The following is a 72089-nucleotide window of genomic DNA, read 5'->3' as shown; positions in this document are numbered from 1 at the left end:
AATTATAAACTGATCTCAAGGTAATACCTCATACCACATCGCCTACATAGTATCTTCCCAAACTCGTCCTCCCTTTGCTGGAGGCATTGTGGCGAGACGGGTACACTTTCTCACATTTGGTGGTCCTGCCCTCTACTTAAGAATTACTGGGAACAAATTGCCAAATGTATTAGCAAAACTTTAGGAATGCACATCACACTCTCTCCCACCTTAATAGTCTTAAATGATACACCCCCCATTCCCTGCCAGTATCGCAAAAAAATGCTCCACTGTATGTTAAATTGTGCTAAATGGCTTATTCACAGATTTTGGAAAACACCCAGATCCCCACCCATGCAATGTGGCTAAACGAAGTGGAGCATATCTTGACACTGGATAAAATACACAACACCTTTATAGGCAAACAAGACTTTATTTTGGATATAATGTACATATGGGAACAGAAAGATATGATATAAAGCTAATCGTTGGTTCATATGAGATTTGTGCAACTTCATGCAAAATAACAATATAGATTTAGTAAGAAAACTGTCAAAACTGGGGGAAAAATGTCATGTTATTGTTATCTTTTATTGTATTTGTATTGTTAAACTTTGTAGTCTGTCATTAAATCCCCTCTGGAGTAACCCCTAATGCTTTTCTACTGATACTACAACCACACAAGGGCTTCTTGTAGAGGGACACTAATGCAGATTCGCAGACGACAAAGTAGTTATTTTTCCTTAGTTACTGTATGTTAATGTATACTGTAAATTTTCAAATATTGTACCAAATATGTTGCAAAAACAAATAAAGTAATATAAAAAAAAGGGAAAAAAGGTTGTTGTTTTTCTAAGCTGTAACCTGTGTGGATAAATATTTGTAGTAGGTAACCTGTCTGAAATAAGCAGAAATTAAGAACATGTCACTGTTTTTTCCACTGTTTTATTGCAGGCATGTCAATTTGATAAATGATTAAAAACAGCATCTTAGAATTTACTGTACTGTTTTCAGCAATTAAATCTAGCCACCTGAGAAATGAAATGGAGTACACAAAGCACACATTTGCAGAAAGTACACCCCTTGGTGCATCAAATAAGGGGCTACAAGTATTTCTAGAATGAATTTGGGGTGTGCAACAATTAATGGAATAAGTTGCATTGCTTAGAAACAATAATAAAACAATAATAATACTAAGCAAAGAGCCATATTCCACATATTATTACTTATATTGTCTATTTTTTGTGCCAGCAATACATGTAGCCCCTCATTTGATGCACCAAGGGGTGTACTTTCCAAAAATGTGTACTTTAGTTAATGTTAGTTTCCCAGGTTTCTACAGCTGTCTGATTGCAGACATAACCCATAAAAGTTGAAGACAAGTTTTAGACAAATTCCATCAGTGAAGAAATCAGAGTCTGAGTTCATAGAGAACTCAGCTGCTTCCTCAGATACAGGCATCTAAGCAGCATGACCCTATCTCCCTATAACTGACAATTGTCAGTTTTAAATAAAGTTACGTGATGATTGCACGTGACGTCACCGTGAGGGGAGGGAAGCCCCGGCGATGCCTGTGCGTATCCAGATCAGATCACCGGGGTAGGAGTGGATGGGGGTCCTCAGACCTCCATCAAGGTGGGGGTCAGAGTGGGGCTCAGAGCCGTCATTAGCACTGAAAGGGTTAAAAGTTGGCCTCTGTTGGAAAGGGAGTCTCATCTCTGATTTAAAAAAGACTATGTTACAGCATTAGCAAATGTTAATCATCAAGGGGGAATTCTTTCCTGGGCAGAAGTCAATTTTTTTCTTCTGTTCATATTCCTGCAGTGAACAACTGTGCGAGGTCTATGGATCCTCAATCAGTGTTTGTGGATGATCTGGTAGTTCTGTAGTCATTTCGACTAGTTTATGCTTTTTTCCCTCTCTGGTGGTTCTTCCCAGAGTGGTTGCCTAAGTCAGATTAGAGGGAGTGTCAGTGATTTTAACTGCTCCAGCTTAATCTCGCACAGTTTGGTATTCAGATCTAGTTCAGAGGTCTAGTTGTCCTCTTTGGTCTCTTCCTTTGAATCCACACTTTCGTTCTTAATGTTGTTTCATATAGGTCTCAAATCTCTAAACTTGATGGCATGGAGATTGAATGAATAATTTTTAAGCAAAGAGGATTCTCTGATTCTGTTATTTACACTCTGATACAGGTTTGTAAACCTGTGTCCAGGAAGTTGTATTATAAGATTTGGAGAACCTTTATTTCCTTGTGTAAGAATCGTGTTTTTTGTTGTTGTCATTCTTATAGAATTCTAAGGATTTTGCAGTTTTTTTCAGAATGGTTTGGATAAGGCTTTATCTGCCAGTACTTTTGAAGGATCAGATTTCAGCTCTTTCATTTATTTTCCTCTGGAAGATTGCTACTCCTTTTGAGCCTATTCAAAGTTTTGTTTATTTTGCCTATTTCTTCTGCTTAAAGGGACACTGAATCCAAATTTTTTCTTTTGTACAGGGAGTGCAGAATTATTAGGTAAGTTGTATTTTTGAGGATTAATTTTATTATTGAACAACAACCATGTTCTCAATGAACCCAAAAAACGAATTAATATCAAAGCTGAATAGTTTTGGAAGTAGTTTTTAGTTTTTTTTTAGTTTTAGCTATTTTAGGGGGATATCTGTGTGTGCAGGTGACTATTACTGTGCATAATTATTAGGCAACTTGACAAAAAACAAATATATACCCATTTTAATTATTTATTTTTACCAGTGAAACCAATATAACATCTCAACATTCACAAATATACATTTCTGACATTCATAAACAAAACAAAAACAAATCAGTGACCAATATAGCCACCTTTCTTTGCAAGGACACTCAAAAGCCTGCCATCCATGGATTCTGTCAGTGTTTTGATCTGTTCACAATCAACATTGCATGCAGCAGCAGCCACAGCCTCCCAGACACTGTTCAGAGAGGTGTACTGTTTTCCCTCCTTGTAAATCTCACATTTGATGACGGACCACAGGTTCTCAATGGGGTTCAGATCAGGTGAACAAGGAGGCCATGTCATTAGATTTTCTTCTTTTATACCCTTTCTTGCCAGCCACGCTTTAGAGTACTTGGACGCGTGTGATGGAGCATTGTCCTGCATGAAAATCATGTTTTTCTTGAAGGATGCAGACTTCTTCCTGTACCACTGCTTGAAAAAGGTGTCTTCCAGAAACTGGCAGTAGGACTGGGAGTTGAGCTTGACTCCATCCTCAACCCGAAAAGGCCCCACAAGCTCATCTTTGATGATACCAGCCCAAACCAGTGCTCCACCTCCACCTTGCTGGCGTCTGAGTCGGACTGGAGCTCTCTGCCCTTTACCAATCCAGCCACGGGCCCATCCATCTGGCCCATCAAGACTCACTCTCATTTCATCAGTCCATAAAACCTTAGAAAAATCAGTCTTGAGATATTTCTTGGCCCAGTCTTGACGTTTCAGCTTGTGTGTCTTGTTCAGTGGTGGTCGTCTTTCAGCCTTTCTTACCTTGGCCATGTCTCTGAGTATTGCACACCTTGTGCTTTTGGGCACTCCAGTGATGTTGCAGCTCTGAAATATGGCCAAACTGGTGGCAAGTGGCATCTTGGCAGCTGCACGCTTGACTTTTCTCAGTTCATGGGCAGTTATTTTGCGCCTTGGTTTTTCCACACGCTTCTTGCGACCCTGTTGACTATTTTGAATGAAACGCTTGATTGTTCGATGATCACGCTTCAGAAGCTTTGCAATTTTAAGAGTGCTACATCCCTCTGCAAGATATCTCACTATTTTTGACTTTTCTGAGCCTGTCAAGTCCTTCTTTTGACCCATTTTGCCAAAGGAAAGGAAGTTGCCTAATAATTATTCACACCTGATATAGGGTGTTGATGTCATTAGACCACACCCCTTCTCATTACAGAGATGCACATCACCTAATATGCTTAATTGGTAGTAGGCTTTCGAGCCTATACAGCTTGGAGTAAGACAACATGCATAAAGAGGATGATGTGGTCAAAATACTCATTTGCCTAATAATTCTGCACTCACTGTAATTCAGAAAGAGCATGCAATTTTAAGCAACTTTCTAATTTACTCCTATTATCAATTTTTCTTCGTTTTCTTGCTATCATTATTTGAAAAAGAAGGCATCTAAGCGTTTTTTTGGTTTCAGTACTCTGGACAGCACTTTTTTATTGGTGGATGAATTTATCCACCAATCAGCAAGGACAACCCAGGTTGTTCACCAAAAATGGGCCGGCATCTAAACTTACATTCTTGCATTTCAAATAAAGATACCAAGAGAATGAAGAAAATTTGATAATAGGAGTAAATTAGAAAGTTGCTTAAAATTTCATGCTCAATCTGAATCACGAAAGAAAATTTTTGGGTACAGTGTCCCTTTAAAGAATTTCTGAGTTAGCTGCTCTTTCGTGACATCTGCCTTATCTTATTATTTTTTTAGGATAAGGCAGTTTTTAGGACTAAATTAGTTTTTTTGCCTAGGGTTGTATCTTCTGACTGTATCAGACAGGAACTTGTACCTTCTTTGTGTCCTAATCCCTAAATCATTCAGAGATTTTTTGCATAGTTTGGATGTTGTTGGAGCGTTGAAGTATTATGTTAACGCTACTATAGTTTCCAGACAAACTTCTAGTTTGTTTGTGCACTTTTCTGGTTCCAGGAAAGGGCAGGAAGCTTCTGCCATTTCTTTGTCTTCTTCGTTGAAACTTCTGATCTGTAAGGCTTTTTTGGAGGCAGAGTAGCCTCCACTTTAAGGAATTACAGCTCATTTTTCTAGTTCAGCTGCCATTTTTTGGCCTTTTAGAAATGAGGCTTCGGTTGTCTAACTTTGCTATTTTGTCTTCTTTGCATACGTTTACAAAATTCTACAATTGTGATGTTTTGTTGCTTTGTCTGAGGCAGCCTTTTGTAGGAAAGTCCTTCAGGCAGTTGTCTCCCCTTTTTTGGGGTTGTGGATTTAGTTTTTCAGTGAAAAAAGATGCTTCTTAAATCTCACCCTTTATGTTTCTTTACTCACAGACTCTACTGCTTGGGCTCCCAGGAGTAATGGGTCGTGGACTTTCACCACCTGTATGAAAGGAGACATAATTTATGCTTACCTGATAAATTATTTTTTTTCATAGTGGTAAGAGTCCACAAGACCCCACCCTTTGTTTGTTTTTCTGGTGCTTTTTTTTTTTTTCTTGAGCATATCTTTTTGCCCTGCTCCTATTTTTTTGCTCTTATTTCTTTTCTTACATCTTTTGCTTGGATATGCGTTAGAGTGAGGTAGAAGGGGTTTTATAGAGTTTTTGGGGTTCCCAGCAGAAATGGATCATAGACTCTCACCACCATGAAAGAAATTAATTTATCGAGTAAGCATACATTATATTTTTCCTTTCTCATGCTAATGACACTTTCAGGGGCTAACAGAGTACAACTGAAAATAGTAACATAGTAGATGAGGTTGATAGAAGACAGAAGTCCATCCAGTTCAACCTATACAGAGACTACCTGATTTACACTAAAGAAGCTGACAATTGAACTTACATTAAACAATCAGAAAGCCAACCCATTTAACACAAACAAACATATCCCTGAATTTTATTGGTAGCGAAAAATGTATCTAATATATTTTTAAATTGATCTAAGGTATTGGCGATCACTACCTCCTTAGGCAAGGTAATTCATAATTTGATTGCTGCTCTTATGAAAAAAACGTTTACATTGCTGGGGATAAAATCTCCTTTTTTTCTAGCCATAAAGGAAAGGATTGTTAATCTCAAACCACATAGCAAAATAGAGGTTTGTTTGAACGTTATTAATATGTTCCTACAGACATACGGAAAGCAAGGGTATGGGTGACCAGCGCTCCAAAAGGTCTAGTGTTCAATATTGAATTGGATATCTGTGACTTAGTGTGGATTGAAAAATATATGTATGTCAGTAGATATCTAATGTTTTTAGGTGTGGTATTGTGCAGCTGAACCAGACGGAATGTGTACCCCTAGCACAATGGGTGGAAATAATAGATAAAGAGAACGGATATGTCTGGGTAGTACAGCGCAACAAAATAAAAAATTATTTACACAATAATAAATGATATGGTAAACACTATAGTTGGTAATTAAGTACACCTTCAGAATTAAGAAAGTTCTAGTATATTAATGGTTGTCTTATTTTGCAAATGCAATAGTCTTATTAGAGTTCTGTAGCTTGTCTATTCGGATATATAGATAGGTGAAAGGATGTCTCCTTACCAGATGTTACCCCAATCGTATGAGGTAAGGTTTGTTCATATAGGGAGTATCTTTGTCTTGTCTGTAGTGTCCACTAGTCCAAGTGTCACGGGTATATCGGTTCAAACAGGAGGGTCTGATTTCCTTCTCAGGATTCCGTCGCTTTGGTATATACAATCTTTGCCCAGTAGAACCTTTTTCCGATGGTTGGAGTCTTAGTGACTCATGGGAGTATGGTACTTCGATTAGGATCTCTCAGACTCTCATATTCATAGTCGGATATAAAAAGAAAAGCAAAAGAACATAGCGTAATATTGTAAAACCAGGTTGATTTATTATGCAATAAGGTAGGAAATACACTCACATGTTAAAACCTCAATCATTGATGAGGTAAGGATAAAGCATATCAGGAATGTGTATATACGTTGTTCACGCGTAAGGTGATACCCCAAAGTGTGACAGTGCAGTCTTCTCACGTACTCAGTTGTGACCGGCTATTTTGGGAATTTATATACCACTATTTTCATTCACTGCTGACACATATACCGCAATTTCTTGTGTTCATTAGAAAAGGACGGTTTGTCAGTATTCACATTAAACCAACTCAGGGCAATTACTGCTCAAGTTACTACCTTTGAATTTTCCCAGCTCAATCACTACCCCCATGTGATCTCACTATTCAGATTGGAATAGCGCTTTTATCTAATTATTGACTTATTCCACTCTCCTCGCTCATTTCGCTTCATTTTGCTTTGTTTGTGAGTCCCTGGGGCAAAATTAGGTGACTACTCGTAAACCTTACCTGAATAAGTATTTGGGATAGCCCATTTTTTACGCCAATACATAGGGCCACCCACACATATCAAGCACAAAAAGGGCTCAAACAAACAATTAACAGGACTTTCCAAGTAACTAAAATATACCAATTATTGGAACTTTGTATCAGCAAGATAAGTAAATTATCCTCAAGATTGTATGTGTATATAATACCACTATACATATTTTATCATCTATCTACTACTCCTACCGGGGGACCCTTTGAACAACGTATATACACATTCCTGATATGCTTTATCCTTACCTCATCAATGATTGAGGTTTTAACATGTGAGTGTATTTCCTACCTTATTGCATAATAAATCAACCTGGTTTTACAATATTACGCTATGTTCTTTTGCTTTTCTTTTTATATCCGACTATGAATATGAGAGTCTGAGAGATCCTAATCGAAGTACCATACTCCCATGAGTCACTAAGACTCCAACCATCGGAAAAAGGTTCTACTGGGCAAAGATCGTATATACCAAAGCGACGGAATCCTGAGAAGGAAATCAGACCCTCCTGTTTGAACCGATATACCCGTGACACTTGGACTAGTGGACACTACAGACAAGACAAAGATACTCCCTATATGAACAAACCTTACCTCATACGATTGGGGTAACATCTGGTAAGGAGACATCCTTTCACCTATCTATATATATCCGAATAGACAAGCTACAGAACTCTAATAAGACTATTGCATTTGCAAAATAAGACAACCATTAATATACTAGAACTTTCTTAATTCTGAAGGTGTACTTAATTACCAAATTACCAATTATAGTGTAACCACTAAACCTAAGTCTAACCCTAACCCTAACACCCTCTAACTTAAATATAATTAAAATAAATCTAAATAAAATTACTACAATTAACTAAATAATTCCTATTTAAAACTAAATACTTACCTATAAAATAAACCCTAAGCTAGCTACAATATAACTAATAGTTACATTGTAGCTAGCTTAGGGTTTATTTTTATTTTACAGGCAACTTTGTATTTATTTTAACTAGGTAGAATAGTTATTAAATAGTTATTAACTATTTAATAACTACATAGTTAAAATAAAGACAAATTTACCTGTAAAATAAAACCTTACCTAAATTACAATTATACCTAACACTACACTATAATTAAATTAATTACCTAAATACAATTAATTACAATTAAATAAAATTATCTAAAGTACAAAAAAACAAACACTAAATTACAGAAAATAATAAACAAATTACAGTTAATCTAATCCCCCTAACAAAATAAAAAAAGCCCTACCCTACACTAAATTACAAATAGCCCTTAAAAGGGCCTTTTGCGGGGCATTGCCCCAAAGTAATCAGCTCTTTAACCTGAAAAAAAAATTACAATCCCCCCAACATTAAAACCCACCACCCACACAACCAACCCTACTCTAAAACCCACCCAATCCCCCCTTTAAAAAACCTAACACTAACCCCTTGAAGATCACCTTACCGGGAGACGTCTTCACCCAACCAGGCAGAAGTGGTCCTCCAGATGGGCAGAAGTCTTCATCCAGACGGCATCTTCTATCTTCATCCATCCGGCGCGGGTCCATCTTCAAGACATCCGACGCGGAGCATACTCTTCTGTCCACGGCCGACAACTAAATGAAGGTTCCTTTAAATGATGTCATCCAAGATGGCGTCCCTTCAATTCCGATTGGCTGATAGAATTCTATCAGCCAATTTGGAATTAAGGTAGAAAAAATCCTATTGGCTGATGCAATCAGCCAATAGTATTGAACTGGCATTCTATTGGCCGATTGGAACAGCCAATAGAATGTCAGTTCAATCCTATTGGCCAATTGCATCAGCCAATAGGATTTTTTCTACCTTAATTCTGATTGGCTGCTAGAATTCTATCAGCCAATCGGAATTGAAGGGACGCCATCTTGGATGACGTCATTTAAAGGAACCTTCATTCAGTCGTCGGCTGTGGACAGAAGAGGATGCTCCGCGTCGGATGTCTTGAAGATGGACCCGCTCCGCACCGGATGGATGAAGATAGAAGATGCCGTCTTGATGAAGACTTCTGCCCGTCTGGAGGACCACTTCTGCCCGGTTGGGTGAAAAAGTCTCCCGGTAAGGTGATCTTCAAGGGGATAGTGTAAGGTTTTTTAAGGGGGGATTGGGTGGGTTTTAGAGTAGGGTTGGTTGTGTGGGTGGTGGGTTTTAATGTTGGGGGGGTATTTGTACTTTTTTTTTACAGGTAAAAGAGCTAATTACTTTGGGGTAATGCCCCGCAAAAGGCCCTTTAAAGGCTATTCTTAATTTAGTGTAGGGTATGGCTTTTTTTCTTTTGGGGGCTTTTTTATTTTGTTAGGGGGATTAGAGTAGGTGTAATTAGTTTAAAAATCTTGTACTTTCTTTATTATTTTCTGAAATTTAGTGTTTGTTTTTTTCCGTACTTTAGATAATTTTATTTAATTGTAATTAATTGTATTTAATTTAGTTAACTTATTTAATTATAGTGTAGTGTTAGGTGTAATTGTAACTTAGGTTAGGTTTAATTTTACAGGTAAATTTGTCTTTATTCTAACTAGGTCGTTATTAAATAGTTAATAACTATTCTACATAGTTAAAATAAATACAAAGTTGCCTGTAAAATAAAAATAAACCCTAAGCTAGATACAATGTAACTATTAGTTATATTGTAGCTAGTTTAGCGTTTATTTTATAGGTAAGTATTTAGTTTTAAATAGGAATAATTTAGTTAATGATAGGAATTTTATTTAGATTTATTGTAATTATATTTAAGTTAAGGGGTGTTAGGGTTAGGGTTAGACTTAGGTTTAGGGGTTAATACATTTAATATAGAGGCGGCGACGTTGGGGCGGCAGATTAGGGGTTAATAAATGTAGGTAGGTGGCGGCGATGTTAGAGACAGGAGATTACGGGTTAATAATATTTAACTAGTGTTTGTGATGCGGGAGTGCGGCGGTTTAGGGGTTAATATGTTTATTATAGTGGTGGCGATGTCCGGTTCGGCAGATTAGGGATTAAAATATTTATTTTTGTGTTTGCTAAGTGGGGAGGGGGCCTCGGTTTAGGGGTCAATAGGTAGTTTATGGGTGTTAGTGTACTTTTTAGCACTTTAGTTAAGAGTTTTATGCTACGGCGTTGTAGTGTAAAACTCTTAACTACTGACTTTTAAATGCGGTGCCAGGCTTGACAGGAGAGGGTCTACCGCTCACTTTTTGTCAGACTCATAATACCGGCGCTATGCAAGTCCCATTGAAAATATAGGATACGCAATTGACGTAAGTGGATTTGCGGTATTTCCGAGTTTGGCCAAAAAAGTGAGCGGTACACCTGTACCTTCAAGACTCGTAATACCAGCGGACGTTAAAAAGCAGCATTAGGACCTCTTAACTCGTAATCTAGGCCCTAGTTTCTTGTAGCAGGACCTCTTAACCCTGCTTTTTAACCCTAACGCATAACTCGTAATCTAAGCCCTAGTTTCTTGTATCCAGGTATATCTTGTATTAGTGACTGTAAGCTACTGTACCTATGACATTTGTTATCCTATGTCTTATAAGAATTCAGACATTGTAATAACAGTTACAACCAATCTGAACAAAGTATAATGATATTTTAACCTCAATAAAAATAGTAAAAATAAAATAAAACACCAGGGGGACAGAGTATCCCCTATGTTGCCCCCCCAATATATAAATAAACTTGAGACCCCTTATTTGGAAGCAACAATCCTGCTCTTTCAAATGAGTGGTCTTGTGTCTGCACAATGGCAGCTGATTGTCACAACAATGACAAATAAAAACATGTCATGTTTTTGGTGCTCTGATGCTTTTTAAGAGGTATTTATTAACCCCTCACCATAATAATATATCACAATACCCAGTGTTTGAAAGAATGAGGTTCAAATAAAGTGTTTATATCTATGAAGTGATCGCTGTAGTAAGACTGATAACCTGGCAGTAACCGCTAGCCTTATTTTTTTTTTGTACTGTTGTTGCTAGGGCTCATAGATCGATATTTGTCTGAACTAATAAAAAAATTCAAGAATCAAAATAAAGTGGGAGAATGTAAAAATGGGCAATATGTTGTGAAATTCTATATATTTTTAGTTTTTTTTTTTAGTATTGAGTGATTTTGCTAGAGATAGGAACATGCATACATTTTCAAAATGGGTTAATGTATGTATTTATGGTTAGATATTTTATGCCTACTCATTTTCTGCATAAATTGCAAGATGGTGAATAGTGGCAAAAATATTTGTTTTCTTTTCTGAATTTTAATTGTTAGTTTTAATTGAACCTTATTAGTATAACATCTTAAATGATGCTAAATGTGGTACAATAAAATGTGTGTTTGAAATATTTAGGAAAGAATTATATTGATGCTTCTATTTAAAAATGTACATCCTAGAAAATGACACAAAAATGTATTTATTTTTGCATTTTATATGGTAGCTTTTTCTCTTATGATATTTCTACAAACTAAAATGTACATGTAATTGTAATGGGGCCAAACAACTAAAAACACTTCTAGCACAGGGGTAAGCAGCAAAAGGTATAACACCTCCCCAGTAACTTAGTACTAGTTTGAGATTTATTCATTTTTTTTATATCAGATTCACAATATATACCAGCTAATTATGTACCACACAACAGTAGAGGTAATGACAGAGAAAATAAAAAGAAGTTGTTACACTTGCTGCAGAGTTTAAACTATAACTATGTCGCCATCTGGTGGATAAATTTAGATTATCTTGTTTGGAATTGGTATTTGTGACAGGTGCTATAGAATATATATACATTGTCTTTTCTATTTAAAGGGACAGTCAAGTTAAAAAAAAAACTTTCATGATTCAAATAGGGCATGTAATTTTAAACAGCTTTCCAATTTACTTTTATCACCAATTTTGCTTTGTTCTCTTGGTAATCTTAGTTGAGAACTAAACCTAGGAGGTTCATATGCTAATTTCTTAGACCTTGAAGGCCGCCTCTAATCTAAATGCATTTTGACAGTTTTTCACCACTAGAGGGCGTTAGTTCATGTGTTTCATATAGATAACATTGCGCTCATGCACGTGAATTTACCGAGGAGTTCTGATTGGCTAAAATGCAAGTCTGTCAAAAGAACTGAAATAATAGGGCAGTCAGCAGAGGCTTAGATACAAAGTCATTACAGAGGTAAAACGTGTATTATTATAACTGTGTTGGTTATGCAAAACTGGGGAATGGTTAATTAAGGGATTATCTATCTTTTAAAACAACAAATATTCTGGTGATGACTGTCCCTTTAATGAAGTAATTGTCATACATGTGGTAAGCCTGTTGAAAAGTTTTGAATAGTTGATGATAGTTTATTAAAAGGCCAATATTAAATTTATGTGAATTTTTTTCCAGTGAAGCCCACATTTTTTATATGTAATCTGGAAGTGTTCACTAGAGTTTCAAGGCATTAGGCCTTTGGAGCAATGGTTAAAGGGACAGTCAACACCAGAATTTTTGTTGTTTAAAAAGATAGATAATCCCTTTATTACCCATTCCCCAGTTTTGCAAAACCAACACTGTTATATTAATACACTTTTTACTTCTGTGATTAACTTGTATCTAAGCATCTTCTGACCACCCCTAATCACATGACTTTTAGTTATTATCTATTGACTTGCATTTTAGCCAATTTGTGCAGTGTCTGCCACTAGCCACGGGCGTGATCACAATGCTATCTATATGGCCTACATGAGCTTGCTCTCCCCTGCTGTGAAAAGCAAATAAAAAAGGGTTTCGAAATTATCATATGCGCCTTCCTAGGTTTGCTTTCAACTAGAATACCAAGAGAACAAAGAAAAATTGTTGATAAAAGTAAATTGGAAATTTGTTTAAAATTACATGCCCTATTTGAAAAATGAAAGTTTTTTTTGGACTTGACCCTTAAATACAGTAGAATTGTTTAATCAACAAATGTATACTAAAAAAACAATGGAAAAAAAAACTTACTTTGAATTCCAAATGAGCAGTATATTTTCTTTCTGATAAATTTCAATGTTTCATTTTATTTGCCTGTACAGTGTCTCATGTGACAACCATCAGCCATTTAAAGACTCAAATATGCATATATTGCAAACTAGTGCCTCAAAGTATGCAAATAAAAAGACTGCACAAGTTGATAGTTTTTTTTTTTGGTTTTTTTTTTACTATTTTCTGTTCTATCTGATATTTAAAATGTATTGTCCCTTTAAGGTAAAGGATGTCTCTGCCTATGGAGTATCTATCAATCTCCTATGTCAATAAAAAATAAGTTTTCAAATAATTTAGGAAGCCTGGAAAATGAGTTTGGCTAAAACACCTAACCTAAATTCTTATGCCAGATTACCAGAATCAGTAAGATTACTATCTTACTCAGGATTGGATTCTTCCTGGAGAAAAGAGACTAATCAATAAATTTTAACGCTGGCAGCAGATGAGTGATTCGTAGAGGTTGTTTCTTTGATATAGGTGGTGAGAGTCCACAATCCATTACTCCTGGGAATTATTCTTCCTTACCACTAGGAGGAGGCAAACAGAGCTCTATTAAACCCCCCCCCAACCTCACATGTACCTCTGTCTTTGCTTTGCCGTGGTAGAAGAGTAAAAATGTCCAGTTGATTCTTCAGAGAGAGGGGTTCTCAGTCTATATTGAGGCCCCGTTTCCCCTCAAAACACAGTGCTTGTCAGATGAACGTATATGGTGTATGGTCTGTGTTTTTTTCACCTCATGGGAAATCTGTCTCAGACCCTCCATAATTGGATGCAGGTATTTGTTTTTTGCCTCCTTCTATGGATCTACAATATACTATTATTCAATAGCCTCTGCTGATATGTTTCAGTACTGGTTTGGGTTGTTGTTTATTGGTGGACGAGTGTCTATTGGTAAGTATAGTTTTTTTAACACTTAGGCCCTGGGACAGAATCTATACATTATTCCCCTTGCTGTTGTGCATGCGTTGGGTTTTAATTTTGTGCTATGTTTACATTTTGTGTGTGGGCCTTCAGGTTTACTCACCTAGGGATATCGCAAGTTGGTTTAATGCTCATCAGGACAGCACACGTCCATTTAGAGCTGTTACATTTTTTTGGCACTCCGGCTGGATTATGCTCTTCAGGTTAGCGCACGTACAGTATGTCCTCATACTTGCACATGTCGGGTTTTGCAATGCTAAATTCCCTTATAACTGTCATATTTTTCACACACATTATTTCATACTGCAGAGCGTTATCTTATGCTTCGGTTGTGAAGTTTGTCTCCTGCTTTGTTTTGCAGTTCTGCTGTTATTTTTTCTTTTTTAAAGATACTTAAGGAGGGGGTAAGTAAAAATATTAATGCATTCAGACCAACGTAATGCTGCTTCTATGGGTATTACTGCTCCTTGGTTTGTTCATTACAGGAGACTGCTACCGATATATCACCGGGAGTGAAAAAACTCATAAAAGTTGCGGTTTCTGAAGCTATGACTCCTCTCCCACCTACAAGTAAGCGTTAAAGGTCAGTTCAGATTTTACCTTCTACTAGTACTATGTCTACTGAACTCAGGGATACTGTTATGTCTTCAGTAGGTGAAGTTTCCTCTGGTGATGAGTCTTCCTCTGATGTTGAACCTGATTCTTCCTCTTTTTTGTTTAAAATTGAACATGTTCATTCTCTTTTGAAAGGGGTTTTACTTGCTTTAGGGGTTAAAGATTCTAAGGTTTCTGAGGATAAGCCTTGTAATCGTTTAAATTCAGTTTTCCTTCCATAAGGCAGGGAGAGTCCACCACTTCATTCCTTACTGTTGGGAAATACAACACCTGGCCACCAGGAGGAGGCAAAGACACCCCAGCCAAAGGCTTAAATATCGCTCCCACTTCCCCTATCCCCTAGTCATTCTTTGCCTTTTGTCACTATAGGAGGTGGCAGAGAAGTGTCAGAAGATTTGGAGAAAGGACTGGAGTTTTAAGTAATCATGTCAACCTCTCAGTGAGAGTATTGATGAAAGTTAGAGTCTGGAGATGCAGGAGACGTTTTTCTGCGAACCCATCCAGACTGTCGCTAACAGCTCCTGAGCAATCAGTGTTGACGAGTTTCACTACTTGCTGGTACACACTCAAGTCCATGCCAGAAGCGCTGCTTCAAGACTGTTACACTTGAGAGGCTGTGCCTGTTCCACAGCATCGATCCTGGAGGGTAAGACCGTTTTTTATATATACATTTTAAAACGCTATACAGGGTCACAGTGTGGCTCCTTTATAACTCGATAGGATCAAGAGTTAATATCTTCTTCAGGGAGGCTATTTGAACAGTTTGGGGATTTACATCTGCTTAATGTGAGAGTTTTTTTAGGCTCATAGGCTGTGGGTTTTTGGCTTGGAACAAACAGGTTTCACTTTAGTTTTTGAAGTGTTGTGCAGCTCATAATAGCTTGGGGTCCTTTTTCAAAGCAGGGGAAGTCCTGTCTTACGTACCACATGACCAGGTGCGGTCTCTTTAATTTCCTAAGATCATGCTGCAGACATCCCTCACGAGGAGTGTCGTTTTTTAATAAATGCGTTTCTTTTTGATTGTGCTTCTGTGGGTATATACAAAGCTATGGAGGACTTTGATACTACATTAGAAGGTTCTGCTCCTTCTTTACTGATTAATATTTTCTGTTTATATTGTGAGGAGGATGTGGTTTGCGCGCCTGCTCAATTTTGTTCCATTTGCCTAAACACTGATCTAAAGTCTAAGAAGGGAGACAAGCCTGCTAATACTCATAGCGCTATTAGCCCTTCTGAGCCGTCTACTTCTCAGGAATCTGGGTCCAGAGAAATTACTACAATTTCTACATTACCCGCTCCACTTGCAGTTCCCTGTGGCTCAACTAATCCTCCATCTGAAGAAGTCTTTTCTCCAGCTGACTTTACCGTGCAGTTACAATTGGCGGTGTCTGTGGCCCAGAGTGCCTTACCTCGCTCTAACAAACACAAGAGAAAGGTTAAACATAGTTCTCCTGACCTAGAGTCATCTAAATATTTGTCGGATTTCGATACTATATCCCAGCTATCCGAGGATGCGTTAACCTCTGTAACTTTAGATTTAAAATTGAGCATCTGCATTTTTTATTAAAGGAGGTTCTGTCTACTCTAGAGGTTCAAGAGGCTACACTTCCTGAGGAGCCTAAGATCCCTAATTTAGACAGAGTTTACGAAGATAGCAAGGTCCCTCTGACTTTTCCTGTGCCAGTTAGTTAAGAAGCCGAACATAATTAGTAACGAAAGGGAAAGAGTAGGAACTTCTTTTCCCCCTTGTCTACTTTTAAAAAATTATTCCTGGTCCCTGACTCTCAATTAGATTTGTGGGGCTCCATCCCAAAGGTGGATGGCGCTATTTCCATGTTGGTTAAACATACTACTATCCCTCTAGAGGATAGTTCTTCTTTTAGAGAGCCTATGGATAAAAAAAATTAAACTTTTCTGAGAAAGATGTTTCAACATACAGGGTTTTTATTTCAACCGGCGGCAGCTGGAGACGCGGTTACTGGAGCAGCTACCTACTGGTGCGACACTTATTGAGGTGGAGACTCCCCTCCAGGATATTCAGGAGAGAATTAAGGCTCTGAGTATTGCTAACTCCTTCATCTGTGACTTGAATATGCAGATTATTTGCATAAATGCAAAGGCTGCTGGCTTTGCGGTTTTAGCCCGCCGGGTTCTCTGGTTGAAGTCTTGGTCTGTGGATATGACTTCTAAATCCAGATTCCTTTCTCTTCCCTTCAAGGGGAAGATTTTATTCGGTCCAGGGCTGGACTCCATTATCTCTACGGTTACCGGAGGAAAAGGTGCCTTCCTACCGCAAGATAAGAATAGGTCTAAGGGACGGCAACTGTCTAATTTGCATTCCTTTCGTGCTGACAAGTCGCAATGACAGCAGTCCTCTTCCAAGTCTGAGCAGCCCAAGAGTACTTGGAAGCCTTCTCACTCCTGAAATAAGTCCAAACAGACTAAGAGGCTGCTTCTAGGGTGGTAACTAGCCATAGAACAAGCTATTATGCTACGTACGTCTGGGGTTTTGCTGTTTCTCTCGTTCAGAGAGGGATTGCCTGGTATTTCGGGGCTGGACTGCACTGTTTAGCATATCAGTCTGATCCTGACTTATATGCTACAGGAAAGTTCTTCTCTGTGGAAGGCACATATTGAGCAAAAAGAGGCTGCTTCTAGGGTGGTAACTAGCCATAGAACAAGCTATTATGCTATTGTTCGTTCCCAGGTTTAGCGCTTCTCTCTTTTTATTTATGCAAATTATGACACTTAGGGAAGTCTCCCTAAGTGTGATGCGGTAATCCAGACGTGGACCCGTTGCTCAGTGTGCCTAGAGGGATATGGCTGCACCTCACTGACGAGGCCCACAATAGGCCGAAACGTACGTCTGGGGTTTTGCTGTTTCTCTCGTTCAGAGGGGGATTGCCTGGTATTTTGGGGCTGGACTGCACTGTTAAGTCAGGATCAGACTAATATGCTACAGGAAAGTTCTTCTCTGTGGAAGGCACATATTGAGCAAAAAGAGGCTGCTTCGAGGGTGGTAACTAGCCATAGAACAAGCTATTATGCTATTGTTCGTTCCCAGGTTGAGCGCTTCTCTCTTTTTATTTATGCAAATTATGACACTTAGGGAAGTCTCCCTAAGTGTGATGCAGTAATCCAGACGTGGACCCGTTGCTCAGTGTGCCTAGAGGGATATGGCTGCACCTCACTGACAAGGCCCACAATAGGCCAAAACATACGTCTGGGGTTTTGCTGTTTCTCTTGTTCAGAGAGGGATTGCCTGGTATTTCGGGGCTGGACTGCACTGTTTAGCATATCAGTCTGATCCTGACTTATATGCTACAGGAAAGTTCTTCTCTGTGGAAGGCACATATTGAGCAAAAAGAGGCTGCTTCTAGGGTGGTAACTAGCCATAGAACAAGCTATTATGCTATTGTTCGTTCCCAGGTTTAGCGCTTCTCGCTTTTTATTTATGCAAATTATGACACTTAGGGAAGTCTCCCTAAGTGTGATGCGGTAATCCAGACGTGGACCCGTTGCTCAGTTTGCCTAGAGGGATATGGCTGCACCTCACTGACGAGGCCCACAATAGGCTGAAATGTACGTCTGGGGCTTTGCTGTTTCTCTCGTTCAGAGAGGGATTGCCTGGTATTTTGGGGCTGGACTGCACTGTTAAGTCAGGATCAGACTGATATGCTACAGGAAAGTTCTTCTCTGTGGAAGGCACATATTGAGCAAAAAGATGCTGCTTCTAGGGTGGTAACTAGCCATAGAACAAGCTATTATGCTATTGTTCGTTCCCAGGTTGAAGGCTTCTCTCTTTTTTTTATGCAGACTAAGAAGCCCGCCGAGATCAAATTGGCATGAAGGGGCGGCCCCCGATCCGGGATCGGATCGAGTAGGGGGCAGACTGTCTCTTTTTTCAGACGCTTGGTTCCAGGATGTTCAGGATCCTTGGGTCCTGGAGGTTGTATCTCAAGGATACAGGATAGGATTCAAGTCTCATCCGCCCAGGGGCAGATTCCTACTCTCCAGTCTTTCGACAAGACCAGAAAAGAGGGCTGCTGCCTTAGGTTGCGTAAGCAATCTCTCCTGTCCCGGTACCTACAGCAGAAAGAGTTTTGGGGTTTTATTCAAACCTTTTTCCTGGTTCCAAAGAGGGAGGGAACTTTTCATCCAATTCTGGACCTTAAGTGCCTAAACAAGTTTCTGAGCGTTCCCTCTTTCAAGATGGAGACAATACGGTCAATCCTTCCTCTGGTTCAGGAAGGACAGTTTATGACCACAATAGACCTGAAGGATTGCATACCTTCACGTTCAGATTCCCAGGGACTGAGGCTTGCTTCCAGCACTCCCAGTTCATAGCTCTTCCGTTTGGCCCAGCTACTGCTCCACGGATATTTACAAAGGTTCTGGGGGCTCTTTTAGCCATTGCCAGAACACAAGGTATTGCAGTAGCACCTTACCTGGACAATATCTTAGTACAGACACCATCTTTTCGTCTAGTGGAAGAATATTCTGGGTCCCTTCTTCGATCAAATGGATGGAAGATAATCTTGGAAAAGAGTTCTCTTACTCCAAGTACAAGGCTGAATGTCCTGGGAACTATAATAGACTCCATATCCATGAGAATATTCCTCACAGATCAGAGACATTGCAAGCTAGCTTCTGCATGTTTTGCCCTCCAGGCCTCCTCGAGACCCTCAGTGACTCAGTGTATGGAGGTAATCGGACTCATGGTGTCCTGCATGGACATCATTCCTTTTGCCAGATTCCATCTCAGATCCGTACAACTATGCATGCTGAGACAATGGAACAGCGACCATTCAGATCTGTCTCAACGGATTGTACTGGACAGCCTGTCGAGAGACTCGCTCTCCTGGTGGATCTGTCCAGATCATCTGTTCCAAGGCACGTGCTTTTTGAGACCGTCCTGGGAGATTGTGACTATGAAAGCAAGCCTTTCCGGCTGGGGAGCCGTTTGAGGTGCCAAGAAGGCACAAGGTCTGTGGACTCAGGAGGAGTTCTCACTTCCGATCAATATTTTGGAACTGCAGGCAACCCTTAAATGGCTTGGCCCCTTCTGGGTTAATCCCAGTTTATCAGATTCCAATCAAAAAATATAACCTCGGTTGTCTATATCAACCATCATTGGGGAACGTGAAGTTCCATGGCGATGAGAGAAGTATCTCAGATACTATAGTGGGCGAAGACTCACAAATGTACGCTGTCAGTGATCCACATTCCGGGTGTGGACAACTGGGAAGCGGACTTCCTCAGCAGGCAATCCTTTCACCCAGGGGAGTGGTCTCTTCACCCTGAGGTGTTTGCAGAGATATGCAGCGAGTGGGGGACCCCGGAGATAGATCTCATGGCATCCCGTCTCAATAGCAAGCTACCTAGGTACGGTAGGCGGAACTGATAGATGCCCTATTAGTACCATGGAAGTTCAGACTCATATCTTTTTCCTCCATTACTGCTTCTCCCTCATGTAGTGGCTCACATCAGGCAGGAGCGAGCATCAGTGATTCTGATTGCTCCATCGTGGCCCCGAAGAATGGGGTTTACGGATCTGGAGGGGATGTCCTCCTCTCCTCAGTGGAGCTTACCTTGTCGCAGAGATCTGCTGATACAGGGTCCCTTCGTTCATCAAAATCTAGATTCACTGAGACTAAATGCATGGAGATTGAACGCTTAGTCTTAGCCAAGAGAGGGTTTTCTGAGAGTGTTATCGACACTCCGGTTCAAGCTCGTAAGCCAGTTACTCATCGTATCTACCATAAAGTGTAGAGGACTTACTTGTACTGGTGTGAAGAGCGGGGCTTTTCTGGCATAAGGTTAAGGATGCCAGAATTTTATCTTTTCTCCAGGATGGACTGGAGAAGGGCCTATCTGCTAGTTCCCTGAAGGGACAGATATTGGCCCTGTCGGTGTTACTGCACAAAAGATTGGCTGAGCTTCCAGATGTGCAGTCCTTTGTTAAGGCTCTGACTTGGATCAGACACGTGTTTAGATCTGGGGCTCCGCCTTGGAGCCTCAATCTTGTTCTTAGTGTTTTGCAGCAGGCTCCGTTAGAGCCTATGCATACTGTTGACGTTAAATTGTTATTTTGAAAGGTTATTTTTTTGTTGGCTATTGCCTCTGCGCGCAGAGTTTCTGAGATTTCTGCTTTGCAATGTGATCCCCCTTATCTGTTTTTTCATGCTGATAAGGCGGTTTTATGCACTAAACTAGGGTTCCTCCCTAAGGTGGTGTTGAATCGTAACATTAATCAAGAAATTGTTGTTCCGTCCTTGTGTCTTTTAAGAAAGAAGCCTCAATGGATCAGATTTGTAAGGCAGCTACCTGGTCTTCCTTACACACTTTTTCAAAATTTTACAAGTCTGATGTGTTTGCTTCGGCTGAAGCAGCTTTTGGGAGAAAAGTTTTGCAGTCTGTGGTGCCCTCAGAATAGGGTCTGTCTCTTTTTTCTGTTCCCTCCCGTTATTCATTCAGTGTCCTCTGGAACTTGGGTATAGTTTTCCCAACAGTAAGTAATGAAGTCGTGGACTCTCCCTGCCTTATGGAAGGAAAACATAATTTATGCTTACCAGATAAATTCCTTTCCTTCCTGGCAGGGAGAGTCCACGACCCCGCCCGTAATTTATTTTTTTGATGGGCGGCTCCCTTTTTATATTATTTCTTCTGGCACCTTTTATACCCTGATGTTTCTCCTACTTTTCCTTGTTCCCTCGGCAGAATGACTGGGGATAGGGGAAGTGGGAGGGATATTTAAGCCTTTGGCTGGGGTGTCTTTACCTCCTCCTGGTGGCCAGGTGTTGTATTTCCCAACACTAAGGAAGGAAGTTGTGGACTCTCCCTGCCAGGAAGGAAAGGAATTTATCTGCTTTATCTTATGTTTTTAAGACTGTTGCTAAGCTCCCTGAGGTTTTTCCTATCCCTGATGCTGTCTCTGACATGAATTCTAGGGAATGGTCTAAGACAGGTAATTAATTTAATCCATCTGTAAGGTTTAAAAAGTTCTATCCTTTACCTGCTGCTAATGTTGAATTGTTGTAAACTGTTCCTAAAGTTGATGGGACTATTTCCACTCTGGCTAAGGGCCATTTACAAGCAGGGTATTTGCTTAGGCTATTTCTATTGCTGATGTGGCTGCTGCTTACTGGTTATCTAGTCTTTCAGAACAGTGTTCTGATGGCTCTGCAAATCTTTTAAGTTGTCTCAAAACTGACAATTCTTTTATTTGTGATGCTGTGTTTAATATTATGAAGATCAATATCAAAAGCATGTATTTGGCAGTTCTTGCTAGGAGAGCCTTATGGCTTAAGCCCTGGTCTGCTGATATGGTGTCACAATTTAGACTATTGTCTCTTTCTTTGCAGGGAAAGAAACTGACTGGTTCTGATTTAGATTTTTTTTTTTTAAATAATTTTTTATTGAGGTGAAGCAGTATACAATCAATATAACATTCCTTCAGTTAACCTTTTAAGCCAGGCTTGTGGCACCTCATTTTTTTAGTTTGTTAACTTATAAATATGGTCAAATATCCCCTTTTATTATGGTTAGGTAACTTATAGAGTTGTATCCCCAATTGATATGCTAGGGTCACTCACGGACCCCTTACTATTAGTTTGACTGAAGGGGATGTTAAGGGGATAGGGAAACAGGTAAAATAGGACTTCCAAGGGTGCATTTCCCAGTGCTTTAAAAAAGCGAGGTGTGGGGGGGGGGGAGAGAGTTGGCGAGTGTGTATTATAGAAGCTCACAGGATTACAAATATCATATATGTAAATATGCATTCACTAATAGACCTTAGTTTATCATTGGCCTAGCAAGACCTTTTAGGCCTCCATAAAAGATGTTAGTTACTCCTAAGATGACACTAGGTTTATGTCCAACACCTGAATAATATTAGACAATAAGAGCCTGAAGTGTAAGTTTAACTGCATTTTGTTATGGATCAATACTGCCAAATTATGTACCACTTAATACCAACTTGAAGCAATATTTGCTATAGACACAGTATAAGTAATAACATAGTTTACTATAGGAATAGATCTGTAACTCAGGTAAGACTCTATATGGGGTCAGAGAGTAATATATAATTTAAGATCACATAAATACCTAAGTCATATCTATAGGCAAAGGGTATAGAATAGAGACCCTTTTAGCTAACCTGTTATCGTCACAGATTAAGCTGGCCACATAACTTCTAGTATGGAATGAAGGGTAACAAAGATCATTCATAAAAATAAAATATTCCTTGACTTAACTAGTCTTAACTAGATAATAATCTGTTTCCCTTAAAATACAGGTGTACCTATTATGGTCAGGAGATGGACAGAGCCTGCATAGGACTAATATAGGGAGATCTGTATGGATTTATAGGTTAGCAAAAATCATTTTTTGGGGGGACTTCCGGGCGGCGGCCATCTTGATGGTCGCACTGAGCTTTAGCTCCTGGCTCATCCACCACTTATTACTTGAATTAAGGTGAAATACTGGCGACAAGCTATTTCATAAGGTGGAGAATCTTGACTGAAGGCACTCTGACCCAAGAATTAGGGTTTTGGTTTGTGGCGCGGCTCTCTAGCCCTCAGTACCGGACTTTCTCTTCTGAGGCCTTCCCCTATACTTGAAGCCCCATTTGTCCTCACCACTGCCGCACCTATTGTGTGGCCAATGCCCTGTGTGGCAGACTAAGGAGAAGTAAAACAACAGCATAACTACAGTTGGAATCTCCATTCTATTACCTTTCGTGATAAGGGACATATCATATCTGCTCAAAATATCGCGCATCATACATCAAAAATGGCGCTGGATACTACGCTGATTTTAAGGGAAATGAAAGTCATGCTGGATGCACACTTTAAAGAAATTTGCACAATATTTAGAGAGGAATTTGCATGCCTAAAAGACACATGTGTCAAGGCTAAGGGAGAGAAGCAACCTTCGCTAGAGCCCCCCACCAAACCTCCTCCATACCCGATCCAAACACCTGCATCTAAGCCAGCAGAAAAGTTTCTCCTAACACCGGAAACTTACCCAAGCACAGTCATGGTGGCTGCGACTGCGAGTGACCCATCGGGCAAACGGATGAAGCGGCCAGCTAGTCTGGAGTGGAGAGTCGCGTCGCCGGGTTGCGCAGAGTGTAGCGAGGTTGATTCGATTGGGCTTGGGCCAAATAGCGGCGCTCCAGTCATGGGCAAATTGACGTCCGCTAATCGCAGGAAGAGCCCTACAGTGGAAGATCTGGCCATAGCAATGTGACTTGCAGCTGCACATCACCGTCTTCCTCCGGTAAGAATGAGACAGAGGCAGACCATCAGTGTGGGACATTTATCAGGACACTTGCTACCAGCCCGCGGTTTATGCAGACACACTTCAGTACTGCAGGCCTTTTGACCCCGGAGGCTAATAGACTTGTGCTTATACTGCAACGAGCCTGCCATTTGGCTGGGCACACTCGGGGGAAAGGAAAGAGAACTCTGTACCATTGATTTACGGGCCGCTTGTGTACTGCACTCTATGAACTAGTGCGACCCGCTTTCAAACTCATTTGATGGGTAGGATGTTAAATGGTTAAAAGGGGAGAGTGGTATTTAAATACTCCTTTGAATTTCAGTACTACTCCAGAATGGGGGGTTTAGTCTATCTCTCTCGATATTTTCTCTACCTCTGGTTAGACTGTATGTTTATGTGACTACACGCACCTGTTTGTCAGTGTCTTAAAATGCATAATGTGACTAGTACTAGTCCCTCCACAATGAGCTTTGTGGTAACCACTTCTTTCCTTACTAATGTTTAAAGTGTAGCCATACAGGTATTTGGAATTTTAAATAGGGGCCTGCTATTTTATGTTTCTATTAAGAGGTCTGCAACTTAGATGTCCATCACCATACAATACAATAGAGTAGAAATGTAATATACTATACTGGGATTGTTGGCTCCTAGGGGACTATACCTTTACTATTTGTTAAGTACCTGCTCTACATGCTTATTATGCTTCTATCTTTTTACTAGTGAGCTGTAGGGGACAGCTAAAAGTTCCTTGGCACTCGGGTCACTACATTTCACAAGAACTAATATTGCCTTAATATTAAGTGCAGACTATTATAAACTTCCCTTTGCTTATGCCTCTATAAATCCTGCTCCTATGAGGAACTATAAGGTTATTTACTACTCCCAGTTAACTGATATTGGCATAGCCCCTGAGACCAGTGAATGAGTACAAACTGTGAGGTAGAAATTTAACGGTAATGAAGATTGCCCTTATGCTCAGCCATTGCCTAAATAAAGAGGCCCATACATTCAGCTTCAGAGACGCTAAATTTGAAAATACACAATATTAGGTATGCCCCACTAAAAACCACCTGCTTATATTACCGCCTAAGACTCCACTTGCTGGAGATCAGATTAGAATTACCACCCTTCAGCAACAATTAATGCTGTATATGCTCTTCATCAGCAGTCCCATAAGTGCTAATCATAAAATGTCGGCTCCCTATCATTATATGCTTTTATATTTGCTTTATTTTACCTTTCCCCCGAAATTCCCCTGCTATGTAACAAGCTCTTTCCTCAGAGGTCCAAGAGAGGCCTCTATTTACCATTAGGGGAACTTCCCTTTAAACCAACATATTTTATGGGGACTCTTATCGATACTACTGGGCCGAAAAGTGGTCCTCCTTTCTATTTCTTATCCCTCAGGCCCCCCACCCTAAATATATCCAACGGTCTACAGTCCAAAAGTGGCTGTTTTGTTTCTAAAAGGGGGAAATTATTAATATTTGTTATCTAGACTTTCTGTATTAAGCGATTAATGTATAGTATAAAATGAGGTATCCTTCATATGTTAATATTTGTTATTATGTACGTGAATGTTGTGTGTTCCCAAGATTAGTATGCCATAATCTACTACTGTGCTGTTATATATAAAACTGTGGGACATTCTTGATATTTATTAATGTTACAGTTAAAACCTCAATAAAAGGGGGGCGTGTCCTAACAGCGATCCTGACCGGTCGCAACTTCCAAGAGCTCTGATTGAGAAGCTTAAAATCCGCCGATTATAGGCGCTACTACACAGCTAAAATATAATAGTATATGGTTGGAACGTCTGTTAGTCCCTCTGAGGGCTCATCTCTAATATTTGGGCTGTATTTTTGACATCGGATCTCTGGAAAGGACAATAGGGGCCTGGAGCGGCGGCTCCTTAATGGCGGCGCTTCCCCCTCGGTAAATCCGAGGTACTTGTTCCTAACTGGGAATTACAGCATTTCTGCACTAGCGAGAAGAAATCAAATACCTACAGTAAAGTGAACTAACACACTTTTCAAAGAGAACAACAAACAAACTACCTTACATGGCGATACTTAAAATGGCGCCAATGACGGGTGAATCCTACTTGCAGCGATCGGATGAGAGGTTGGAGAGAATTGAAAAGCTGTTTCACAGGATGATGGATAAAGCTCCATATGACCGTTTGAAGCAAATATTGCATAATAAAGAAATACATGCCACACACCTAACCAGGTCTTCTACTGTGAAAGGGTCCCTTGACATAGAGCTACTCGAAGACTTCTCACAGCCGGGAGAGCTGGCTGACTTGCCACAACCACAGGAGTCTCCTATGGAAGCCCATGCTGCGCAGAACACTACACCGCTGCCAAGATTGTCCGTAGCGCAGGAGAAGCAGCAGATCGCTTGCATTACAGACCTGCAAGATCAGGGGACACAGAACATCACCTCGACCAGCACACCTCGTATGAACGGGCGCCCTCAAAAAATTATTGGATCTATACCCCGGCATGTGAATCGGAGGCTAACGGTGCAAGACACAGCAGGGACGCTAACCCAAGGGACACAAAAATGGACTCAGCCACCTGCTGTTCTGCACTGGATGTACGCTGAGCAGACATCTCGTTATCCTTCACAACAACAAGCATTAAGAGAACTCAAGTCCTGTCATCGCAAAAATTCACAGGTTTTTATATCAGATAAAGGCTAGATTATTGTAATGTCAGCTAGCAGCGGTTAAACAACTATCCTGTTGTGCTGACCAGATGTGACTTTGCTCAATTCATCTAGGAGGTTGAACAGAGAAAACCATAAGGGACTCATTTTGAAAGGTGGCCCGTTGGCAGAGATGTTTAGTGTTTTACATGTTGTTTAGTTTCAATTAATTAAGTATAGGTTGCGATAGCTTGGATATGCCACATACCTCACTCTACTCTACACAGCCTGCTACTCTAAGATGCTTAATTTAAATTTTTATAAAATAGCATATTCTTCCTCATACTATTGTACTGAAGGAAGGCTATCTATGGGAAAACAAATAATAAATAGCCTACATGTTTGTGGAACGCACAGTCTTTCCCTGGCGGCTGGCGGCCGAGGCCACAGGGAGGGCAGTATTATATTGCATTAGATGACATGTACAGAGAACAGCTATGTTTCCCAACATTACAGTGATGGTTTTGGCGGTATACTTTATGAAACAGCAGAAATATGTTGGGTCACTAATTCACTTTCAAGTATGTAACATGAATACCTCAGTAATTCATATCATATAGTATTAGTAGTTTTTTTTTTTTTAAGTCTTGTTACTATTGTTGCTGCAGTTACTAATCTCTCACTAATACTCATTGCTACAACATTGATAATGCCCACTCCGCTCCAAAAAGATTGCTATACATAAGATCTCATCATTAAGACAGATATCAAGAGGATCCTTTGTCAAATTTCACATTTATTTATACCCTCACTTTGTGTAGGGGTAGTATAATTTATCCTCCCTATTGCATATGGAACGTTAGACAGCTAGTTATGTTCTTAACTATTAACCCAGTTGGGACTTTTTTCTTTCTTTATTGTTTTCTATATCACATTATGTAAAACCTTCCCTTTTTAGTTTTTCTTTCTGTTAGTTTATCCACAGCATTGGACTAATACTACTCCACACCAAACAGATTTTAAATTTCTAAGGGGTCCAAGAGTGACCTAACATGTCTTAGGGGTATAAAAATGATGTCTGTCTTGACTCCTATGTAATATCTTCTTTAAAGACTCAATTTACAAATTATATGTATAATTACTGCATGATAAGTCTGTATGTACCATTTCATTTGACAGTTCTTCAATAAAAAATAAATAAAATAAAAAAATAAAAAAAAAACCTCAATAAAAATCTTAAAAAAAAATAAAATAATAATTTTTTGGACTCAAAAATAGTGATGATGTCTTAGGCATATAGAACATAGAAAGCTGCAATGTAATCTAAAACTTCTGGAGAAGGTTATCTAGAGGATCAGTGGTAAGGGCAGAGATAAGTGAATCTAGAACAACGGTATGTTTTCAATAAATATTATTTAAAGCAACCCTGTCAAGTGGGTACGGGCCCTATACCCCACAACTAGGAAAAATGTGTTGCTAGATATGTGACTTATAAAGTTAACCAAACTGCAGCCTCAAGACTACACAAATCCTAAGAACCATTCCTCAGACAAAAGTAAATGTATCACAGTATATTTCACATTCTCCTTTCCCAATTTTAGTATTGTTGGTACATATGAAGGGAATAAGTAAAAAACATTTATGTGCATAAAATTATGGGTGAATAAGCATTATTAGGCTTGTATTTAGCTTCATGAACCAAAGGATAGGGTCTAAAAAGGACTGGGTATAAAAGGATGACCATCATAAGGGCTCATACCAGCGGTGCATTGCTCAAAATATATACTAACCCCATCATAGCAGAATAGGTGCATTTATAGAATACTCCACAACTTAATAGTGTTTCAATATGAGTAGCTGTATTAAAGGCTAGATACTATGGTAGAAGAAGAATTAGTAGACTTGTGTTTATCTCGGTAAACCTTAAAATAAAATCTAACGATTTAATGGGTGAAGGAAAGCATATTCACATATCACTAAATAAAGAGGTCAGGCCAGTGACCGTCATAAGAACTTAGGTCAATAGTGTTTTATGTAGAATTCAACCACCTGTAACTGAATAGATGCATATATATAAGACATAATGAAACATTTTAACTAAGGCGTAAAGGCAAAGCATAGCGTCCAATACTGAATATAAGCCAGCTGCATAAGCCAAATGAAATATAACTATAGTGATCTCTGAAAAGAACTGCAGTGAGAGAGTTCAGTGGAGCAGCGGTATAATATTTCAATGACTAGTCGATATCATCCTACAACCAATCGCCAGGCTTGATAATGTCCCATGTCTTCCATCCTAATTTTAGGTCTCCAATTTTGAAGCAAGACAGTTCTGCTGATTTAGATTTTTCTAATACCTACTGCTACTTTAGGTAAAGGGGCTTTTATTCCTCAAGACAAGAAGTCTAAAGGGAAATCTAAAGCTTCTAATCATTTCTGTTCCTTACGACAGAATAAGAAAAAAGGTTAACTCCTCTGCTCAGTAGCAAAACACCTCTGCTCAGTCTAAAGGCCTAGTGCTAACTGGAACAAGTCAAAGCAGGCTAAGAAAGCTACCTCTACTATTGTTTGTGACAAGAGGTCACAATTTAAGGTTGGAGGAAAGGAGATTTAATCTCCTGCAACGGAAACATTTTCTTTCATGTAATTGGCAAGAGTTCATGAGCTAGTGACGTATGGGATATACAGTCCTACCAGGAGGGGCAAAGTTTCCCAAACCTCAAAATGCTTATAAATACACCCCTCACCACACCCACAATTCAGTTTTTACAAACTTTGCCTCCTATGGAGGTGGTGAAGTAAGTTTGTGCTAAGATTTCTACGTTGATATGCGCTTCTCAGCTTTTTTGAAGTCCGTTTCCTCTCAGAGTACAGTGAATGTCAGAGGGATGTGAAGGGAGTATCACCTATTGAATGCAATGGTTTTCCTCACGGGGATCTATTTCATAGGTTCTCTGTTATCGGTCGTAGAGATTCATCTCCTACCTCCCTTTTCAGATCGACGATATACTCTCATATTCCATTACCTCTACTGATAACCGTTTCAGTACTGGTTTGGCTATCTGATATATGTGGATGGGTGTCTTCAAGTAAGTATGTTTTTATTACTTAAGACACTCACAGCTATGGTTTGGCACTTTATGTATTTATATAAAGTTTTAAATATATGTATTGTACTTATATTTGCGTGATTCAGGTTTCAGTATATTTCCTTTTGCAGACTGTCAGTTTCATATCTGGGAAATGCATTTTTATTTTTTTGGGAAAATTTATTTCATACCTGGGGTGTAGTCTTTTTTCAATTGACTGTCATTTTCAAATTCGCTGGCAGAATTAGGCTTGCGAGGGCGCAAAATGCTAAAGTTTATTGCGCCATTCTTGCGCAAAGTTACATTCGTTGAAGCAAATTAATTTCCGGCGTCTTAGATGACGCCGGGTCCTTTCACAAGGTTGTGTCATCTATGACACGAGTGTGTCGTTTACGGACATTTTTGGCGGCAAAAAATATATTTTCTGTTTGTTGTGCTTCATACTTGGCGCCAAATATTTTCATTATTTAAGACCCCATTCTTTTTTGCCTCCTGCCTTTTTCTATGTCAGAGGGCTATGCTGTTTGCATTTTTTCCCATTCCTGAAACCGCCATATAAGGAAATTGGTCATTTTGCTTTATATGTTGTTTTTTTCTCTTACATTTGCAAGATGTCTCAATCTGATCCTGTCTCAGAAATCACTGTTGGAACCCTGCGGCCTGATAACAGTTCTACCAAAGCTAAGTGCATTTGTTGTAAACTTGTGGAGGTTATACCTCTAGCTGTTCAGAAAATCCTGCCTCAGATATTGACACTGACAAATCTTATTTATTTAAATTGGAGTATATTCGTTCTTTGTTAAAAGAAGTGTTGATTACATTGGATATGGAGGAAACTAGTCCTCTTGATATTACAACTAGTAAATGTTTAAATTCTGTTTATAAACCTCCTGTGGTTATTCCAGAGGTTTTTCCAGTTCCTCATGCTATTTATGATATGATTTCTAATGAATGGAATTAGCCTGGTACTTCTTTTATTCCTTCTTCAAGGTTTAAAAAATTGTATCCTTTGCCAGAAGTTAGATTGGAGTTTTGGGAAAAGATCCCCAAGGTTGATGGGGCGTTCTCTACTCTTGCTAAACGTACTACTATTCCTACGGAAGATAGTACTTCTTTTAAAGATCCTTTAGATAGGAAACTTGAATCTTATCTAAGGAAAGCTTATTTATATTCAGGTCATCTTCTTAGGCCTGCAATTTCTTTGGCTGATGTTGCAGCTGCTTCAACTTTTTAGTTGGATACTTTAGCGCAACAAGTATCGGATCATGATTTGTCTAGCATTGTTAAGTTGATTCAACATGCTAATAATTTCATTTGTGATGCCATTTTTTATATTATCAAAATTGATGTTAAATCTATGTATTTAGCTATTTTAGCTAGAAGAGCTTTGTGGCTAGCATCTTGGAATGCTGATATGACTTCTAAGTCCAGATTGCTATCTCTTTCTTTCCAAGGTAATAAATTATTTGGTTCTCAGTTTGATTCAATCATTTCAACTGTTACTGGGGGGGAAGGGGGTTTTTTGCCTCAGGATAAAAAACCTAAGGGTAAATCTAAAGTTTCTAACCATTTTCGTTCCTTCTTCAAATTGGAATAAATCCAAGCCATTTAAGAGATCTAAACTAGATCAATTTGGTCCAAAATCATTGGATTCAGAGTATTGTCTTTCAGGGGTACAGAATAGGATTCAGAGTAAGACTGCCTGTGAGAAGATTTTTTCTCTTACGCATTCCGTTAAACCCAGTAAAGGCTCAGGCTTTCCTGAAGTGTGTTTCAGACCTGGAGTTATCAGGGGTAATCATGCCAGTTCCGTTTCAGGAACAGGGCCTGGGGTTTTATTCAAATCTATTCATTGTCCCAAAGAAAGAAAATTCATTCAGACCAGTTTTGGATCTAAAGATTTTGAATCACTATGTAAGAGTACCAACTTTCAAAATGGTGACTATAAGGACTTTTCTGCCTTTTGTTCAGCAAGGGCATTATATGTTGACAATAGACTAACAGGATGCATATCTTCATATTCCGATTCATCCAGATCACTATCAGTTCCTGAGATTCTATTTTCTAGACAAGCTGTAATGATTTAGTAGAGAGTGAGGATGGATCACAACTGCAGAGTATGCAAAATAAATGATTTGTATCACTTTTGGCAAATGGACTATTGAACAGCATAGACCAAGCTGCTTTAAGTGAAGTTGTTATTCTCAAGTAATTGAATTGCAGATCAGAAACTTGTCTGGCAACAAATGATGTAAATCACATATGCTGTTGAATGTCACAGCAATAGTATAAACATAAACAAAGGCTGGATCAGAAGAAATGTAAAAAATAAAACAATTTCTTAGTAGCAAACTTTAGTGTTCAGCTAGCTCCCAGTATGATAAATCTTGATAAAGAAAAGCAGAGTTCCAGAAAGCAGGTAGTGTTGCTATTAGTGCTGGAGTAAGATATAACAGTTCAGTGTGAAGTGTAACTCTCAGTTTTAGACACTGTTAGTTAGTTTGTCACAGAATGGTATACACATGTGCTGATAGTCTTGCGGACAGTAGAGCAGCAGGGAAAAGCAAAGTTCAAGGTTTATTTGTACAGCACAGCTTAAAGTAACTACAGTGCTTACCCCCAGTCACCGGATGGTGTGAAATAGAAGCAGAATTAATTCTGAGATGTCCTTGTACTTAGTCCGTGGGAGGTTGTTTGTAGATGAGTTGCACTGTGTTGCAGTGGAAGAGAGATTGAAGTCCGCTGTGTGAGAAACGCTTCAGTGGCTCAAATGAGATAGCAACTCAGAGGGAGAAGGCAGCAAACACACTGCAGTATGAAATAAGTCTCTGTTGTAGCGTGCACGCTTAAAAGAAAAACTCGCCTCTGTAAAAGTTTATGTAGGCAAAATGAGCATATGAACCAGCAGTAAAAATAAGTAATCCCAAGGTAGTAGCTGGTTCAGAAATTGGAAGAAAAGCAGACTGGTTTGTTTTCAGAGAAAACACACAGCAAGTGGAAAACAGACAGACTTCAGAGCTAGTCTAGAAACTTAATAATTAAGCACCTGTCTGCAGTCAGCTGATGCCTTAAGTACAGGTAAGGCTGAAGTCAGGTGAATGGGAAAGGCATAGGTAAAACATGGAGTGGAATCCATACATAAGGTGAATGGGAAAGGCATAGGTAAAACATGAAGCGGAATCCTTACATACGCCCCCCTTCAAGCAAGCCGATCCTCGGCTTGATGTTTAGGTCTAAGAGGATATCGTCTGTGGAAACGGGAGATGAGTCTAGGTGCATCTATATTGGTATAAGGCTCCCAGGTGTCATCATCAGGTGAGTAGCCTTTCCATCTGACCAGATATTGTAAGACACCTTTATGCCGTCTGGAATCCAGGAGGTCTTGAATTTCATAAGTGTCCGGATCCAGGGGTACAGGTACAGGTGGTAAAATAGTTTTCACTGAAGGATCATCTGAAGCTGGTTTAAGAAGGGACACATGAAAAGTAGGATGGATGGGTATAGAACTGGGAAGGTCCAGAGTAACTGCATTTGGGTTAACAACGTGAGTGATAGTGAACGGTCCGATATATAATCCTGCTAGTTTTTTACTGGGAACAGGGATTTTGATATTTTTTGTCGAAAGCCAAACTTTATCGCCTATGGCATAAGATGGTGATGGTCGTCTGCGTAAGTCGTAGTATTTCTTCTGTGAGGTCTGAGCCTGTTGGATATTTGTTTTTAGGAAGTGGAAGTTTTCAGCGAGCTTCTGTAGTAGATCATCTACAGAAGGAGAAATTGGGTTATCCGTTTGTTCCAGGGAAAAATGTGGATGAAAAGCATAATTTGCAAAGAAGGGTGAAACTTTGGTGGATGAATTAACCGAGTTATTGTAGGCAAATTCGGCCAGATATAGGTATTGTGACCATTCATTTTGCTGATAAGAGCAATAACAGCGTAGATACTGCTCTAGCCATTGATTTAATTTCTCTGTTTGGCCATTTGTTTGTGGATGGAAGGCAGTACTTAGGCGATGATCAATTTTCAGTTGAGCAGAAAGACTTTTCCAGAACTTCGAGGTAAACTGAGTACCCCTATCAGTTGTTATGATTGAAGGAATTCCGTGGTATCTGACAATCGAATTTAAGAAGAGTTGTGCTGTCTCACTGGAAGTGGGAAGTTTGTTAAAAGGGATAAAATGAGCCATTTTGGTCAGGATGTCTGTGACAACAAGAATGGTGTTGAAACCTGAACTCACAGGTAATTCAACTATGAAGTCCATGCCGAGATGTAACCAAGGTCTATCAGGTATTTGAATTGGAAGAAGATGTCCATATGGCTTGGCCCTTTCCTTTTTGGAAGTAATGCAGATGGAGCAGTTTGAGATATAGTTTTTTACAGATGTTTCCAAATTTGGCCACCAGTAGGATCTGCTGAGAAGTTCCTTTGTTTTCATAATACCTGGATGTCCAAGGAGAGGTGGATCATGATGTTGTTTAATTAGAGCAGGTCTAAGAATCTCGGGGACATACAAGAGAGTCCCATGATAGTAGAGGTTGTTTCTACAAGATAGTCGGAGTTGAGGTAGCTGAGGATCTGACCGTAAAGCTGTTTGAAGTTGCGTCTTGAAAGTGGACAGTAGACCCAAAAATCTATCTGTGGGAATGATAGAAGTAGATTCCTGAGTGTTTGGAGGTCTAGGGTCTTTCCTAGAAAGTGCGTCCGCCTTTCCATTTTTAGAGCCGGGCCTGTAGATGATTTGATAGTTAAACCTGCTGAAGTATAGGCTCCATCTTACCTGTCGACTAGAGAGAGTTTTATTCCTCTGTAGGAACTCGAGATTACGGTGATCCGTGTAGATGATTATTGGTAAGACGGTGCCCTCCAGGAGATGTCTCCAATGTTCAAAGGCACGTTTTATTGCCAGGAGTTCCTTTTCTCCAACAGCATAGTTCATCTCAGGTGCAGAAAGAATTTTGGAATAGAAAGCTACTGGATGTAGTGGTTGGGATATACTGCGTCTTTGCGAGAGGACAGCTCCAAGGGCATAATCGGAGGAATCCACCTCCAAAATGAATTGGAGAGAAGGGTCAGGAAATTGAAGTATTGGAGCTGAGCAGAAGGAGTTTTTTAATGAGTTGAAAGCTTCAGTTGCTTTGGAGTTCCAGGTGAAAGGTGTACTGGAACTGGTGAGTACAGTGAGAGGTTTAGCAATTTGAGAGAAATTTTTAATAAACTTTCTATAATAGTTGCTAAACCCGAGGAAACGTTGTAGTTCCTTCCTATTTTTTGGTTGTGGCCAGTTTTTTACTGAATCGACTTTGTTAGCCTGCATTTGGATACCTTTTGGGCCAATGGAGTACCCCAAAAAATCTATTTCCTTGGTGTGGAATACACACTTTTCTAGTTTTGCATATAGCCTATGAACTTGGAGCCTGGAAAGTATCCAACTAACATGTTTAACATGTTCTTCAAGCGTGTTTGAGTATACTAGAATGTCGTCCAGGTATACGACCACACAAGTATCAAGAAGATCGTGAAATATATCGTTAATAAAATACTGGAATGTGGCCGGGGCGTTAGTTAACCCGAACGGCATTACCAGGTACTCAAACAGGCCGTATCTTGTCCTAAAGGCGGTCAACCACTCATCCCCTTCTCTTATGCGGACAAGGTTATAAGCCCCTCTTAGATCTAATTTGGTGAAGATTTTGGCATGTTGGAGGCGTTCAATGAGTTCGGGGATGAGTGGTAGGGGATACCTGTTTTTTATCGTAATTTTATTGAGCTCCCTGAAGTCGATGATTGGTCGAAGGGAGTTATCTTTGTTTCTTACGAAGAAGAACCCGGCTGCTGCTGGAGAAACTGAAGGACGTATAAAACCTTTTTTTAAGTTTTCATCTAAATACGTCTTTAAATGATCAAGCTCGGGTTGGCAAAGAGGGTAGAGATGACCGTAGGGAGGAGTGGTACCAGGTTTGAGGTCGATCGGACAGTCATACGACCGATGAGGAGGTAGAGTATCAGCTTCCTTCTTACTGAATACGTCTGCAAACTTCTCATATACTTTAGGTATGTGTGGAGTTTCTGTCAAATGGAAGAGAACAGAATGATTTAGACAGGTTTGCTGGCAATATGGTGAATCAAATTTTACTTCCAAAGAACACCAATTGATCACAGGTTCGTGTAAACGGAGCCATTGTAACCCTAGTACAATGGGGAATAGAGGAGAGGTAATAACATCAAAGGTGATGTATTCCTGATGTGAACCTAGGGTGGATACCAAAATGGGAATTGTATGCTGAGTAATAGGACCAGAAGAAAGTTCAGACCCATCTACAACCCGTATAGAGACAGGAGACAATTTAGTGATGAGAGGTATTTTATATTTTTCAACAATAGCTTTATCTATGTAATTCCCTTGGGCTCCTGTGTCAATTATAGCTTCTTTCGTCATGCGATTGCTGTCCCACTGTAAAGAGAGGGTTAAAGTACAGTGAATTGGTTTATCATGTTCAATCATTGAAGTCAAATGTAAGAGAGACTTATTATTTTTATTTTTACGTAGGGAGGGGCATTCGCGGATAGGATGGTTTGGGCTTCCACAATACATACACAGTCCTTTTGATTTTCTTCTAAACCTTTCTTCAGAGGTCAATGGACCCCTCCTAAAGCCTATATCCATAGGTTCAGGCACACTTGATGAAGAAGCAGTTGGAGGAGGATGGAATGATCTCTTGTAAGAAGAATCCCGAATTTGACGCTCTGACTTCCTTTCGCGAAGCCTTCTATCTATTTGCATTGAGAGCTTCATGAAGCCGTCTAAGGAGTCAGGGAGATCAGTTCGGGCTAGCTCATCTTTAACTGCTTCCGAGAGTCCTAGGCGAAATTGGTTTCTTAAGGCAATCACGTTCCATTGGGAATCAATGGCATGTTGTTTACTCCGTTATATAAACTTCAACAGGACGGTTGCCTTGCTTTAGTTTCCGCATCTTGCTTTCTGCAGTCAATTGTAAATTTGAGTCTGAATAAAGTTCATCCATGACTGCTAGAAAAGACTGTAGGGATGATAGAATAGGATCGTTGGTTTCAAAGAGCGTGTCTGCCCAGATTCGGGGTTCACCCCGTAGATAGGTAATCATTGTGAGCACTTCAATCTTATCATTAGGATATGTGAGTGGCTTAAGGTTGAAAGTGAGGAGGCAGGCATTCCTATATTGGCGATAGAGACTCCTATCACCATTGAACAAATCAGGTGCTGCAATCTGTGGTTCCACAATAGATTCAGCAGCTTTTGCTTTGGGAGGAGTTGTCTCTCTTATAACCTTAGTTAAAGTCTCATTTTCAATCTTTAGATCTCTAAGGCCTTGACTGAGTTCATCTACTCTTTTAGACAGGTTGTAAACGAATTGGGGCAAATCTGCTGGATCCATATTTTTTGGGCTTAATTATTCTGTAATGATTTAGTAGAGAGTGAGGATGGATCACAACTGCAGAGTATGCAAAATAAATGATTTGTATCACTTTTGGCAAATGGACTATTGAACAGCATAGACCAAGCTGCTTTAAGTGAAGTTGTTATTCTCAAGTAATTGAATTGCAGATCAGAAACTTGTCTGGCAACAAATGATGTAAATCACATATGCTGTTGAATGTCACAGCAATAGTATAAACATAAACAAAGGCTGGATCAGAAGAAATGTAAAAAATAAAACAATTTCTTAGTAGCAAACTTTAGTGTTCAGCTAGCTCCCAGTATGATAAATCTTGATAAAGAAAAGCAGAGTTCCAGAAAGCAGGTAGTGTTGCTATTAGTGCTGGAGTAAGATATAACAGTTCAGTGTGAAGTGTAACTCTCAGTTTTAGACACTGTTAGTTAGTTTGTCACAGAATGGTATACACATGTGCTGATAGTCTTGCGGACAGTAGAGCAGCAGGGAAAAGCAAAGTTCAAGGTTTATTTGTACAGCACAGCTTAAAGTAACTACAGTGCTTACCCCCAGTCACCGGATGGTGTGAAATAGAAGCAGAATTAATTCTGAGATGTCCTTGTACTTAGTCCGTGGGAGGTTGTTTGTAGATGAGTTGCACTGTGTTGCAGTGGAAGAGAGATTGAAGTCCGCTGTGTGAGAAACGCTTCAGTGGCTCAAATGCGATAGCAACTCAGAGGGAGAAGGCAGCAAACACACTGCAGTATGAAATAAGTCTCTGTTGTAGCGTGCACGCTTAAAAGAAAAACTCGCCTCTGTAAAAGTTTATGTAGGCAAAATGAGCATATGAACCAGCAGTAAAAATAAGTAATCCCAAGGTAGTAGCTGGTTCAGAAATTGGAAGAAAAGCAGACTGGTTTGTTTTCAGAGAAAACACACAGCAAGTGGAAAACAGACAGACTTCAGAGCTAGTCTAGAAACTTAATAATTAAGCACCTGTCTGCAGTCAGCTGATGCCTTAAGTACAGGTAAGGCTGAAGTCAGGTGAATGGGAAAGGCATAGGTAAAACATGGAGTGGAATCCATACATAAGGTGAATGGGAAAGGCATAGGTAAAACATGAAGCGGAATCCTTACACAAGCATTACCAATTTGTTGCTCTTCCTTATGGCCTAGCGACAGCTCCAAGAATCTTTTCAAAGGTTCTAGGTGCCCTACTCTCTGTAATCAGAGAGTGGGGCATTGCGGTATTTCCTTATTTGGACGATATCTTGGTACTCGCTCAGTCTTTACGTTCTGCAGAATCTCACACGAATCAACTAGTGTTATTTCTTCGAAGACATTATTGGAGGATCAATTTACCAAAAAGTTCTTTGATTCCTCAAACAAGGGTAACATTTTTAGGTTTCCAGATTGATTCAGTGTCCATGACTTTATCTCGAACAGACAAGAGACGTTTGAAATTGGTTGCAGCCTGTCGGAATCTTCAGTCTCAGTCATTCCCTTCAGTAGCTATGTGCATGGAAGTTTTAGGTCTCATGACTGCAGCATCGGAAGCGATCCCCTTTGCTAGTTTTCATATGAGACCTCTCCAGCTTTGTATGCTGAACCAATGGTGCAGGGATTATACAAGGATATCACAATTAATATCCTTAAATCCCAATTTTCGACTTTCTCTGACTTGGTGGTTAGATCACCATCGTATAATTTTAGGGGCCTCTTTCGTCCGTCCAACCTGGACTGTGATCACAACAGATGTGAGTCTTTCAGGTTGGGGAGCTGTTTGGGGATCTCTGACAGCACAAGGGGTTTGGAAATCTCAAGAGGTGAGATTACTAATCAATATTTTGGAACTCTGTGCGATTCTCAGGGCTCTGCAGTTTTGGCCTCTGTTGAAGAGAGAACCGTTTATTTGTTTTCAGACAGACAATATCACAACTGTGGCATATGTCAATCATCAGGGTGGGAATCACAGTCCTCAAGCTATGAAAGAAGTATCTCGGATACTTGTTTGGGCGGAATCCAGCTCCTGTCTAATTTCTGCGGTTCATATCCCAGGTATAGATAATTGGGAAGTGGATTACCTTAGTCGTCAGACTTTACATCCGGGAGAATGGTCTCTCCACCCAGATGTGTTTTCTCAAATTGTTCAGATGTGGGGGCTTCCAGAAACAGATCTGATGGCATCTCATCTAAACAAAAAACTTCCCAGGTACCTGTCCAGGTCCAGGGATTCTCAGGCGGAAGCAGTGGATGCATTGACTCTTCCTTGGTGTTATCAACCTGCTTATATTTTCCTGCCTCTAGTTCTTCTTCCAAGAGTGATCTCCAAAATCATCATGGAGCAATCGTTTGTGCTGCTGGTAGCTCCAGCATGGCCTCACAGGTTTTGGTATGCTGATCTTGTTCGGATGTCCAGTTGCCAACCTTGGCCACTTCCTCTAAGGCCAGACCCTCTATCTCAAGGTCCGTTTTTCCATCAGGATCTCAAATCATTAAATTTGAAGGTATGGAAATTGAATTCTTAGTGCTCAGTCATAGAGGTTTCTCTGACTCAGTGATTAATACTATGTTGCAGGCTCGTAAATCTGTTTCCTGAAAGATTTATTATCGAGTTTGGAAGACTTACATTTCATGGTGTTCTTCTCATAAATTCTTTTGGCATTCTTTTAGAATTCCTAGAATTTTACAGTTTCTTCAGGATGGTTTGGATAAAGGTTTGTCTGCAAGTTCCTTGAAAGGACAAATCTCTGCTCTTTCTGTTTTATTTCACAGAAAGATTGCTAAACTTCCTGATATTCATTGTTTTGTGCAGGCTTTGGTTTGTATCAAGCCTGTCATTAGATCAATCTCTCCTCCTTGGAGTCTTAATTTAGTTTTGAAGGCTTTACAGGCTCCTCCGTTTGAGCCTATGCATTCTTTGGACATTAAACTACTTTCTTGGAAAGTGTTGTTTCTTTTGGCCATCTCTTCTGCTAGAAGAGTTTCTGAATTATCCGCTCTCTCTTGTGAATCTCCTTTTCTGATTTTTCATCAGGATATGGCAGTTTTGTGGACTTCATTTAGATTCTTACCTAAGGTTGTGAATTCTAACAACATTAATAGAGAAATTGTTGTCCCTTCCTTGTGTCCTAATGCTAAGAATTCTTTGGAGAGATCTTTACATTCTTTGAATGTGGTAAAAGCTTTGAAATATTATGTTGAAGCTACTAAAGATTTCAGGAAGACTTCTAGACTATTTGTTATATTTTCTGGTTCTAGGAAAGGTCAGAAGGCTTCTGCTGTTTCCTTGGCTTTGTGGTTAAAGCTTTTGATTCATCAAGCTTATTTGGAGTCGGGTCAAGCCCTGCCTCAGAGAATTACAGCTCATTCTACTAGATCAGTCTCCACTTCGTGGGCTTTTAAGAATGAAGCTTCAGTTGATCAGATTTGCAAAGCAGCAACTTGGTCTTCTTTGCATACATTTACTAAATTCTACAGCTTTGATGTATTTTCTTCTTCGGAAGCAGTTTTTGGTTGAAAAGTTCTTCAGGCAGCTGTTTCAGTTTGATTCTTCTGCTTATGTTTTAAGTTTTTCTTTTCATTTATGAGAATAAACTTATATTTTGGGTTATGGATTAATATTTTTTCAGCAAAAAAATGGCTGTTTTTATTTTATCCCTCCCTCTCTAGTGACTCTTGCGTGGAGTTACACATCTTGGGTATTGCTATCCCATACGTCACTAGCTCATGGACTCTTGCCAATTACATTAAAGAAAACATAATTTATGTAAGAACTTACCTGATAAATTCATTTCTTTCATATTGGCAAGAGTCCATGAAGCCCACCCTTTTTATGGTGGTTATGATTTTCTTGTATAAAGCACAATTATTTCCACATTTCTTTGTTGATGCTTTTTACTCCTTTCTTTATCACCCCACTACTTGGCTATTCGTTAAACTGAATTGTGGGTGTGGTGAGGGGTGTATTTATAGGCATTTTGAGGTTTGGGAAACTTTGCCCCTCCTGGTAGGATTGTATATCCAATACGTCACTAGCTCATGGACTCTTGCCAATATGAAAGAAATGAATTTATCAGGTAAGTTCTTACATAAATTATGTTTTTTCACTGTAAGAGCAATAAAATTGTGAAACTCATTACCAAAGGAGGTAGTGTATGCCAATACCCTAGATACATTTAAAAATTGTTTGGATAAATTTTTGGCTAGAAATAAAATTCATGGATATGATTGCTTGTATTAAATAGGTCACCTTTTAGTGGTATTCATGTAAGCTCAATTATATTAAGTATATTAGATTTGTATAGGTTGAACTTGATGGACTTCAGTCTTTTTTCAACCTCATTTACTATGTTACTACCAAAGCTGCATGAAGGTGCAACCCCTGATCCAGAGGTTCTGGTAGGGGGCAGGCTATACCCTTTTCAGGAGGCTTCGTGTCAGTCTATTCCAGATCCCTGGGCTCTGAATATAGTTTATCAGATAGGTATCAGAAAAAGGCCTCCCAATGGAAGGTTTTTTTCTGCCCAATGTTTCATGGAATCCTTTAAAAGATCAAGCTTTTTTCCCAGTCAGTTTCAGATTTAGATGGGAGTGATTGTACCAGTTCCATTGCAGGAACAGGGGATGGGACTTCAAATCTCTTCATTGTTCCAAAAAAGGAAGGCATCTTCAGACCAGTTCTGGATCAGAAAGCTCTGAACAAGTTTGTAAGAATTCCTTCTTTCAAAATGGAAACTATTCAGACTATTCTGCATTTTGTTCAGCAAGGTCAGTTTATGTTCACAATAGATTTAAAGGATGCTTATCTTCATGTTCCAGTACACATTGAACATTACCAGTTTCTGAGGTTTGCCTTTCTAGACAAGCATTTTCAATTTCTTGCTCTACCATTTGGTCTGGCTACAGCTCCAAGAATATTTACAAACGTTCTAGGTGTCCTATTCTCTGTGATCAGAACTCAGTGAATTGCAGTGTTTTCCTACCTGAACGATATCTTGGTTCAAGCTTCATCTCTAGAAAAATGAATGAAAAAGACCAGTGTACAACAAAGGAGTCACCAACAAACAAAATAAGAACACCACCTCTAAATACAATGGAAAGTGTTAATAAATAAAATCTTATTTGCGCAAAGAAAATGCTTAAGTTGATGGAACTAGGGGGAAATTGAATAAAATTAAAAATAAAATAAAAATGGTTTTAGAATGATTTTGGTAATAAGGAAAATTATTGCCAAATTTCTCAAACAATTTTTATTCTCCCAAACTAATTTTATTTTTAATTTTATTCAAATTCCCCCTAGTTCCATCAACTTAAGCATTTTCTTTGTGCAAATAAGATTTTATTTATTAACACATTTTTCAAGCTCCATCTTTACCTTTAGCAGAATCTCATACCAACAACATGGTTGGAGGATCAATTGGTTCCTCAAACAAAGGTAACTTTTTTAGGATTTCAAATAGATTCAGTCTCGATGAGTCTTTTTGTAACGGAGAAGTTTAAAATTGGTGCCTGAACCTTCAGTCTCTCTCTTTTCCCTCTGTTGCTCTTTGTATCGAAGTTCTGGGTCTCATGATTGCAGCCTCAGATGCTTTTCCATTTGCTCGTTTTCAGTGGTTCAGGGATCATACTCCGCTATCTCAAAAGATTTTAAGCATAAATTATGTTTTTCAAGAATTCCATGTAAAGGTCTAAGAAGTGAGACACAAAGGGCCCGATTGTCTGTCTGACATTCACCAGATCAGATGTGGAAGACTGTGTTGACATTTACAGGGCCTGCCCTATGGAAAATCTCTAAAAAAAAAACTTGTCCCGGCGTGTTGCAAGCTGCTTTGCATAGAAAGTAATGGAGTTCACAGAAAAACAAAATTTATGCTTACTCCCCTACCCATAATCCCCAGTCATTCGACCAAAGGGAAATGGAAAAATGAATAACACAAAGGTGTAGAGGTGCCTGAGGTTTAGTAAAAAAAAACTGTCTAAATTAAGGGTAGGGTCGTGGAGTTTCCATATCCAGAAGAGAGAAATTTATCAGGTAAGCATAAATTTTGTTTTCTTTCCTAAGATATGGAGAATCCACAACGTCAGTCTAATTACAAGTGGTAACCAATACACAAACTAGAGGACACGGAATGAAAAGGGAGAACAAGACAGACGGACCTAAACAGAAAGCATCACCGATTGAAGAATCCTTTCTCCCAAAAGAAGCCTCAGCCGAGGCAAAAGTATCAAATTTGGAAAAAGTATGCAGAGAGGACCAAGTTGTAGCCTTGCAAATCTGTTCCACAGAAGCTTCATTTTTGAAGGTCCAAGAAGGGACGGCCCTAGTGAAATGAGCTGTAATTCTCTCAGGAGGGTGCTGACCAGCTGTCTCATAAGCAAAACAAATCATACTTCTCAACCAGATGGAAAGAGAAGTAGCAGTAGCCTTCTGACCCTTGCGCTTACCAGAGAAGCATTTAGGTAGACTTTTAGAGCACGCACAACATCCAAGTTGTGCAACAGACGTTCCTTATGAGAAGGAGGATTGGGACAGAGAGAAGGAACAACAATTTCCTGATTAATATTTCTATCCGAAACCACTTTAGGGAGAAACCCCAATTTAGTACGAAGAACCGCCTTATTCGCATGAAAGATAAGATAAGGTGAATCACACTGCAAAACTTTCAGAGCAGAAGAAACAGCAATAAGAAACAAAACCTTCCAAGATAACAACTTTATACCTATGGAATGCATTGGCTCAAACGGAGCCTGCTGCAAAACTTTAAGAACAAGATTAAGGCTCCAAGGAGGAGCAACAGATTTAAACACATGCCTGATTCTTACCAGGGCCTGACAAAAAGATTGAACATCTGGCACATCCGCCAGATGCTTATGTAAAAAAATAGATAGAGTCAGTTCTCTGAAGGGTCAGATTTCTGCATTGACAACCCTTTCTCTAGACCTTCCTGGAAAAAGGACAAAATTCTAGGAATCCTGACCCTACTCCAAGAGTAGCCCTTTGATTCACACTAATAAAGGTATTTACGCCATACCTTTTATGGTAAATTTTACGAGTAACAGGTTTGCGAGCCTGCAGCATGGTCTCAATGCTTATCCAGAACTATGCGTTCAATCTCCAAGCAGTCAGCTTCAGAGAAACGAGATTTGGATGGAGGAATGGACCCTGAGTTAGAAGGTCCTTCCTCAGAGGCAACCTCCAAGGTGGCAGAGATGACATCTTCACTAGATCTGCATACCAGAACCTGCGAGGCCATGCAGGAGCTATTAGAATTATAGACGCTCTCTCCTTTTTGATTCGAGCAATGATTTGAGCGCAAACGGAGGAAACAGATATGCTAGACCGAAAACCCAAGGAACTGCCAGAGCGTCTATCAGAGCGGCCTGTGGATCTCTTGACCTTTAACTGTACCTTGGAAGTTTGGTGTTCTGTTGAGACATCATCAGATCCAACTCTGGAACCCCCACTTAAGGGTTAACCTGGAGAACACCTCTGGATGGAGAGCCCACTCCCCAGGATGAAAAGTCTGTCTGCTCAGGAAATCCGCCTCCCAGTTGTCCACTCCTGGAATGTGGATGGCAGATAGACAACAATTATAAGTTTCCGCCCACTGAATAATCCGTGCCACCTCCTTCATGGCTAAGGAACTCTGAGTTCCTCCATGGTGGTTGATGTAAGCCACTGAGGTGATGTTGTCCGATTGGAACCTGATAAACCGGGCTAAGGACAATTGAGGCCAAGCCATCGAAGCATTGTGAATCGCTCTCAACTCCAAGATCTTTATGGGGAGTTCATAGTCCCTGTGCTTTTAACAAGTCCCAGACTGCTACCCTTCCTAGCAGGCTGGCGTCCGTGGTCACTAGCACCCAGGAAGGTCTCCGGAAGCATGTGCCCTGAGACAGATGCTCCTGAGAAAGCCACCATGGAAGAGAGTCTCTTTTCAACTGGTCTAAGATCTATCCTCTGAGACAGAACAAAATGGTCTCTGTTCCATTGTCTGAGCATGCATAATTGCAGAGCTCTCAAATGGAATCGAGCAAAGGGAATGATGTCCATAGAAAAGAAAATCAGACCAATTACCTCCATACATTGAGCCACTGATGGCCGAACAGTAGACTGTAGAAAGAGGCAAGAGGAGAGAATTTTGAATTTTCTGACCTCCGTCAGAAAAATTTTCATAGATAGGGAATCTATTATGGTCCCTAAGAAAACCACCCTTGTAGCTGGAACAAGAGAACTCTTCTCCAGATTCACTTTCCATCTGTGGGAACGTAGAAAATACAACATGATCTCTGTTTGCCTGTTGAAAAGATGGCACCTGAACCAATATGTCATCCAGATAGGGCACCACTGCAACTCCCTGAGACCTGACCACTGCCAAGAGAGACCCCAGAACCTTTGAGAAAATTCTGGGAGCTGTGGCAAGGCCAAATGGAAGAGCCACAAATGCTTGTCTAGAAAAGCGAATCTCAGGAATTTGTGATGATCCCTGTGGATGGGAACATGAAGATACGAGTCCTTCAGGTCTATGGTCGTTGTGAACTGACCCTCTTGGACCAAAGGAAGAATGGAAAGAATGGTTTCCATTTGAAGGATGGTACCCTTAGAAACTTGTTGAGGCAGGTCTAAAATGGGTCGAAAAGTTCCCTTTTTTTGGTAACCACAGATTTGAATAGAATCCTAGACCCTGTTCCCTTACTGGAACAATTACTCCCAGGGAGGAAAGGTCCTGAACGCAGTTCAAGAACGCCTCTCTCTTTACCTGGTCTGCAGATAATCTTGAGAGAAGAAATCTGCCCCTGGGAGGGAGAGTTTTGAATTCTATTTTGTAACCCTGAGATACTATGTCAACAGCCCAAGGATCTGGGACATCTCGTATCCACGCTTAACAAAACTGGGAAAGTCTGCCCCCCACATGATCCGATCCCGGGGGCCGACCCTTTATGTTGACTTAGACTCAGCTGAGCGTTTCTTTGATTGCTTCCCCTTATTCCAAGACTGATTGGGCTTCCAAGAAGACTTGGACTGCTCCTGCTTGGAAGAGAGAGAGGAAGACTTTTGACCCTTGAAGTTACAAAAGGAACAAAAATTACTTTGACGTCCTTTGGGTCTGTTCTTCTTGCCTTGTGGTAAAAAAGACCCTTTTCCACCCGTAATATCAGAAATGATTTCTGCCAGACCAGGTCCAAACAAGGTTTTACCCTTGTAAGGAAGTGCCAGAAGCTTGGACTTGGAAGGAACATCAGTTGACCAAAATTTTAGCCATAACACCCTGCGGGCAAGGACAGTGAAGCCAGACATCTTGGCTTCAAGTCTAATAACTTGCATGTTAGCATCAGAAATAAAGAAATTGGCTAGTTTGAGAGCCTTAATCCTGTCTTGGATCTCCTCCATTGGAGTCTCTACCAAAATTTAATTAGACAAGGCATTGCACCAATAAGATGCCACACTTGCTACTGTGGCAATACAAACTGCAGGTTGCCATTGAAGACTTTGATGGACATACATCTTGTTCAAATAAGCCTTCAGCTTTTGTCCATGAGATCCTTAAAGGAGCAGCTATCCTTAATAGGGATTGTAGTTCTTATAACCAGAGTAGAAATAGCCCCTTCTACTTTAGGCCCTGTGCGCCATGAATCCTTAATGGAGGCAGCAACAGGAAACATCTTTTTAAATACGGGAGATGGGGAGAAAGTATTCCCTGGCTTCTCCCATTCCTGTGAAATAAATCTCCGACACACGGTCTGGAACAGGAAACACTTCCACAGAGGAAGGAACATCATAGTATTTATTAAAGGACCAGTAAATACAGTAGATTTGCATAAACAACAAATGCATAGTAACAAGACAATTCAATAGCACTTAGTCTGAACTTTAAATGGGAAGTCAATTTTTTTCTGACAAATTTCAAAGTTATGTCTATTTCCACTTCTCCTGTACCATGTGACAGCCATCAGCAAATCACAAATGCATATACATATATTCTGTGAGTTCTTGCACATGCTCAGTAGGAGTTGGTGACTCAAAAAAGTGTCCATTAAAAGAGACTGTGCACATTTTGTTAATGGAAGTAAATTGGAAAGTTGTTTAAAATGGTATGCTCTATCTGAATCATGAAAGTTTGAATTTGAATTGAGTGTCCCTTTAAGTTTACTAGACTTCTTAGGGTTGACAACAACAGACGTATCAGAGTCATCCAAAGTAGCCAATACCTCCTTTAACAGTACACAAAGGTGTTCAAGCTTAAATCTGAAGTTTACTTCTTCAGTATCAGATAAAGGAATTATACTGTCCGAATCTGAGATTTCACCCTCAGAGGCTACTGACGTATCCTCCTCCTCAGACTTATGAGGGAGGGCAATCTGCGTAGCAGTAGGTAGAACAGAAACCTTACTATCTGAATGTCTAATTTTCCTCTTGCGTTTTGCCAGCATAGGAAAAGCAGATAATGCCACAGATACCGCAGAAGATACCTGTGCAGCAAAATCTGCAGGCAAATTAACTCCTCCAGGAGGCTGAGAGGAACTGCAGGGCACTGTATATGACGCCATTGAGGCTTCGGACGTATGAGGAGAAAGCTGTGGCATTGCCGGAACAGCATCATCCTGAGAGACATTTGTCTCATAGGGCAATAATTTTTCTTTACACTAGAGCTGCAACTAACGATTATTTTCATAATCGATTAATCGGCCGATTATTATTTTATTATATTATTTTATTATATTATTTTTGATTAATCGACTAATCGGATAAAAAGAGAATCAATAATAGTTTTCTATGTTGTAAATAAAATCCACATAATGAGTGTTACAAATATAAACTTCAGACTAAAACTTTACATTAACACAACTGTTTCTTCAATTTTTAAGCAGCAGAGCAGTTTTATAATTAAACAAAACCACAAACTGTTTGAAAAGAGGTAGAACTAGAAAGAGTTAGACTATCACTGTTAATAACATTCTGTCATTCACTCTTTCAGAAACTTTGCATTGAAATGCAAAAATCTCAACATGTCCACATGCTTCTGGCTAAGGCTGGTTCTCTGTTTGCAGCTACATTTCCTGCAGCAGAGAAAAGGCTGTTGAGGTGTATAAGTAGGGTTTTGCCAATGTCACCAAAGTGGGATATTTATCTTTGTTAGCTCTTCACCAATGCTAAGTGTTTTCTACCTTGGCAAGGGGCCTCTCAATACAGTAACCCTTGACTTCATTCTAGCATAAAAATATCTTGAATATCTATATGCAATGGTAAATAACCAGCTATAAGGTTAGGGGAAATATCTAGTCTGCTCTAAAAATAACGAAGATATACTTATAAAGGTTGAATCTGGTACATATTATCACAATTTATTAAAAACAATAAAAAACAAAATCAGAAGCGCTAAGGACTGTATATCAATAACAGGACAAAGCCTTACACATTTATTTATACAGTACATATAATCAGCAATAGCAAGCAATACGCTAATAATTGTGCAAACAGATAGTAGTGCACATCAATTTAAATAACTCCCATCAATCTAGGGGCAAGGTGTAAATAACAAGCTCAGCACTATATCATGCAAAGCATAGTTCCAAATCACCAGATTTAATATAAACAATAAAATGACTATTATATCTGGGTTGCACATAAGCCAGGGGTAGTTGTAAACGTATACTGTCCTGAAAAAGTGAAAAGTAGACATCTGTAGACGTCCTTTAGGCCAAGGACATAACCATAAAACACAATACCATATGCAGGAGTTCATTGGAGTGAAGCAGCTGGTGTTGTGCACAGACCAACTAATTGCAAACCGATTAATCGATTATGAGATTCGTTGACAACTATTTTCATAATAGATTATTATTGATTAAGACGATTAGTTGTTGCAGCACTACTTTACACGCTAACGTTCTTGTTAAAAATTAAGAGCAAAATTGCATAGGTGAAACAATTTGGGCTTCTAGACATAATAAACATTTATCAAGAGCAACATTTTCATTATTCATGTCCATAACTGAAAATCAAAAATATTTTAATCCCAAAAACAAAGGAGTAAATAAACTCTTAAGAGAAGACTACTGTCGCTTTAAATTAGTCTTTTTCTCCAAAGCGTTATAATGTTTAACACCCAAAGTGAAAAAAACTAAACTTAGGACCTCCACACCTTATCAATACTGAGGTACCCTACCGCAATTCTAGAGACTCGAAAACAGTGCAGAGACTTGCTTGAACACGACCTCACTAGCCAATGCTGAGAAAACAGTCCATAGTCAGAAATACAGGCGTCACGTGACTGGCCACACAGGAACTGAGCATATACTAAAATTCCGCTTCCAAACTAACTGCGTTGTAACAGAGTGGTTATAACGTTAAACACCACTGATAAAGATGTAAGCAGCGCCCAGTCAAACAAAAAGTCCCATAAACAAAGCTTCATTAAAAACCTTTTGTCTCATAGAAAACGTTAATAAAGCAAGAGCCGCAGAGGAACAGTCCCCAGATAAGGGATTAACACCTAGTCACATACACTGTGCCTGCAACCCTGCCTAAATAAATCCTGCTTTAAGGATTACTATGTCCCAATTATTTTTACTGCAGAGATAAATTATCTTTTTAAAGTGTGAGTCTCCAGTACCTAGAAGACAAAAAGACACTTACCTGGAGTCTAGCTGTCCAGCAGGAAGACAGCTCACAAGGCGTGAACTGACACATACTCCTTAAAGAGACCTGTAGAAAAAAGAAAGAACAGAGTAATTAACTCTGGCTTTCTATGACTAGGGCAGCAATATGTTAGGAAACAAAGTAAGGACTGCCTCACAACTTCCTAACTGCTTAAAAGCCACTACTAGTCTACTGAAGAGATTGACGTTGACTCAGCTAAACCCAAATCCTTACTTGCAGGGAAAGTAACCAAAAAGGAATTAATTTCTTCAGACACCAAACTTCACCTCCTCCAATGACAGAGGCAAAGAGAATGACTGGGGATTATGGGTAGGGGAGTGACACTTAACAGCTTTGCTGTGGTGCTCTTTGCGTAATTGGAATTACGTTGTGGACTCTCCATATCTTAGGAAAGAAAAGGAAACCACTAGGGTGAGCAGAGCTAGCAGGGAGTGTGGGGCGCACTTACAAATGTAAATACTGCAGCCAATACAAATATTCAAGAGGGAAAAGCAAATTATATAATAGAAATCAATTTGAAATTTGCATAAAACTGCATGTTCTGTCTGAATCATGAAAGAACATTTTTGGGTGTTATGTTACTTTAAATAGTGATCTGCTTCATCCACGTCCTAAATTATTTTTTTCCTTCTCCAGGACTGGTGGTCTATAAAGGGACCAGATTTTTTTATTGTTTAAAAAGATAGATAATCCCTAGTTTTGCATAACCAACACTGTTCTATTAATATACTTTTTACCTGTGATTACCTTGTATCTAAGGCTCTGCAGACTGCCCCCTTATTTCAGTCCTTCTGACAGACTTGCATTTTAGCCAATCAGTGCTGACTCCAAGGAACTCCACAAGTGTGAGCACAATGTTATCTATAAGGCACACGTAAACTAACGCCCTCTAGCTGTGAAAAACTGTCAAAATGCATTCAGATAAAAAGCCTACCTAGGTTTAGCTTTGAACTAGGAATACCAAGAGAACAAAGCAAATTTGATAAAAGTAAATTGGAAAGTTCTTTAAAATTACATGCCCTATCTGAATCATGAAAGTTTAATTCTGACTATACTGTCCCTTTAATTCTTGTCTGCACTGCTCATCATCTTTATGTGGCTTTGATTTCATTTTGTATCCCGCTAAAAGCTACAAAAGCTTAAAGGGACACTGAACCCAAATTTTTTATTTTGTGATTCAGATAGAGCATGCAGTTTTAAGCAACTTTCTAATTTACTCCTATTGTCAATTTTTCTTCGTTCTCTTGCTATCTTTATTTGAAAAAGAAGGCATCTAAGGGTTTTTTTTTTTTGGTTCAGCACTCTGGACAGCACTTTTTTTATTGGTGGATGAATTTATCCACCAATCAGCAAGGACAACCCAGGTTGTTCACCAAAAATGGGCCGGCATCTAAACTTACATTCTTGCATTTCAAATAAAGATACCAAGAGAATTAAGTAAATTTAATAATAGGAGTAAATTAGAAAGTTGCTTAAAATGTCATGCTCTATCTGAATCAAAAAAGAAAAAATTTAGGTTAAGTGTCCCTTTAACAAATTCCATTAATGATAAGGTATGGAAATTCCTCTTGGAAAATGGAACAAAAATCCACCTGCTTCTGCAATTCTTGCAGATATCTTGGATTTTCTAATTGGTTACTTTCTGCAAAACCAGAGTAGTATATATATATATATATATATATTTTAATATGCAACTTTATATACCTCAGACCGTGGCCCAGATTCTAAAAAATTTGCCGGTCAAGGCGTGGTTTTCCACGCCAACACTCACAGGGGCAGCCATCATCAAATTCTATAAAAAAAAAAAAAAAAAAAAGGAATGTCTCTGAGTGGTGGCAAGATTTCTCCAATACAAATAATGAGGTAAAAGTTTGCAATGGAGTGCAAAGTACAGAGGGGGAAATTGCCATGTTTTAAAACATGAATATTAGGCTTAATACAAATCAAATTAAAGTGATAGTAAACACCAAAAATATTATTGTTTAAAAAGATAGATAATCCTTTTATTTACCATTCCCCAGTTTTGCATAACCAACACAGTTATAGAAATATACTTTTTACCTCTGTAATTACCTTGTATCTAAGCTTTTGCTGACTGCCTCCTTACCTCAGATCTTTTGCCAGACTTGCATTTCAGGCAATTAGTGCTGACTCTTAAATAACTTCACGTGTGTGAGCACACTGTTATCTATATGAAACACATGAACTAACGCCATCAAGCTGTGAAAAACTGTCAAATGCATTCAGGTGAGAGGGCTTAACAATTAGCAAATGAGCTTTCAACAAAGAATAACAAGGGAACAAAGCAAATTTGATGATAAAAGTAAATGAGAAAAATGTTTAAGGTTACATGCCTTATCTGAATAATGAAAGTTTAATTTGGACTTTACTATCCCTTTAAGCTGTTTTCAATGCACTGTACCTTTGAATTCAGGATAATTAGTGTTTTGAGTATTTTGGTGAAAACTCACTACTTAACTGGCAAGAAAAAAAATTGTGAGAACTGTAGTGTGCAAATATATATAGAAATATGCTGGGATTTGAGAGGAAATGTAATTAACGCCTATGTTCAGCCCTTTTTATGAAAACAAAAACACTTTCTATTTTGTACTTTTAAGTAAAAAATTCTTACTTTTTTTTGCACATCCTTGTACTTAAACTACGTATTATGCTGTGCAGAACAATTTTGTTACAAATTTTGATGCACCTTAATATATTTTGTATGAATGGTTCAATTATTCATTTGTAAGAGTTAAAAATTTCAATTTTTTTTGTGCACTTTTGTAATGTATGCATCTCCTTCCCATACGAAAATGCATTATACGCCCCTTAGCGTGACACCCTGTTTTCAGGCTTCATAGAATTGCACCAGGGAAATAGAAGTATTGGGGAGCATTTCTATAGAATCTCACATGGATCATTTTAGCATCGGGGCGCATGTATCTATGAAGCTCAGTTCTTTACATGTATGCCATAATTATTCTTTTTTTAACTTAGAGGAATCTCCATATAGAATTTATTTAAATTTCATTTGGGCCATTACCTCAGATACAATGTCCCTTTCTTCAAATTATACTTATTTGTAGTTTCACCAAGATAAAATTGCATTAAAACTCTACCCAGACTTTTTTTTTTTAAGTGACTGAGTTTAAAGAGACAGTATACACCTTGTAATTACAGATGTTGTTCAGATGGTGTCAAGACTCAAGCGTGTGTGGCGGCAACCAGGAGAAGACTACAAAGACAAGTGTGTCTTGCCTACAGTCATGCATGGTTGTGGGAGTGTCATGGTCTGGGCCTGCATGAGTGCTGCCAGCACTGGGGAGGAAAACCATGAATGCCAACATGTACTTTGGCATACTGAAGCAGAGCATGATCCCCTCCCTTCGGAGACTGGGCAGCAGGGCAGTTTTCAAACATGATAATGACCCAAACACACCTCCACTGTCTTGCTAAAGAAGCTGAGGGTAAAGATGATGGACTGGCCAAGCATGTCTCCAGACCTAAACCCTTTTGAGCATCTGTGGGGCATCCTCAAATGGAAGGTGGGGGAGCGCAAGGTCTCTAACATCCACCAGCTCGGTGATGTTGTCATGGATTAGTGGAATAGGACTCCAGTGGCAACCTGTGAAGCTCTGGTGAACTCCATGCCTAAGAGGGTTAAGGCAGTGCTGGAAAATAATGGTGGCCACACAAAATATTGACACTTTGGGCAAAATTTTACATTTTCACATAGGGGTGTACTCACTTTTGTTGCCAATAGTTTAGACATTAATGGCTGTGTATTGAGTTATTTTGAGGGGACAACAAATTTACACTGTTATACAGGCTGTACACTCACAACTTTACATTGTAGCAAAGTGTAATTTCTTCAGTGTTGTCACATGAAAAAGATATAATAAAATATTTACAAAAATGCGAGTGGTGTACTCACTTTTGTGGGATACTGTATACATATATATATATGTCTGAGCTTCAGGAAGTTCCAGCCGTCTCGGCTGTTAAGTTAACAAAAAGCAATGGCAAAGTCATGTATATCTGCGGTTTCTGAACAAAAGGGATCCCAGAGAAACATTTACAACCATTTGTGCCATGATTGCATAAGCAAACCCAACATTTGTGAAAAATTAACAATTTTTTTTATTTGATCGCATTTGGCAGTGAAATGGTGCCATGAAATATACTAAAATGGGCTTAGATCAATAGCTCGGATTGTCTACTTAAAAATTATATATAGTTTTGACAGGTAAATAAAAAAAAAAAAACAGGTTCTCTTTCTTTTTAAATGGAGTGATAGAAAATCCTAAAAAATTGCGGATATTTTGGCCAAGTTTTTCTCTTAAAGTCCTGGTAGTGAAGGGGTTAAAGGGCCATAATAATCTAAAGATTACAAGCTTTATATCGACCCTGTAGCGCAAATTCAACATCTGAGTTGTGCGGCACTTCTACTGTGTGTTTAACCCCTCAATAGTCTTAAAATATCATTCCCTAACAAATAAGAGCATGTCATTTTCTATTGCATAATTGCCAACATTTAAAAAAGATTTCCAGGAACACCTTGCAGGACAGCCACGCCTATTTATGGTTTGGATACTCTGCCCACTCAGAGCGACACCCCCCATACTGATTCCTTAAAGGGACAGTAAATTATTATTATTAATATCGGTTATTTGTAGAGCGCCAACAGATTCCACAGGAAAAATTTAAATTAAACTTTTATTATTCATATAGAGAATGTAATTTTTAAATTCACTTCTACTTTGTTCCCTTGGGTACCCTTGTAAAGAAGGATATGTACATTTCATCTGCAACAGCAATGTGCTACTGGGAGATAGCTGTTGACTGGTGGCTACACACATTTGTCTTATGTCATTGGCTCACCAGATGAGTTCAGCTAGCTCCCAGCAGTACATTGCTGCTCTGGCACTGACTTTAATTATGTGTTTAATCACTTTGCAGGGGTTATACATATGGTTATGTGCAAGTAATAGCGCAATAAGAAAATATCTAACATTTGAGATTTTCTTTATGCACTGTTATAGCCCTTTAATGCAGGTAAAATCATCAAGCTCCTTAACACCTCCTCTCAAGCACATAATTAATATAGGAAGAAAAACTTTACCAAAAATAAGCAAAGGTTACATTATTAACCCTTCAGTATCTGTATAGCAGGACACCACTAAGCACCATAGTTTATATAGATGTTATACAACCTGAAATTAATATAATATGTTTAACCATCTAAGTGCTGTTTTGGGGCTGCTGAGAACAATATATGCAGATATGTTGAGGATTTGTTTTTATGCTTTAGTTTTGCTAATACTTGAAAATTTCACAAGCAGGTGGCATTTTATGAGGTAACTATTCATGTTTTTATCTTTGCTGCTGCTTGTGACAGGTTAATAAAACCCAGAAATGCTCTAGTAAATCTGGAAAAAAATTTTTGTATGTTCTGTGAATACCAGTTCAAGCAATTGAAAAGCCTAATGTGTTAAGTTCCTGCTAAACAAGGCCTCAGTATATACATGGGGAAGTTACAAACTCTGCAACACTATTGAGATGCCTGTCTTCCTCACCCCTTGCCTCCTGCTCCTACCCTCCCTGGTATTATATATCTATCACATATCATGGCTTTCTCTTACCTGACACCTCACTAAACACTGCTAAATTTTGATGTAACAACCACAGATAAAGAAAACTGCAAAAAAAAAATACTGTAAGCAAGCAATTCGACTAATGCCACAGCGCCCTCTGTGGTGGGAGTACTGCACAGCACACAAAATTAATAAACAGCTTAAAGGGACAGTATACTTTAAAATAGTTTTTCCCTTAATGTGTTTCCAATTACTTTTTTACCAGTTGCAGAGTATAAAATGTATGAGATTTGCTTTTTAACGTTTATTTGTGTATATGAAGTAGCTTATTTTGTGTTTTGAAGCCACAACCTAATAAAATGGGTTGAGCTTGTAGGTGTAATCAGATCTCATTACTTTATCACATTGTGTATATATAACTGCTTTTTTTTTATCTTATATCTGTCTGTAATCAATCACCAATACTTTGAGAGAACAATTAAAAATTAACATTTTATTACCTTATCTCTTCTGGGAGTGTAATTTCTTCTGCTAGCTATGTTTACACAGCTTGGCCTTAAGACCAAACACTTTCAGAATAGGTGGGGATACCACAGGCTAAATCAACTATTTTAAATGCCAATATAAGGGTAATGGAAATATTTGTAAACAATTTAATACACTCCAGCAGCAAGTGAATCATTGGGGACAAATTAAAGGGGAGACATTTTTTGAGTAAACTGTCCCTTTAAAAGACAGGGACAGAAAGCCAAAAAAGCAAGACTGTCCCAGGAAAAACAGGACAGTTGTCATCTATACTATTGTTGCTTTTGATTTACATTTTTATGTGTGCCCTTTGGACTGCTTGTAGCTTTGAAATAAAAATGAATCCGACTGAGTCTTTATATAAAATAGTCCATAACATAAATTGGTATATTATAAGGCTAAAAGCCATCTGACTGAGTGTGTAGACACAAGGCCAAAGGTTGTGTGGTTATACATTTCACCAGAACCCTGCAATGGTATTATAGTCAAATAATACAAAGTAAGCTTTCTGCATCATTCGTATAATATGGTTATTCCAGAATCGTGTGTGTTTCAATTGTGCGTATTCTCTGTTTTATGATTCATCCATTTACTGAAATCTTTATTGAAAGACATTTATTCTAAAGCCACATCCATCTCTAAAGTTAAAAATAAATACATTTGATGACAGATAAAAATCAGAAGTGCTTAATGTTTTGTTCCTTTATTTCTTAGATTTTAACACTCCTGTCTCTCTATCTGAGTTAGCTTTTATTTTTCACAATGTCTCTTCTGGAGCCTGATTGTTGATTTTTATTTTATGCCTCCTGAGTGCTTTTTTTAGTGTTTTTTATTTTTTTTTTATTTTAAATAAAGAGCTGCGTGACTATCTACTCAATGACAACATTTTATTTTCTCTGTCTAAAAGTCTGATTTAAAGGGACTTGAAAGTCAAAATGAATCTGACATGGTTCAGAGAGAACAGCCAATTAAAAAAAAACAAAAAAACTTTCCAACACATTATCAAACTTATGTTGTTTTCTTGGTTTCGTTTGTTGAAGGCATATCTAGGTAGGCTTAAAGGGACACTAAACCCATATGATTCAGATTATGCAATTTTAAGCAACTTTCTAATTTACTCCTATTGTCAATTTTTATTTGTTCTCTTGCTATCTTTATTTAAAAAAGCAGGAATATAAAGCTTAGAATCCAGCCCATTTTTGGTTGAGAACCTGGGTTATGCTTGCTTATTGGTTTGCTAAATGTAGCTACCAATAAGCAAGCCCTATCCAGGGTGCTAAACCTAAAATAGGCCGGCTCCTAAGCTTTTACATTCCTGCTTTTTAAATAATGATAGCAAGAAAACAAAGAAAAATTGATAATAGGAGTACATTAAAAAAATGCTTAAAAATGCATGCTCTATCTGAATCATTAAAAATATTATTTTAACATCTTATATGTGCATTGAGCACTATATGACAGCAGTGTTTGCAATGCTTGTAGCACTATTATACATTGTTGCAAACACTACTGCCATATAAATTTCAAGACACATGAAAGCATCTGAGCATTTCTAAATCTGCTGTGAAAAGGATAAAACGAAACTGTCAATTATTCATCACACCTCATAAACGTACAGAAATTGTTTTTATTTAGTTGTTGCAATTTAACAGAAACCTTTGTCTGTAAAAGAGCTGCTAGAGCAAACCGTTTTAAAAGGACAGCTCATTATTGGAGGAGGGTGCACCGTATTTTTATGTGCATATATTATATGAGGAACCATCTCCTACTAAGCATGTGCAAGGGTTCACAGCTTATATATGTATGACTCTGTGATTGGCTAATGGCTGTCATGTTATACAGGAGGCAAGAAATGAAAGGAAACTTGGAAATCTGTCATGAAGAAAATCTACTGCTTTATTGCTTTATCTTTATATGCATTTTACATTTATGCAATTCTGCTTTATTTAATGGACTTTTTTTTTCTAAAATTGTCTCATTCTTACCTCACACTTCACTGTTTTAATTTGCATCTACTTACCTTGGATGCCTTTCATTAGCTGCACTGCATTTACTTACCTTTCTCATTAAAGGGATATTATAGACTAGATTTTTCTTTGTATAAATGTTTTGTAGATGATCTATTTATATAGCCAATACAGTTTGTTTGTTTTTATTATAAAGAAAATGTATAGTTTTGCTTATTTTTAAATAACATTGCTCTGATTTTCAGACTCCTAACCAAGCCCCAAAGTTTTAGGAGAATACGGACGTATACCTACTCCTGCTTGCTCTTGTTTGTGTAAAGGGTCTTTTCATATGCAAAGGAAAGGGGAGGGTGAGTGTCTGCTTTTTCCCACTTGCAGTGGGTGTTCCAGCTGCCTTTTAAACAGAGCTAAACTGGGAGCTTCTAAGTAAATTTTAAAAAGGGTTTAATACTGGATTTTTCGATCAGTATATGTGCATATTATTCTTTATAGTAGTGTCTATTACATGCAGTTATACGAAAATTTGTGTATACTGTCTCTTTAATTTGAAAGAGTGGCATTTAAATATGTTGGTTTATATAGAAGGTGAAGGAAGGACTATTGATGTTTCCTGTTGTCACTCAGGACTTCCTGCTGCAGCCTTTCTCCAGTATGCTCTCATGGAGGGAGGCCAAGCTTTAACCTAAGAGACCTTAGAGAATGAGGTATATTTGTAAACAAACGTAATCTGAATCATGAAAGATTAAAGGGACAGTATACACCAATTTTCAATTAACTGCACGTAATAGACACTACTATAAAGAATAATATGCACAGATAGTGGGCCTCCTAGAAGTGCCCCCCCCCCCAAGAAGGAATTTCTGGGGGACTTCACTGCTCTGCGAGAGAGGGTAAAAACACACAGTAATCTAGGGTTAGAGTATGTAAATTTTTTACTATAATGGCCCTTTAAACTTGTGATGAGAGTGGGAGGTGATGTCACCGGATGGGGGCGTGGCTTATAGCCATTACAGTCTATGTCGCAGTTACTAAGTTAGATGCGTTGTGCAAGCTGTATACTTCTATGCTCTGCAATAAAATAGCGTTGTACCTTCTATGCTGTGTCCTGCATCTCATGACATGGTGTCAGAAGTACTTGCCTGCGCTTCTGTTTCCTGAGTAATGACAATGTCGAAGTTTACCCCACCTGAGCCTTTTGATTTCTCTCAGCCTGCAGCTTGGCCAACATGGCGTCAGTGGTTTCAATGCTTCAGGATTGCTTCCAAGCTGGACAAGGAGAGTGGTGAAATACAAGTTAAGTCTCTTTTATACTCTATGGGGAAAGATGTGGAGCCAGTGTTTAATGCCTTTACATTCCAAGAAGGGGAAGAATTTGACTTTTAAATAGTTATGAACAAACTCAGTGCTAACTTTGTGCCCAAAAGAAATGTGATGTGTGGGAGAATCTGTGGAGTCATTTGTGTGCAGCCTGTATGAACTAGCTGAATTCTGTGAGTTTGGTGTCGCTAAAGAAGAGCAAATCAGAGACAGAATAGTCATAGGAATTGCAGATGCTGAAATCTCACTGAAGCTACAGTTGGAGGCTGAATTAACGTTAGATGGGGCTATTAGGATGGCCCGCCAGAGTGAACTGGTGAAAAAGCAAAGTGCTGATCTGAGGTCTGAGAGTATTGTGGATGAAGTGCAGCAGTTCAGGAGAGCTGCAGGTGAAAGGCACAGTGTGAGAGGTAGTCCAAAGGCAACAGATAGGCCCAGAAGCGGATGGGCACAGCAGGCTCACTGCACGAGGTGTTACCATACCCATGATCAGAATGACGTATGCCTCGCTAAAGATAAAAGATGTAGAAAGTGTAACCGAATGGGCCATTTTGAAGTGGCGTGTAAAACTGAATACATTAAGGAGATGCAGATGGATAGTGACCAGGAGGGTCAAGTGGTGTCCTTTGTAGGGTCTGTTGTTGAACAGTCTGGTTCAGACGAAGATTGGCGGGTTACCCTTACTGTAATGGGAGCCAAGGTTGCCTTCAAGATTGACATGGGAGCAGACATCACTTTAATGTCCCTTGCAGCATTCATAAAACTGCCTCAACAGTCTCAGCTGGTGAAAGTTACAACTAAAGTTCATAGTCCTAGTGGCCGCATCGATTGTGTGGGGTAATTTCTTGCCAGCTGCGAGTACAAGCAGAGAAAATTCACCATGTGGGTACATGTAATTAGAGGTCAGTGTGTTAACAACCTATTGAGCAGGAAAGCAGCCTGTGGTTTGGGCCTTGTCGCCAGAGTGAATGAGATTTCGGAAGAAATGTTTGGTGAATTGGGTCTACTGAATTGCAACGCAGTCCGAATATTACTTAAAAGTGATGCAGTCCCATACAGCATTACCACTCCTTGTAGAATTCTGTACCCGCTCATGCCTCAAGTGGAGAAGGAACTTCTGCGTATGAAGAATATGGGAGTTATTGAAGAGGTTGTTAAAGCAACTGAATGGTGTGCCCCCATTGTGCCTGTTGTGAAGAAAAACGGGCAGGTACGCATCTGGGTAGATTTGAAAAGGCTGAATCAGACGGTGAAGAGAGAGATATGTGCTGCCAACGCTTGAAGACATAGCTCTGAAACTGTCTGTGGTGAAGTTTTTCTCTACACTAGATCTACGTTGCCGCAAACGGACTACCTTCATTACATCGGTAAATTGGTTTTGCTTCTGCAGACTCCCCTTTGGGATATCCTCTGCTCCTGAAATCTTTCAAAGAGAGATGAGTTCCCTCCTAAGGGACCACAAGGGCACGGCAGTCGTCATGGACGACATTTTAGTGTATGGGTCTACATTGGAAGAACATAATCAGCGATTGAGCTGTGTGCTGCAGACCATTAGAGAGTCCGGGCTAAAATTAAATAAAGAGAAATGCCATTTTAGAAAATCTGAGTTGTGTTACTTTGGGCATATCATCAATGGAGATGGCATTAAGCCGAACACTGATAAAATATAGCAGTTACAGTCTATGTCGCAGTTACTAAATTAGATGTGTTGTACAAGCTGTTTTCTTCTATGCTCTGCAATAAAATAGTGTTGTACCTTCTATGCTGTGTCCTGCATCTCATGACAAATCTCTTCTAATATAATTCACTGACTCTCCTGATATGTTCATCTTTTAGAAGACTACAAAAAAATGCTGTAATTACAAGGTCTTTTCTAGACATGTGTAGCTTGAAAAAATTTGGTTTGTCGAAATCTTTCGGAACAAATATTCAGGGAAATTTGTTTGCCTAAATATTCATCTGCTGCACTAGTTGGTATTAGTTTAATTTAAAATACTTAATATTCGTGGAACATTTACATTTGTTTTCATTAAACTAATGTAAAATGTTCCTTTGCTATGGGTGAAAAGGTTCACCTGTAGCATTATACTTACCGCTAGCGCTCTGGAGAACGGTGCTTACCCCGATTCTTTGCGGCAGATTCCAGTGCCTACGTTAAAGGACCTTCTACTCAGGGGTCAAGACCTACAATAAAAGTGTGGGAACTCACCAAGACTTCAACCTCCCTTACAATTATTATTGTTTTTATATATATATATATATATATATATATATACATACAGTATATATATATATATATATATTTATATATACTGTATATACACACATATATATATATATATATATATATATATACACACACACACAGACACTGTATTTATATGTATATGTACACTTTGGCAAATTAAATCCATTGAAGGGTTGAATGGTTGCCTTTGGGCCCGAGAATCCTCCTCTGTCACACCCACTTAAAGGGGCAGTATACACCAATTTTCATTTAACTGCATGTAATCGACACTACTATAAAGAATAATATGCACAGATACTGATATAAAAATCTAGTAGAAAACCTTTTAAAACTCCCACTTTAACACTGTTGAAAATATTAGCATGGGACACCCACTGAAAATGGCTGAGAGCAGAAATCCCCCCTCATCCATTTCCTGCATATGAATAGACCCTTTATACAAACAGAAGCAGTCTGAAGTATGTATACATCAATATACATCTAAAACTTTGGGGCTTGGTTAGGAGTATGAAAATCAGCACAATGTTATTTAAAAATAAGAAAAACTATAAATTTTTACAAAAAAAAAAGACACCCAGATGGGCTATATAAATGGACATTTATGCAAAGAAAAATCTAGTGTATAATGTCCCTTTAAGGTGCATTAGTCCTATTTCTGCTGAGGGGATCTAAATAACCCCAGAGCATGCCACACAGAAATGTAAGCACTAGGTGTCACACACAGTTCCAGGTGATCAATACAGTAGGACCGCTGACAGGCTTACATTTAGTGTATTGTAAGACGTGTTACTGCCAATTACTAGAGGATCTCACTATCCCTCTAACCACACTGTGCTCCAGCTACTCACACCAGAAGCAACAGCAATGTTTTCTGAAGTGTTTCTGATCTTTGTCCAGAGGGAACTTAGTTCCTCCTGCAAAAATAGTGCAGAAACTCCGTTCCCATGCACTCCCGCCCGACTTGACCCCTGCTTCTACTGTAATGCAGACTTTGGGCTCTGCCACGCTAAGCTTCCTATTAGAATGGCCGAGGGCTCTGAGAAGAAGGATCTGGGTTAGTGTGGCTCTCCAGCACGCTAGAGGTATTTAACCCCTTAAAGGTAATTTAAAGAAAACTAATGAATAATCACAATTTTTGTCAGTATTTTTAATTAAATGGTGCATTAATTTGGATTTCCTTTTTTTTTTCGTTATGAATTTACATTCGTAATTAAAGGACCAGTAAACACAGTAGATTTGCATAATCAGCAAATGCAAGATAACAAGACAATGCAATAGCATTACTGAACATCAAATGAGTAGTAGATTTTTTTTCTGACAATTTGAAAAGTTACATCTATTTCCACTCCCACTGTACCATGTGACAGCCATCAGCCAATCTTAAATGCATACACGTACCATGTGACAGCAATCTGCCAATCACAAATGCATATACGTTCATTCTGTGAATTCTTGCACATGCTCAATAGGAGCTGGTGACTCAAAAAGTTTAAATAAAAAAAAAACTGTGCACATTTTGTTAATGGAAGTAAATTGGAAAGTTGTTTAAAATTGCATGCTCTATCTGAATCATGAAAGTTTAATTTTGACTTGAGTGTCCCTTTAAACAAAAGCACATCTGAAGTGTTTTCTGTCCCTTCAAGACTGATTTTGACTAAAATTATTAGCAGAAACAATAGTTTTGTAAAGAGCAGGCATATTGTAGACCTGAGTGTCCAAATAAAATCCAATCCAATTCCACAAATGTACTGTTTGCAAGCCTTTGATCAAGGTTATTTTTGATGTGCTATCTGAAATGACAGCTTGTGTTTTATTTACAGTTTCAAAATATATTTTTTTTAAGCTCTTTACGGTTCACAGATATACACAAAGTACAAATAATACAAGATCAGTGAGTGACAGTTTACAAATACAGCAAGATCAGACAAGATAACTGAATGTGTGGTGGCATCGAAAATGACAAAGGGGAAAAGGCCACAGGGTTTCCAAACTACCTGCCAGGTGATATAAGTATTAAGAGTGGTTTAACTTAATGGATTGGTGGCAATTCCTATGGGATAATAAAATGTGAAAAAAATATTGTTGTGCATTAGATGAGATAAAACATCTAAAAAAGGAGAAAAAAACCCTGCATATTTCAGGTAATGTAAAGGAAATATTTAGTTTTCTTTAACCAGTGAAAGGGGAAATAGCGCTGCTACTGTTTTTTTCCCGTAGTTTATCACAAACGTACATTTTTGATGTAAATTACAGAGAAATAAAATGTATTAAATATGGACTGCATAAATCATAATTTAAAAGGGACAGACTACGTCAGATTTTTTATTGTTTAAAAAGATAGATAATCCCCTTTATTACCCATTCCCCCAGTTTTGCATAACCAACACGGTTATACTAATACACTTTTTACCTCTGAGATTAACTTGTATCTATGACTCTGCAAACTGCCCCTTATTTCAGTTCTTTTGACAGACTTGCATTTTAGCCAATCAGTGACGACTCATAAATAACTCCACCGGAGTGAGCACAATGTTATCTATTTGGCACACATGAACTAGCGCTGTCTATCTGTGAAAAACTGTCAAAATGCACAGAGATAAGAGGTGGCCTTCAAGGGCTTAGAAATTATCATATGAGCCTACCTAGGTTTAGCTTTCAACAAAGAATACCAAGAGAAACAAAGCAAATTTGATGATAAAAGTAAATTGGAAAGTTGTTGTTTTTTTAATTGCATGTCCTATCTGCATCATGACAGTTTAATTTTGACTAGACTGTCCCTTTAAGTACACTAGATGTGCACAAAACATACAGAAACTCGTACTTATAAGTAAAAAATACCTATTTTTATCATAAAATGGGCTGAACATGGGCGTTCCATGGTCATGTATTAAATTGTATCTCAAATTCCAGTGTAATTATCTAGACATTTTTGCCCTACAGGTCCCACTGTTTTTTTCTTGCAAATTAAAGTGCCGAGTTTTAATCAATCTGCTCAAAATACTAATTACTCTAAAAGGAAAACCTATGAGTACAAAAATAACGAAGGTTTTAAAGAAACATAGAACAGTATGAACTAACAAAAGTTTGTAAATATATAATGCAGCTAAAGTTTACCTGCAAAACAGTTTCTGTTTTAACCCCATTAACCCCTTTAATGCAGGCATAGTTTTGTTTGCAGCAAGCTCCACACCGGGCATTTCCATATATGGAAGGTGTTATCCAGGCCATAGCATTAGCAGAATTGCACTCATTCATATGCACAGGAGGGGGCACAGTCACATGACACCTGACTAAAGCAGTGCACAGTATAATGCTGAAGCTTTCACAATGCATGTGACATTATCCCCGTGGAAACAAGCAAGCCTTTTGGCAACAAACAATTGCAGTACCTGCTGTCTCTCCTCAACCCCCCCCCCTTACTTGCATAAGTAAATATCCTCACGTGCACACTTTGTTATATGATACCACAACGTTTGGAGAAGGACACTGATAAGGGGGGTGGAGAAGTCTACACATGGCAACACTAAAGTGTAAGTAATTTTGCTGATTTTTGGAAATTTTATCAAAATAATTATGTTTTTTTTTACACTTTTTTTTCACCAACTATTTTACCTCAGTTTACCCTTTTATAATATGCACATAACTCAAAATGTTTTTATTTATTTATTTATTTTGGTATGAGTCCCCATTTTGATCCCCTTTTCTGGTTGGTCAGGCCACTCTTGGGCCTTTTGAATGGGGTTGATACTCTAGACAAGGGGTGATAATTTTAACAATAAAAAGGAAACAATAAACATACATAACATCTGATAACAATAGGGTTTCGCCTTATGATGTATATGATGAAGTTAAAACAGTAACCCAAAAGAAAGGAAAAGTGATATAAATGTTATAAAGCACACATCCTGGAAACTAGGACTGAAATATATATTAATGCTCTAGTATATTTGTGGCAAAATTTGCTGTTAGGTCTTAATGTTAACATGTATAAATCTTGTGTTACAGAGTAAAATATAGAAGGTCTGTCATTTATGAGGTATGAGTGATCTATGTGTGGCTTTATTAGTATTTACTTATATGGTTGTTTGTTCTGGGATGGTGGTACTGCCATCTGGTGGACAACTATGGGATGAATATACTAGTAGTCATGAATATATTGCTAATAGTAAAACAAAAACAAATGAGTGACTGTGTTCATATAAAACAATACAGAAAACATATTTTTCAAAAAATGAACATCTTTTTGTCCCCTTTGCGGCTCCGGCCGCTAGCCACCAAATAGGGAGCGACATAGCCTGGAGATATATGTGCCAATTCTTTCACATATTATTAACACCAACATCATACATATGGGTAAATTTAAAAGTATAACGTTCCCCATTTTCAAATAAAGTATCTGGTTATATAAACCTAACTAAGTAGTGATATATGGGTAAGTAGTGATATATGGGTATATTAATAACAAATGTTTACACCAGTATAATACTGCCAGTGAAAGTACTTTAAAATAAGATAGAGATTTTAAGGCTTACCATTACAACTCAGAAGTTTTTTTAACATTTTACCGATAACTTTGTGGTTAGTTTATAACACATATTTGGTCAGCCATCCAATGCCTAGGCTGTTGAAAATGCAGATTGTTAAATGACTGTTAGGGGTTCCTTTAGGAGCTGAGTGATCTGCTAGTTATAGTGTTAGGTGTTTCCCCAGAGGGGTAAGTGTCAGGTCAGGCCGAAGCCACGGGGCCTAGTGTACCACCTGAGGCATATGTAGATTATCTGATAAGGGCCCCTTAGAATGACTCAGACCACGCAGCATTATGATCTAAAGCCAAATCTGTTTATTGCAAAGTGCAAGCATTTCTTATAGTGACATACAGGGTTAAGGGGATGACACGTTAGGACCGCGTCATCTTACACAGTTATACAGAGCAAAGTACAATGTGAAGCTGGAAAATGAGTTTCTCATAACAAGAATTACATAGTCATAATCTGCGGAGACAACAAGGTTTCTGAACCACCTTATTGACATTATCTTATTCTTGGCGTACAGCCAGAGTACATTGACAAGGCCGAACAGCTAAGGAAACTACCATAACATGCACATAGTTCTCACTACATAATAACCCAGTATAATAAAGTGTAATCATTACAAAATGGCTACTAGGAACAAGATGGCTGCGAGGAACAAGATGGCTGCCATCAGGTTCATATTACCCCTAACATACCATCCTTTTATTCTAACAGAATAACATAAAAATAGACAAGCATAGAAAATTAGTAAAGCCTTATATTATGGTAACAGAACTCTGTGAGAATACTAAAGAGATACTTTTATAGGCCAATTGTCACTGAATATAGGTACAGCCCCTCCAATACCTCCATCTATCTTCCAGCCTTCCCAAAACTACCGGTCTACCGGCACAGAGACCCAACCAGCCCCCCATCTACCCCCAAACAACGCTGCATCTTCTATCTCTCCACCTGCATTGCTAGCACCCCCCAATATGTCCAACAGTTCCTTTGCCACAGTAAAGCATGACATAGCAACAGCACAACTGTCTCTAGGTGGCCTCTGATCACTTTAAGAACAGTCTTTGTCCATTGAGAGCGCTTCACCTTGCTCAGACATTGCTATAATACAGTTCTCCAACAGTTCATTTGCAGTAGGGGTGCTTATCCACGGTTCTTCCGCAGGGAGATACTGGAAATCTGATGGTTTGTTCATGGGGTAGACAAGGCAACCAGTGGATACCCATGGCAAGCAAACACTTGAGTCACAGGGAGTCTAGGAAGCAAACAGAAACAGTACAGGATGAGTACACACCGCAATACAATCACAATTATGTCCCAATAAAACGTCACTTTCATCCTATGTCATTCAAAATCAAACAAAACATTGTTGATATATAATACCAACTAAATACATTGATATTTCTCAGAGAATAATTTACAACTTCCCTATACACTTTTAAATGATACTGCATGAATACTAAGCAAGTGAAAACCTGCCAGACTTCATCAAGGGCCTGAATGGTTATGCTAAAACTTATGCTAAGGCCTACCCTGTAGTAAGAATGGGAAAAAAAGAAAACAGTCAATAAAAATAAATGAATTTCTTTACACTGTCACTTTGAACTTCTAAAAAAATAAAAGAACCTCGTGTTGCTTTATTCTGCATGGCTGCTATCTATAATGTTTATAATTCTCCAACCATGATCCTAATATTCAACAATCTCATCTGATATAAACACTACTAGTTTCCTAATTATTTTATGCAACCTACATTCTCTCACACTCCTGTATGAGGAAAGCCTACAAACAGAACATCATTTAAAACTACAAACACTTTTAAAGGTAAACACATCTTTATGGTAAGAATTACTCTCTTTGACAAACATCAGGAATGACCAAATTCACTTTGCAGATACCATACTAATTAATAAAAGGGAAAAATACATTTGCTTTCATAAACTATAATTATGCTATTCCCCAAACAAATATTTCTCCATATATTTAATATAAACTCCTAGCTTAGACGTGTCCTCCTTATGTTCTATAGGGTGAAGGGTCTAAGATATTATGCTATGTTGCAGCATTTTCCTTAAACATATTTTTATACTCAGTGGGCCATTCAATAGGGTACAATACTGCAAAGTTCACAGTTACATTTATCTAAAGAGTTACTTTGTTAAGCACATAAACTACAATGTGCACTAATACCAATGAAGCATATGACTTCTTAGACCAAATATGATCAATAAAAATAAAACAAATACAAGAGAATACAAAACAAGCAATATAAGGAATTGAGTTAAAACAATACTCCCCTAATTTAATTGGTTGACCCTGTAACAGACAACAGGTCCTCCATATCGAGCGGCAAGGCACAGTTCAGAAAAGGATAGTCTTTATGTCCTGAAGACACACATGAGAGGAAACAGTCATGGATTACCCAGAGTCCAGTTCTGGGGCTGGTACCAGCATGCAAAGCAAAAAATGGATCCAAAGATAGTTCAGCAACTTTTACTGCAGTATGGTGGTTAAAACAAGCTTGACAAAAGGTCTTTCATCTTCCTCTTTTCTTTCTTTAAAGGTTTACTTGCTTTCAATCTTTAATCTTTTGAAGAGTGCACTTATGGAATTTTGCCTGTACAGATTTTACCTAAATATGGAAACTCAAAAATAATTCAGTTAGTGTCTTTCAATCTCTGGATAAGCCTTCATGATCTCATCCTGCAAATACAAGTATAGTGTTAAGAACCAAATAGAAAAAGAAAACATTTTAGGCATCTGAAATATGAGAGCAAAATACAACACAGAAAGACAATAAAAAGATCTAATCCACCAAGGAGGGAAAAAAAAAGGAGTGGGGTGTGGGTGTACAGGCTACGACCGGGGTGGCCATCAAGGTAGATGCTGACCGTGGCCAGATTCCCAATGAAGGAAAGTTCTAGACAATCCTAGGGACGTAGTGCATCCTGCATTGGGACAAGACAAGGACAGGGAAATGTAGGGCACAGCTGGTGGTTTATGCAATAACATTGTAAGAGGAGATTCAAAACGTTTTAGGTTCACTTCCTAAAAACAATCACCCCCATTACATAAAGATATTCATCAATACTCATCAACACTTCCCCCTTGTTTGCGTGAAACATCTCATGTGACACGCAAACACAAGATAACAAGAAACTAAATGACAAATCATGCACTCCACTCAAGCAGAGACAATTCTCAATAGCAAGCAAAATCAAATACACTGCACAATTCAATATGCTGTCCATACAGCACGCTTCCACACGCAGTCACAAAAGAGAAACACAAAACAAACAAACATTGAAAACCAATTGTTATTGTCTTTCACAAAACAAAACATTAGCTGCCGACACAAATTTCAAACAACCACAATTAACTTAAAATCCAACACATATTCTGACATTTATTGAAATGCAACATTCGCAAAACACTACAAACACTTAAAAACATCCACTCTGTACAATCACAGTAGATGCCCAAGAAACTTCAGTTGTATATTGTACAAATAAAATTGCGCTTATTTGGGAACGATCAGATAACCATGGCAGTTCTCCTGCCGCATGCACCAAGCAAATCCACTGTTAAAGGGACATTCTAGTATAAATGAAAATTTCATTATTCAGATAGGACTTTTAATTTTAACCAACTTTCCTAGATTAAACCAAACATAGGTAGGCTCATATGCTAATTTTTTAAGCCTTTGAGGGCTGCCTCTTATCACAGGCTGTATAAATCTCATTACAACACCAAGAGACAAAATACACGTAAGCCATATAAATAAAACTAAAACTGTGTGCTGGAAGAAGGCTCCCAGACACACGGCATGTCAAAACTATAATCAGATAAATTAACAAGTTATGTAAATGCAGTAGAATCAGATAAATTGTGCATCATTTGTTTGCAGTCACCTATTGCCTGAATATAAGGATGTTTATTGTAGACACATTATAGACCACGGCTTAGCTGGTAAGCAGCAATGAAACTGAATACAGTTATAGTTGTTGACTGGTTAGTAGCCAAATAACTATATATATTTTAAAGTGTCACTGAAATCACTTCATTACATAATATTTCATTTATGTATTGAACGCAGTGGGGTTATTTTAATAATAAAGAGTTCTGTAATATCTTTGACAGCAGACGGGCACAGAAATAAAATGATCAGTTTCACGCTATATTCTGTGACAGAATGTAATATAAATACTGATTTCTTTGTAGTGAGCAATTTATATTTACTGCCTCTTTAAATGTAAAGTACAAATCTTTCTCTCTACGACGAAGCCAAACACAAGAGAGAACTTTTTTTTTCTTTTTTTTTTTTTTTAAAGAAAAGCAAAACATGCACAATGTTATCATTCTTCTCAAGGATAGTGAGGCAAGCTCAAAGTTTCATTTTTTACTTAAAGGAGAAACACTGTTTACTGCTTAAAAATATAAAATTCACACTAAGACTTGATAAATGCTAATTAGTTTAACCACAACAAAATTATTGGATTTAACGTTGTGTATAAATTGATATTCACCATTCTGCAGTTGTCCAGCCAAATATAACAACCGTATATAACACAAAAATAAGCTTTCTACAAAAGAATAATAATACCATTTCCCCTTTAAATTATTCCCAATGATCCTTATAATAAAAAATGTATACTGACGTTCATGAAATAGCCTAAGCAAGCATAAGCAGCATAAGAACGCACTCACAGCGGGATGCAGGCTAGTTAAAGGGACATTTTAACCAAACTAAAAATAATCTTTAATTGAAGCTGCTAACACAGTGAAATATATTAGTGTTCGGCTCACAGTAAACCTCATCGTCTTTTATGTAAATATTCCCTTAAATTCTCAGATGTTATATCAGTTTGACTGTATCCCTTTAAATATTTTCACTCCTCTGTCTTTCTCGTTTTTTTTTGCTAGTCTCACAGATCCCTACACTAAAATTGTAGACAACTTATCACTTCAGTTTGCATTACAGAGAGAATTAAGTTATGCTGCAAAAAGAAATATCTGCTATCTAAACAGCAGATTTAAAATAAATATATACAAAGAAAGGTCTCTTAAAATATATTTTGCAAACTACTAATACAGTGTTATTGCACTGGTCCTTTAAATAATAAAATGACAATTTTCTATTGCTCCGTCTACGCACTGAGCTCTGATTTTACAGACAAATATAAGATAATGAGATATTATTATTATCTAAAATTCAACCCATTGCAATCAACTGTGTTTTGAAAGCATAAAGCCAGCTACTTCATATATATACAAATAAACTTGCAAATGCAATTTCTCCTATATGTTATACTATGCAGCTTGTATAACAAGTCATTGCAAATACACAAATATAAAACAATTGTACAGTGGACTGTCCCTTTAAGGACTAACCATTCATCACGTAAATCTCATATATATATATATATATCCCAACCATAATTTAGGCTGCTTGTATGATTTACCACACAAATTTCACTTCTGTACTGAAGCATGACCTGCAGATTAATTTACTTGCAACTAAAACGGACGCACTTTTAGATAAACTTTCAATTACAGCCTATAACTATATGTCATTGTGTGCACCCACGCCGTGCACAGACCTTACAAATACAACATACGTTAACCCATTAATCATACCAGAAACAGTTTCATATTTACCAGAGAGTGACAAAAAATCACACACACCATCGCACTTTCAAAGCCACTTTCAAAGCCGTTACTTCACTTGCAAAAACAATATCATATCTTTACATACCTAAAAACAATTATCACTTAAAACTAAAACTGCATATGAATACCATATACTTAAAACATGCTGGTGACTTTAAAATACAGGTATATAAAATAACATTACAAAATATCTTCTTAAAATGTCTGATTTCCCAGCAGAGAAACAGAAAGAAACATTATTACAACGATACAGACACACACAAGCTCATTTCATCTCGCATACCAAAGATTCACTCCCTTTTTTCCTTTCTCAGAAAAACATCTAATTTATAGCGTACGACATACATATATATAAAAAAAACACTAGATTAACTTGTCACCAAGTCCAAAATGTATTTTATTCCGAAACCCCGCAAAATGGCCACTTTTGCACGGCTTGGGACAATCATTTTCAAATAATACATTCTGTTTTTGGTTTAAAGCAAATCTGTTACACGCATACCACAGTGAGAACCTACAGACCATCACACATTATGAATCTCAAAGCGTGA

Source organism: Bombina bombina, chromosome 3 (assembly GCF_027579735.1).
Source record: "Bombina bombina isolate aBomBom1 chromosome 3, aBomBom1.pri, whole genome shotgun sequence".
Taxonomy (NCBI): domain Eukaryota; kingdom Metazoa; phylum Chordata; class Amphibia; order Anura; family Bombinatoridae; genus Bombina; species Bombina bombina.
The sequence above is the reverse complement of the archived record's forward strand: the minus strand, read 5'-3'. Positions refer to the sequence as shown.